This window comes from Phyllobates terribilis, unplaced genomic scaffold (assembly GCF_046119375.1).
Source record: "Phyllobates terribilis strain yellow unplaced genomic scaffold, ASM4611937v1 Scaffold_11__3_contigs__length_659146591, whole genome shotgun sequence".
Taxonomy (NCBI): domain Eukaryota; kingdom Metazoa; phylum Chordata; class Amphibia; order Anura; family Dendrobatidae; genus Phyllobates; species Phyllobates terribilis.
This window is the reverse complement of record NW_027362771.1, coordinates 543,188,862-543,258,349: the sequence shown is the minus strand read 5'-3', so window position 1 is coordinate 543,258,349 and position 69,488 is coordinate 543,188,862. Positions and strand designations below refer to the sequence as shown.

The 69,488-nt window shown below is 46.1% G+C and overlaps 2 protein-coding genes across 2 annotated transcripts; both read left to right on the top strand.

Moving 5' to 3' along the window:
• The first annotated feature begins 17,891 nt into the window (after positions 1 to 17,891).
• Positions 17,892 to 23,046, top strand: PET100 (PET100 cytochrome c oxidase chaperone). Its single transcript, XM_073650906.1, has 4 exons — positions 17,892 to 18,025; positions 19,525 to 19,611; positions 20,199 to 20,231; positions 22,892 to 23,046. The coding sequence occupies exons 1-4, from the start codon at positions 17,999 to 18,001 to the stop codon at positions 22,958 to 22,960; spliced, it is 216 nt and encodes a 71-aa protein (XP_073507007.1). The 5' UTR covers positions 17,892 to 17,998; the 3' UTR covers positions 22,961 to 23,046.
• Positions 23,047 to 26,872: 3,826 nt separating this feature from the next.
• Positions 26,873 to 68,216, top strand: STXBP2 (syntaxin binding protein 2). The gene is made up of 19 exons (XM_073653919.1): positions 26,873 to 27,032; positions 44,959 to 45,008; positions 47,042 to 47,123; positions 47,407 to 47,483; positions 51,507 to 51,585; positions 51,974 to 52,077; positions 53,824 to 53,972; positions 55,714 to 55,798; positions 56,107 to 56,237; positions 56,620 to 56,727; positions 56,808 to 56,865; positions 58,345 to 58,410; positions 58,848 to 58,928; positions 59,287 to 59,425; positions 62,112 to 62,218; positions 64,537 to 64,635; positions 65,524 to 65,612; positions 66,000 to 66,157; positions 67,447 to 68,216. The coding sequence occupies exons 1-19, from the start codon at positions 26,996 to 26,998 to the stop codon at positions 67,524 to 67,526; spliced, it is 1,779 nt and encodes a 592-aa protein (XP_073510020.1). The 5' UTR covers positions 26,873 to 26,995; the 3' UTR covers positions 67,527 to 68,216.
• The last annotated feature ends 1,272 nt before the right edge of the window (positions 68,217 to 69,488 follow it).

Here is a 69,488-nt window from a genome sequence, read left to right as displayed (position 1 = left end):
CACCAGGAAGCGCTGCAGCTGGTCACTATGTAGTGTTACATTCTGGAGATATGTAATGTGTGATTGGTCTGAACCACAATGGCTTCTATTTCTTATATACCATAATAAGTCATATGGAAAAGGGAGTTCTCTCAAAACACACAAAAAATAGCCTTTAGCTTAGCAGTAATAACAGAGTCCTCAATATGTACTGAATGTAGGAGAATGTCATATAAAAACTATCAGAGAGGGAGGAGGGGGATGAAGCTGCACTTCCACTCTGTATCTGCATACTGTGAGAGGGGAGAGGAAGCAGCAAGGGGGAGACGTGCAAATATAGCACAGCTCTGACATCACAACTATTACATCACAGCCCTGACATCACAACTATTACATCACAGCCCTGACATCACAACTATTACATCACAGCTCTGACATCACAACTATTACATCACAGCCCTGACATCACAACTATTACATCACAGCCCTGACATCACAACTATTACATCACAGCTCTGACATCACAACTATTACATCACAGCCCTGACATCACAAATATTACATCACAGCCCTGACATCACAACTATTACATCACAGCTCTGACATGGAAACTATTACATCACCGCTCTGACATCACAGCCCTGACATCACAACTATTACATCACAGCTCTGACATGGAAACTATTACATCACAGCTCTGACATCACAACTATTACATCACAGCTCTGACATCACAACTATGACATCACAGCTCTGACATGGAAACTATTACATCACCGCTCTGACATCACAGCCCTGACATCACAACTATTACATCACAGCTCTGACATGGAAACTATTACATCACCGCTCTGATATCACAGCCCTGACATCACAACTATTACATCACAGCTTTGACATGGAAACTATTACATCACAGCTCTGACATCACAGCTCTGACATCACAACTATTACATCACAGCTCTGACATCACAGCTATTACATCACAGCTCTGACATCACAACCCTGACATCACAGCTCTGACATCATAGCTCTTACATCACAACCCTGACATCACAGCTCTTACATCACAGCTCTGACATCACAACTTGTACATCGCACCTCTGACATCACAGCTTGTACCTCTCAGTTTGTACATCACAGCTCTGACATCACTTCTCTGACATCACACCATGGAAAGTCATCCACCCAGCAAGTATGGAGAGATGTACATGTATAAAACTCTGCAGAGGGAAGGAAAAATCTTCAGATGACACATAACACTCATTTGTAATTTAACCCCTACACCAGACTTTTTGGTCATTTTGGTGATTTCCCTTAATTTTTCCGTTTACCTAGCCGTATGAGGGATTTTTTTTTGTGGGATGTGTTAAAGTTTTAAATGACATTATACGCTTTTTTTTTTTATCTGTGTTTATTGTGTGGTAAAATATCCCGGCCACATAAGGCTGTGTTCCCACGCTGAGTTTGTTACACTGCGTATTTTTGCTGCACCAAGCACATAGCATCTTACAGTTCCAGCAAAGTGGATGGGACTGATAGAAATCTCCTGCCCTGTGCTTTGTTTTTACTCAGCGTAAACGGACCTGCGGTGCTTGTTTCATATCCACATGTCAATTTCTCTTGTGGGTACGTGAGTTTTCTGTGTGGAATTTCCCCATAGATGTCATGGCACTGTTGTATGATATCCTGGGGCTAGGGGCTCCTTCCCTATCCCTAAAGCTAGGGGCGACCAAGCTAACCCTGCTCCCAGATTACTTCTGATGGTGAAGACGCCGGGGGCCATGTGCCTTGCTGAGCTCCCAAATTAGTCCTTATTTGTCCCCTCTCCCACCCAGGGAAGTGGGGAGGAATAGTGTATGTACATACACAAACCAGAAAAACAAGGAACCAACATACAGGGATAAATGAAAATATCAATCATACAAATATGCACTCACAAACAGAGTGGAACACTGGGAAGGAAAGGAAGGAAAAACCAAATAGAAGAGGATGAGAATATGCACACAGACAAATCACCAAGCAACAGACTTTAGAACAACTCTCCAAACACCTCCTCAAATAACCAACACCTCCAATTCTGGAAACAGGCAGTAAGAAGCTAGCACTGGCATCCCTGATAGCCAGAGGCGAGTATATATAGGACAGGGGAGTGGCCAACACTGAACAGCTGAGACCATCAAAGCAGGAAAGCTCCAGAAGCTCTCAACTGAACAGATTAACCCCTGCACTGCTAGCAGATACCTGCACTGTTTAATATGATAGTTAAGTGCTTCTAATCAGTCCAGGAGTATGTGAAATCAGAAATCAGTCGCGGTATCCCGGGGACAATAGAACATCTTTAGATGCAGAAAATCTGCAGGTAAAAAAAAGCATGTAATCCGCAATGACTATTAATAGGGTTTTGTGAAAGGCAAATACCAGAAAGTATCAAAAACAAAGCAGCTTTATTTAAAACATGACACGGACAAAAAAACACAGAGTCAAAAAGACGATAATGTAAAAAAAGCATTAAAAAAGCAATGAAAAAACACACAAAAAAAACAATGAAAATCTGCAACATCAAAAATCTCACCAAAAGCTCATTGTGGGAACGTCACCTTATTCTACAAGTCAGTGCAATTACAGCGATATCAAACTTGTTTATTTCTATATTTTAGTGGGAAAAAAATTCTGAACTTTCTAAAAATAAATGTGATTTGTGTCATCATTTTCTGAGTTCGGTAATAGTTTTATTTCTGTGGAGTTGGAAGAGGGCTGACTTTTTGTGGTGACCAAACATTTTTATTGATACCATTTTGGGATGTATACGATGTTTTGATTGCTTTTTATTGCATTTTTTAAGCGAGGTGCAGTGACCATAAAACTTCAATCCTTGAATTTTTTTTTGGTGAGAGGGCCAAAATGGTAGCGATGGGGATCTTCAAGTTGGGAGCGATGGGTGTGTCAGATGTGACAGACAGTATGTCTGCAGCTGGCTGCAGAAGGTCACTTCGTTCGGCATTACAGACACCTTCTTAAATCCTTCCGACTTTAGGACCCAGCGGCTACCTCCCTCCTGTTCTGATTGACACCCTGGCCTGGGTGTTTAAATAGTTTCACTTTGTTGCAGGGACGTGCCGGTGATATTCACATATTCCCTTGTGAAGGCTTGGAGCTATTGCAGTCAGCTTACTTCCTCTCTAGTGGTTTGGAGGACATTTGGTGTAATCTCTCTGAAGTCTGCTGAAGCTAAGTGTTCCCCCTGTGTTTGTCTCCCTTTACGTATTTAGCTTATAGTGGGGACTGACCAGTGCCCATCCCCCCTTCCCTATCCAGGGCCAAGCAGCTAGAGATTTACAGGGCTTAGGTTTCTTGTTCAGCGATTGGTGTGGAACCAATATAGGGACGGTAGGGGAGATAGGGTGATATTAGATCAGCTTAGGGGTCTCCACTCCCTTTCCCTAGTGTCTGGGCTCCCTCCCCCTCATCCCTTCGTATTGCACTTAGTCTTTCCTACACTGTGCGTGACATTATCACCGGCCGTGCATATTTAGGGGAAAAAAAACTGTAGCGTTGGCGTCTCTGCCTCCTGCCCGGCAGAGATGCCGCTCCCCTTACCGCCGCGGCCCTGGTCCGGCATCTCATGCTCCTTCCTCCTGCTCCCACGCCGTGTCTGCCCGGGCACTGCTCTTAGGGCACGTGCGCTCCCTGTTTCTTAAAGGGGCCGCGCGCGCCGTCCTAAAATGTCCCCGGCCAATGGCCGGTGGACATCTGCTATATAAGGCACCTCCTCCAAAATGGAGGTGCTTGCGCATTGTTGTAGTTTGTTTTCTAAACACTCTCTCCAGCCCTCAGGTCCCAGTGCTTGCCCGCCAGCCTGTCTATCAGCCGTGCCCGCCAGCCTGTCTATCTGCTGTGCCCACCAGCCTGTCTATCAGCCGTGCCCGCCAGCCTGTCTATCAGCCGAGCCTGTCGGTCTTCCTGCACTACCTGCCTGCCTAGCAGCCGTGCTCATCTGCCAGACCATCTGCCGTGCCTGCCTGCTTCGGCTGCCAATCCCGTGGGGTTGGCCGGCTCTCTCAAGGTCGGTCCCAGAATGGCACCTGGACCACCTTCCCGGTCCCTCCTTGGCGAAAGTATTGTGATTAATCCAGCGACTGTGGGCAGTAGAATTTTTCAAAATGTCCAGTTTATTTTGTACACATTAAAATACAGTGCAGCATGTTGCAGCCACGGGGCTAGTCTTTAGGAACAACAATCCTACGCGTTTCAGCTATAGGAAGCCTTAGTCATTGATAACTTTGAAATAAAAAACAGAGTCTTTATATTTCCTTTTTCCTGCTAGGGGAGCTAATTAATTAATGATGTCATGAGTCAGTAGGTGGGAACTCCCTTATTTTGCACACTAAAAGTGCAGACTTATACAGGTATATTGAAATTAAATAAAAAAAAATGTGTATATTAATAAAGAGCACAGAGAAAAAATATAAACATGCAATTATTAACACAGTGTGATAAATACATCATAAGTTAGCATAAATACTGTAAACAGGATTATTCATGAATATTGCAAGATTAGATCCTGTCTCACATTCAATCCATCTGGTGACCTGGTATTAAGTTTAAAAATCCAATAAGATTCACGATTAAGAACTTTCCTTTTTATGTCCCCATTTCTTATAGGTTTAAAGACTTTTTCAATACCCATAAATCTGAAATTGGAAGTGTCCCTATTATGGCAAGATCTAAAATGCCGTGATACTGCTGACACATTGACTGCATTCACATTAGCGGTATCTGATATATGTCTTCTAATGCGTTTTTTTAGGGGTGCAACAGTGCAACCCACATACTGCAATTTACATGCAGTGCACTCAATCAGATATATCACTTTGGAAGTATTGCAGTTAATGAAGTTTTTCAAAGTGAACAATTCTCCGGTGTTATTGGATGTAAAGGTTTTACTTTTAATAGCATAACCACAGGCAGTGCATTGTGCATGACTACAGCCATAAAAACCTGTGCAGGATAACCAAGTCTGTTTACTACGTGTGCTATCACTCAATAATAAACTGGGTGAAAGCAAACTTGCCAAGGTGGGGGCACGCTTTGGTACAAAATTGCACTGCCCACAGTCGCTGGATTAATCACAACACTTTCTGTATTATCTTCAATCTGCCTGGAGCCAAAGGCTAATCCGTGCGCAGGGGAGAATCCAGAACGTAAGAGGACGACAGAGAAGGGGTGAGCTGAATTATTCTTATTATTATTTTCTCCTTGCACCACGGCACAGTGGTTCTACCATCCGGATCCGTAACAGTTTGCGCAGGCCATGGAATTCGGTGGCTCCCAGGCTCCCTCGTTCTCTGACCTGTATCAAGAGGTCTCCCGCCAGAGATCTCAACAAGATACAATCCTGTCTTATCTGTGGACTGTAAACTCCTGCTTGGATGCACTGTCCGTCCCGGCTGTGTCCGCCTTTAACCAAGCGGCATCCGCTCCGGCGGCACCTCTACCCAGTGGCGGAGTGGCATCCAGCTTTGGACCCCGACTATCTGCCCCTCCACGCTTTGGCGGGGATCCCACTCTATGTCGGGGCTTCATCAACCAGTGCACTTTGACCTCCTGGCTCATCAGTTCACCTCCGACTGGGCTAAAGTGGCATTCGTCATGTCTCACCTCACGGGGGAGGCGTTGGCGTGGCTCAATCCCCTATGGGAGAGAGGGGATCCTCTGGTGTCCAACCTCCAGGCTTTCCTTGTGGCCTTCCGGAGGGTTTTCGATGAGCCCGGCCGCACGTCCTCGACTGCCTCCTCTCTTCTTCGTCTATGCCAAGAGAACCTCACGGAGGGCCAGTACGCTGTGCGCTTCTGCACCCTCGCATCCGAACTTGCCTGGAACAACGAGACTCTGGTGTCTACCTTTTGGGAAGGTCTTTCAGGGCGAATCAAGGATAAACTAACCAGTCGTGACATACCCACCTCTCTGGACGACGTGGTGTCTTTGGCCTCACAGATCGACATCAGGTTCCAGGAGCGTTCTAAGGAAGTGATCCTTGAGAGGAAGTCTCCGCGCCTTGCACCAACCCTCCAAAGGCCAGTCTCTCCACAAGCCCCTGCCTCGGCATCCATCCCTGAATCTATGCAGGTAGACCAGGTAAAGATGGTCAAGTCTTGCCAGGAGGCCCGCTGAGCCGAGGGAAGATGCTTCTACTGTGGCAGTTCAGAGCATCTAATCCGTTTTTGTCCAGAAAAACCGGGAAACTCCAGTGCCTAGGATCGCTTGGAGAGGTCGTCCTGGGCAAAAATCATTCCTCTCCACCCCTGACTCTGTCTGTATCGATAACCTGTGGTAAGATACATTTTTTCGAGACTGCCTATCTGGATTCCGGTGCCGCTGGAAATCTTATTCAACAAGGCATTGTGGAGCAGTATCACATTCCCATTCAACGTCTTTCGGATCTGTTGGCGTTTCTTCTGTGGATGGGAGGCCCCTTTTCGAGTCCATCATGTTTGTCACCGAACCCGTAGTTCTCCTGATTGGTATGCTGCACACAGAGAAGATCTCCCTCTACGTGCTGTCCGCCCTCTCTCATCCTTTGCTGCTGGGACTACCTTGGCTTCAGAGACATGAGCTAGTTTTGAATTGGAGATCGGGAGAAGTGCTCCGCTGGGGCCAGGAGTGCCACAAGACCTACTTGGTTCCTGTCTGTCCTGCCCGACCTCCGTCCACTCCAGATAATTTGTCCGGCTTGCCAGCAACCTACTGGTCATACGCTGACGTCTTCGACAAGAAGGAGGCTGAGACACTTCCTCCTCATAGGCCTCATTCCTGGTGCCTCGCCACCCTGAAGTCGAATTTACCCCCTGTCGTTGGCCGAGACCCATGCCATGTCCGAATACTTCGAGGAGAATCTTGCTAGTGGATTTATTCAGAAATTCACCTCTCCGGATGAAGCAGGATTCTTTTTCGTCAAGAAGAAGGATGGCTCTCTTCGCCCTTGTATCGACTATAGGGGTCTAAATCAGATTACCATCAAAAACAAGTATCCTCCGCCTCTCATCTCCGAGTTGTTTGATCACTTCAAGGGTGCCATGGTCTTTACTAAGCTCGATCTCCGTGGTGCATACACTCTGATCCGGATTCACCAAGGTGACGAGTGGAAGACGGCATTCAACACTCGGGATGGCCACTACGAGTACCGTGTGATGCCCTTCGGACTCTGCAATGCACCAGCAGACATTTTCCGAGATCTTCTATATTCATGCGTGGTAGTGTACCTGGATGATATCCTGGTGTGCTCTTCGGATCTGCCCTCACATCGAAGAGACATTTGACAGGTATTGCAGAGGCTCAGGAGGAATCGTCTGTATGCCAAATTCGAGAAATGTGTTTTCGAACAGACATCCCTTCCCTTTCTGGGATACATAATTTCGGAGACCAGGCTCATGATGGATTCCGAGAAGGTGTCTACTGTCCTAAAGTGGCCCCGACCTGAGGGGTTGAAGGCTATACAGCGGTTTATGGGATTCGCTAATTATTATCGCCTGTTCATTCCTCATTTTTCCTCCCGGACTGCACCCATCTCCACCCTGACACGCAAAGGGGTCAATCCAAAGGAATGGACTCCAGAGGCGGAAGAAGCCTTTGTGTCCTTGAAACAAGCCTTCTCTGCTGCTCCGGTGCTTCATCGTCCTGACTGTAACAAGCAGTTCTTCCTGGAGGTTGATGCTTCTTCCTCTGGGGCCGGGGCAATTCTCACCCAGAAGTCCTAGTCTGGGCGAATGGTTACCTGCGGCTTCTTTTCCAAGCTCTTCTTGCCCTCGGAATGCAACTATTCCATTGGAGATCGGGAACTGCTGGCCATCAAACTGGCGCTGGTTGAGTGGCGGTTCCTACTGGAGGGGGCCACAAGAATCTCGTCTACTTGCAGTCCGCCCCACGACTCAATCTTCGTCAGGCCAGATGGTCCCTGTTTTTTGCCCGCTTCAATTTCATTCCCAACTTCCGGCCGGGAGATAAGAATATCAAGGCAGATGCGCTCTCCAGATCCTTTCTGTCAAGTGACCAAGAGGAGGAGCCTCAACACATCATTGAGTCCTCCAAAATAATTACTGTTGCTCCGTTTGATCTGTCTCATCTTCTCCCTGGTAAAACTTTTGTGGCGGCTCCGGATAGGAAGAGGGTCCTGCTCTGGGGTCATTCGTCTAAACTAGCAGGCCACGCCGGACAGTGGAAAACGTCCCTGCTTATTTCCCGACATTATTGGTGGCCGGCCCTATGCAAGGATGTTGTGGATTTCATCTCTGCCTGCTCTTCCTGCGCCTGAAACAAGACACCTAGGCAACTTCCAACGGGTCGACTACTTCCTTTACCTGTGCCTTCCGCTCCGCAGCAGCATATTGTGATGGATTTCATCACGGATCTTTCTGTATCAGCCGGATGTAGTGTCATTTGGGTGGTTGCTGACCGCTTCTCCAAGATGGCTCACTTCTTTCCTCTACCCGGTCTACTCTCTGCGCCAGAGCTTGCTAAAGTGTTCTTTCTGCACATCTTCTGTCTCCACGGCCTACATATTGTCTTGGATAGAGGGGTCCAGTTTACTTCACGCTTCTGGAGAGCCATGTGCAAGCTGCTAAAAGTTGCATTAGACTTCTCTTCGGCTTATCATCCACAGTCTAATGGCTAGGTTGACTGTATCAATCAGATCCTCACTAGCTTCCTTTGGCATTTTGACAACGCCCACCATAGCAACTGGGTGGAATTCCTGCCTTGGGCCGAATTTTCCTACAATAATCATGTGAGTGAGTCCTCTGCCAAGTCTCCGTTTTTTTGTGGTATACGGTCAGCATCCCAATATTCCGTTTCCTGTTTCCACTTCTGTTGATAATCCCGCCGCGGAGTCTCTTGTTAAAGACTTTTCTGTGATCTGGGAGGACACTAAGTCTTCATTGCTACAGTCGTCTGATGAAGAGACATGCAGACAAGAGACGTCTGGATCCGCCGGTACTTTGTCCAGAGGACAAGGTTTGGTTATCATTCAGGTATGTTCGATTCAAGGTACCCTCATACAAGTTAGGTCCGCGGTTCATCGGTCCTTTCGAAATTTTGAGTCGGTGGCGTACAAGTTGAAACTCCCTGCCTCGTTACGGATCCCAAATTCCTTTCATGTGTCTCTCCTCAAGCCTGCCTCCTGCCCGGCAGAGACGCTGCTCCCCTTACCGCTGCGGCCCTGGTCTGGCATCTCCTGCTTCTTCCTCCTGCTCCCACGCCGTGTCTGCCTGGGGTGCGTACACCGCGCGCAGATCCCCGAACAATGCTCTTAGGGCACGTGCGCGCGCTCCGTTTCTTAAAGGGGCTGCGTGCGCCGTTCTAAAATGTCCCCAGCCAAAGGCCGGAGGACATCTGCTATATAAGGCACCTCCTCCAAAATGGAGGTGCCTGCCAATGTTGTGTTTTCTAAACACTCTCTCCAGCCCTCAGGTCCCAGTGCTTGCCCGCCAGCCTGTCTACCAGCCATGCCCGCCAGCCTGTCTATCTGCCGTGCCCGCCAGCCTGTCTATCAGCCGTGTGACGCGCCCAAGGGATTGGGACTCGGCGCCCGGGCCTTGCTGTTAGTTTTTGGGGATGCCGCGGTGGCTGGCTCCCGGGCCCGTACCCTGGGGTCACTCTTAAAAGCAAGAAGGAATGGGGAAAAGGTGTATGGGATAGGGAAAGTTAGTGACGCCACCCGTGGTGTCTGGTGAGGATCACCAGCACTGCTGCAGTCCTCTGAGGCCGGTGGTCAGGCAGCTTAGTTGGTGCGGCTCCCCACAGGTGGAGCGGGGCCTCAGGGCAGCGTAGGAGAAGGGATGCAGAACAGAGCGCTGGCGGGTGCAGAGCCGCGGAGGAAAGAACAGACAGAGGCAGAATTTGAAGTCATCCAAGTCTTTACTCACGGTGGTGCTTTCTAAGCCGCCTTGTAGCCAGGGTCAGTCTGGGTAGGCTCTTAGTCATGCCCCTCTGGTCCCTCCTTGCACCACAGCACAGTGGTTCCACCGTCCGGATCTGTAACAAAAACAAAACTGACACGTGGTTTTATTTGTGTGTTTTTGTGTTTTGGGGTGTGTTTTTTTTTTCTTTCTCCCTTGGGTATGGATCCGGTTGCAGAGCTGACTAAGCAGCTGCGCTGCTGTCTGTCTCTGGAGGTGACTGACCTCCGCTTTTAGTTTCGGCAGCAGCAACACAGGCTGAAGGTCGCTAATGTAGGGGTCTCTGCAGGTAGGCCGGTTCAGCTTGAACCCAAGGTTGCCCTCCCAGACAGATTTTCAGGAGGTAGGGATAAGTTTTTTGTGTTCAAAGAAGGTTGCAAATTGTGTTTTAAACTTCGTCCTTACTCCTCCGGGAATGAAGAGCAACGAGTGCGAATTGTCATCTCACTGCTGCAAGGAGATCCTCTGTCCTGGGCTTTCTCTTTGCCGCAGGATTCGGTTTGCCTCCAGTCTGTGGAGGGGTTTTTCGGGGCCCTGGCCCTCATCTATGATGACCCTGACCAAGTCGCCTTGGCTGAGTCCAGGCTACGTCGCCTCCAGCAGGGGAATCGATCAGTGGAGTCGCATAGCTCCGAATTCCGCAGGTGGGCAACGGATACAAAATGGAATGACTCAGCTCTTTGAAGCCAATTTTGTCAGGGCCTTACTGAAATGTTGAAAGATGCTTTGGCAGTGTATGAAACCCCTCAGTCCTTGGAGACTGCCATGTCGCTGGCTATACATGTTGATAGACGCCTTCAGGATAGGTGGGTAAGACCACCTTCTCTGGGGCCTTTTTGTCAGCGTTATGCCCCTCTGCGGGGGAGCGGTCTGGTGGTGAACTAGTACTGGGGGAGGTAGAGGAACCCATGCAGTTAGGGGGTGCCTCTACATCGTACATTTCCTCGGAGATTCGCAAAAAAAAAAAGGCGTGCTTTTTTGTGGAAAAAGGGACATTTTATTGGGGCCTGTCCTTTGATGCCTAAACAAAAGGAGACTAGGTTAACCATTGGTAGTCTGGAGTTAGATAATCAAAGGGGTGCATTTATCATCATCCTGCAGTTCTCAGTTTGTCCTAACAGCAGAGGTGGTGCTAGAGAGCAAAATCGAGAAAATGTCTGTTTTTGTTGACAGTGGAGCTTGAGTCAGCATGGTTGATGCTGAGTTTGTGAGAACTCATGGTCTTGCTTGCTGTACTTTAGCTAAGCCTATTTCCATCTTCGCCATCGACTCAGCGCCACTTGCACAGAAAGCTCTAACTCAGATTGTACATAATGTAAGACTGAGGGTGGGGTCGCTTCATTGTGAGATAATCCCTTGCTATGTCCTGGACGGTCTTCCCACCCCAATTGTTTTGGGTCTACCCTGGTTGGTGAAACATAATCCGTTGGTGGATTGGCAAACCAGGAAAATCATTGAGTAGGGAGATTATTGCCATGAGAACTGTTTAGGTATTTCCCTTTCTACAGTCTCTACGGAGATCTTACCTGCATTTCCGCCTGGTTTTGAGGACGTTTTTTCTGAGAGGGGGTGTCAGTATTTGCCTCCTCATCGTGCATATGATTGTCCTATTAACCTGACCCCCGTAGCTAAACTACCAAAGTCCAGAATGTATATTCTTTCTGGCCCAGAGAGACAAACCATGAAGGATTTCATTGAGGAAAGTTTGGAGAAGGGACATGTCAGACCCTCATCTTCGTCCATGAAAAAAAAAGATGGCGGCCTACATCCCTGTTTAGATTTCTGGGAATTAAATCAAATTACCATCCGTGATCCATACACTCTTCCTCTGATTCCAGATTTGTTCAGCCAGGTTGTAGGAGCTAAGGTATTCTCCAAGTTGGATTTAAGGGGAGCCTACAACCTGGTTAGAATCAGAGAAGGGGATGAATGGAAAACAGCGTTCAATACCCCTGAAGGACATTTGCAGAGTCTGGTTATGCCTTTCGGTTTGACCAATGCACCTGCTGTTTTCCAGCATTTCATTAATGATATTTTCCATCATTTGGTGGGAAAGTTTGTGGTGATCTATCTGGATAATATTTTGGTTTACTCACCTGATTTTGAGACACATCGGAGGCATGTTAAACAAGTGCTCCAGATATTAAGGGATAACAAACTATATGCCAAACTAGAAAAATGTGTTTTCGCCGTCCAGGAGGTGCAGTTTTTGGGGTTCCTGTTGTCATCTTCGGGTTTTCAGATGGATCCGGAGAAGATCCATACTGTCCTTGATTGGGACCGTCCCGAGAACCTGAAGACCCTACAACGTTTTTTGGGCTTTACTAATTTTTACCGGAAATTCATCCAAAATTATTCAGTAATTGTGAAACCCCTTACTAACATGACAAGCAAGGGGTCTGATTTTTCAAAATGGTCGGACGCTGCTTTGCAGGCCTTTTCCTCCCTTAAGAACTGTTTTGCCACTGCACCTATACTCAGTCAACCCGATGTTTCCCAGCCCTTCATTGTGAAAGTTGATGCGCCGGAGGTGGGCGTTGGGGCTGTGTTGTCTCAGGGTTCATCCCCTGGTGAATGGCGTTCATGCGCTTTCTTTTCTAAGAAATTATCTTCGGCTAAAAGAAGTTATGACATGGGTAATAAGGAGCTTTAGGTGATTAAATTGGAGTTTGAAGAATGGTGACATTGGTTGGAGGGGGCTGTCCATCCTATTACTGTTATCACTGACCATAAGAACCTGTCATATCTTCAATCGGCTAAACGTCTCAACCCTAGGCTAGCCAGATGGTCCCTGTTTTTTACTAGTTTCAATTTTGTTGTCAACTTTTCATCCAGGGGTCAAAAATGTCAAGGCTGATGCTTTGTCCTGGAGCTTCCCTGGTGGTGGTGACCATGAGAACCCTGCCCCGATATTACAGAAGGGGGTAGTCATTTCGGCACTGTACCCTGAACTGGGGGGTGAGGTGTTGGGAGGCCCAGGGGGACGATGCTGCCTCCTGCCCTTCAGGAAGGTTATTTGTACCATCTAATCTGTTAAGCAAAGTAATTAAGGAACATCATCACTCTGTGCTTGCTGTTTATCCAGGTGTTAAGGCAACCGCGGACCTCCTTTCTCTTCGTTTTTGGTGGCTGGGGTTGCATCAGGATGTGGTTGAACACGTATCTGCTCGTAGTATTTGTGCGCATTCTAAAGTATCGCATACCGGTCCATCTGGTACTCTTCCGCCACTACCTATTCGTAGCAGGCCATGGATTTTATTACTGATCTACCGGTGTCTGCAGGCAAAACTGTGGTTTTGGTGGTTGTAGATTGGATCAGTAAGATGGTTCACTTCGTCGCATTACCGGCACTTCCGAATGCCAAGACTTGCTCAGGTGTTCATAAATGAGATTGTGAAGCTTCAAGGAGTTCCCTTCGATGTGGTGTCAGATCGGGGGACCCAGTTTATTTCCAAGTTCTGGAAAGCATTCTGTTCTTGACTGGGGGTGCAGCTGTCCTTTTTCTCTGCCTTCCATCCTCAGTCGAATGGACAGACTGAGTGCGTTAATCAGAATTTGGAAACCTACCTCAGGTGTTTTATCTCAGAAAATAAAGAGGATTGGGCATCCTACTTACCGCTGCCAGAATTTGCTATTAATAATCATTGCCAAGAATCTACTGGCAGGTCACCATTCTTTGGTGCATAGGGTTACCATCCACAGTTTGGTACTTTTAGTGGGGGAGGGGCTTCGGGAGTTCCTGTGGAGTGTAACGGGTCTGGGAGGTGGAACCTCAGAGCAACTATACAAAGGGGCAGTCCTTGTAAGGAAGCGGGTGGCTCCCAGGGAAGGCGGGCAGGTAGTCACGGCAAGTGACAGGGACAGTCTCTGGGTAGAAGGGCAGGAGGTCACGGCAAGTGACGGGGACAGTCTCTTGACAGGCGGATGGTCACGGCAAGTGACAGCAGGGTAAGAGTCTCTAGACAGGCAGGTGGTCACGGCAAGTGACAGCAGGATAAGAGTCTCTAGACAGGCAGGTGGTCACGGCAAGTGACAGCAGGGAAAGAGTCTCTAGATAGGCTAGCAGGCAGGTAGCAGGTGAGCGCTCCCAGGTGAGCGGGCAAGAGTCTCTGGACAGGCAGGTGGTCACGGCAAGTGACGGCAGAGCCTCCAGGTAGGCTAGCAGGCAGGTAGCAGATGAGCGCTCCCAGGTGAGCGGGCAGGAGTCTCTGGACAGGCAGGTGGTCACGGCAAGTGACGGCAGAGCCTCCAGGTAGGCTAGCAGGCAGGTAGCAGATGAGCGCTCCCAGGTGAGCGGGCAGGAGTCTCTGGACAGGCAGGTGGTCACAGCAAGTGACGGCAGAGCCTCCAGGTAGGCTAGCAGGCAGGTAGCAGGTGAGCGCTCCCAGGTGAGCGGGCAAGAGTCTCTAGACAGGCAGGTGGTCACGGCAAGTGACGGCAGAGCCTCCAGGTAGGCTAGCAGGCAGGTAGCAGATGAGCGCTCCCAGGTGAGCGGGCAGGAGTCTCTGGACAGGCAGGTGGTCACGGGAAGTGACGGCAGAGCCTCCAGGTAGGCTAGCAGTGCGCGCTGCCAGCAGAGCAGGAGGAAGCCGCCGGGCACGGAACGGAGAGGTGAGGGGAACGGCGTCCCTGCCTAGCAGAAGGCAGGGACGCCGACGCTACATGGAGGAACATTTTGCTTCCTCGCTCTCTTCTGTGTGGCGGAGGGGGGGGTTTCTGTGTAATTTAAAGATCATGGGAGACAGGTACAAACAGATGGCTGACAGGAAACGCTTGCCAGGTCCAGACCTGCATGTGAATGACTTTGTGTGGTTGTCTACCAGGAATATCAACTTGAAGGTTCCTTCTTGTAAGCTGGGACATAAATGTATTGGTCCCTATAAAATAACCACCGTCATAAATTCAGCAGCGTTTCGTCTTGCACTACCTCAGGCTCTTAAGATTCACAATGTCTTCCACAAGTCTCTACTCAAGAAATATGTAGAGCCTCTTGAGTCCTCACCCGTACCGCCGCCCCCAATCATGGTTGATGGTAAATTGGAGTTTCAGATTTCGAGGATTGTAGATTCTCGTCTCCATCGTCGTTCCCTACAATACTTGGTGCACTGGAAGGGTTATGGTCCAGAGGAGAGGATGTGGGTTTCAGCATCAGAGGTGAATGCTCCCAGGCTGGTTCGTTCATTCCACACCTCTTATCCTGAGAAACCTGGTCCTGAGACCACTTGTAGAAGGGGGAGTATTGTCACGGGTGTGTCAGATGTGACAGACAGTCGCTCTGCAGCTGGCTGCAGAAGGTCACTCTGTTTGGCATTACAGACACCTTCTTAAATCCTTCTGACTTTAGGACCCAGCTGCTACCTCTCTCCTGCTCTGATTGACACCCAGGCCTGGGTGTTTAATGGTTTCACTTTGCTGCAGGAAGGTTCTGGTGATATTCACATATTCCCTTGTGAAGGCTTGGGCTATTGCAGTCAGCTGGTGCTTTGGAGGACGTTTGGTGTAATCTCTCTGAAGTCTGCTCAAGCTAAGTGTTCCCCCTGTTTGTATTCCCTTTACGTCTTTAGTTTATAGTGGCAACTAACCAGTGCTCATCCCCCCGCCCCCATCCATATCCAGGGCCAAGCAGCTAGGGATTTACAGGGCTTAGGTTTCTTGTTTGGCGATTGGTGTGGAACCAATATAGGCACGGTAGGAGAGATAGGGTGATATTAGATCAGCCTAGGCGTCTACATTCCCTTTCCTTAGTGTCTGAGCTCCCTCCCCCTCATCCCTTCGTATTGCACTTAGTCTTTCCTACATTGTGCGTGACATCTTCAAGATGGGCGCGATGGGGATCTTCAAGATGGGAGCGATGGGGATCTTCAAGATGGGAGCGATGGGGATCTTCAAGATGGGAGCGATGGGGATCTTCAAGATGGGAGCGATGGGAATCTTCAAGATGGGAGCGATGGGAATCTTCAAGATGGAAGCGATGGGAATCTTCAAGATGGAAGCGATGGGAATCTTCAAGATGGGAGCGATGGGAATCTTCAAGATGGGAGCGATGGAAATCTTGAAGATGGGATCGATGGGAATCTTCAAGATGGGATCGATGGGGATCTTCAAGATGGAAGAGATGGGAATCTTCAAGATGGGAGCGATGGGAATCTACAAGATGGGAGCGATGGGAATCTTCAAGATGGGAGCGATGGGAATCTTCAAGATGGGAGCGATGGGAATCTTCAAGATGGGAGCGATGGGGATCTTCAAGATGGGAGCGATGGGGATCTTCTAGATGGGAGCGATGGGGATCTTCAAGATGGGAGCGATGTGGATCTTCAAGATGGGAGCGATGTGGATCTTCAAGTTGGGAGCGATGGGGATCTTCAAGATGGGAGCGATGGGAATCTTCAAGATGGGAGCGATGGAAATCTTCAAGATGGGAGCGATGGGAATCTTCAAGATGGGAGCGATGGGGATCTTCATGATGGGAGCGGTGGGGATCTTCAAGATGGGAGTGGTGGGGATCTTCAAGATGGGAGCGATGGGGATCTTCAAGATGGGAGCGATGGGGATCTTCAAGATGGGAGCGATGGGGATCTTCAAGGTGGTAGCGATGGGGATCTTCAAGATGGGAGCGATGAGAATCTTCAAGATGAGAGCGATGAGAATCTTCAAGATGGGAGCGGTGGGGATCTTCAAGATGGGAGCGGTGGGGATCTTCAAGATGGGAGCGGTGGGGATCTTCAAGATGGGAGCGATGGGGATCTTCAAGATGGGAGCGGTGGGGATCTTCAAGATGGGAGCGGTGGGGATCTTCAAATTAGTAGCGATGGGGATCTTCAAGATGGGAGCGATGGGGATCTTCAAGATGGTATTGACCTTTACAAACCACTACAACTAAGGATAACTCCTTTTATTTAAGTAAATGGATAAGGCCATGTTCACATTAGCGATCATGTTTGATGGGAAATCTTTCCATTCTAATAACAGACACCAATGGACCCCAATATAAATCATTGGGGTCCGTCAGTCACTACAGGCACAGAGCACACCAATCCGCACCACCTGCTCGCCGCACAGTGACTGGATTAAGGCTGGGTGCCCACGTAGCGTTTATGCTGCTGAATTTCCGCAGCATAAACGCTTGTTAAACGCTAGGTAATCCGCCCCCATGGTCCCCAAGGGGATTCCGCATGTTCTATGCACATGCTGCGGATTTTTCCGCAGCGTTTATGCTGCGTACAAAAATCCGCAGCATGTCATTTAATTTTGCGGAAGCGCAGCGGAACTCCCGCCATTGACTTGCATTGAAACGCATAGAAACCGCGACTGTACATTTCTACAAGCGTCTTCTATGCGGTTCAATGTGCGGATGGTACCCAGTTCTGGAGGAGAGGAGACTCTCATCCAGACCTGGGTACCATTGTACCTGTGAAAAAAGAATAAAATAACAAATAAAGTTATATTCACCTGTCCGGCGGCTTCTCTCTGAATGCCGGCATCGCTTGAGGACCTGCGGTGACGTCACAGTCATGTGACCGCAGGCCCTTCACCGCTCTGTCTCACGATATGCCGGCAGCCGGGAACCAGACAGGAACGAGCGCTGCAGCCACGCCGGGACATCGGGGGTGAGTATAGCTTTATTTGTTTTAATTTTTACAGTTCACACTGTATAAATCCATGCTGGTTGCCGTTTGCATGGATTTATATAGTGTGACCTAGTTGTCAAGCACTTTCCAAGTGATGCTAAAATCGCCTGGAAAGCGCTTGTCAATCTGCATGCGGAAACGCATGTGAATCCGCATGTGGATCCGCATGTATTCTGCAGGAAAAACGCATGCACAATCTGCATGCGTTTTTTCTGCCAGGGAGATGCAGAAATGCTGCAGAAATTTTCTGCTTCATTTCTGCACCGTGGGCACATAGCCTTATGGTGCTATCCTGTGCTCAGGGGCGCGCCTTCCTGTATTAAGTTTGGTGTCGGTGGCGCGCACGTCATCACGTGATCTAGATTCCTATTCTGATTGACAAGCGCGACAGCCAATAGGAGAAGAGGAGGCGTGGTCGGCGGCCTTGTGTACGAGATGGGGGTCAGACTGGAGATCTTTAGGGTAATACCCCGCACGTTGTATCCGGGTCACTGCCGGCAGCGCCCTGTAATGAGCGGTGTCAGTGCTGGGGCGGGAGCTGCAAGTGGTGGCTTCTTATGAAGGACGTATCAAGCATGCTGGGAGTTGTAGTGTCCAAATAAGTGAATTGCTGTAGGTTTTTCCTAGACATGCTGGGGGTTGTAGTGTCACCTTCTCAGTGACTGCGGATTGTGGAGTAGTGCATGCTGGGGCTTGTAGTATCACCAGCTCAGGGACTGCAGATTGTGGAGTGGTGCATGCTGGGGGTTGTAGTGTCACCTTCTCAGGGACTCCAGATTGTGTAGTGGTGCATGCTGGGGGTTGTAGTATCACCAGCTCAGGGACTGCAGATTGTGGAGTGGTGCATGCTGGGGGTTGTAGTGTCACCTTCTCAGGGACTGCAGATTGTGGAGTGGTGCATGTTGGGGGTTGTAGTGTCACCTTCTCAGGGACTGCAGATTGTGGGATGGTGCATGCTGGGAGTTGTAGTGTCACCGGCTCAGGGACTGCAGATTGTGGGGTGGTGCATGCTGGGAGTTGTAGTGTCACCGGCTCAGGCACTGCCGATTGTGGGATGGCGCATGCTGGGAGTTGTAGTGTCACCGGCTCAGGGACGGCAGATTGTGGGATGGTGCATGCTGGGGATTGTAGTGTCACCTTCTCAGGGACTGCAGATTGTGGGATGGTGCATGCTTGGAGTTCTAGTGTCACCGGCTCAGGGACGGCAGATTGTGGGATGGTGCATGCTGGGGGTTGTAGTGTCACCTTCTCAGGGACTGCCGATTGTGGGGTGGTGCATGCTGGGAGTTGTAGTGTCACATTCTCAGGGACTGCAGATTGTGGGATGATGCATGCTGGGAGTTGTAGTGTCACATTCTCAGGGACTGCAGATTGTGGGATGGTGCATGCTGGGAGTTCTAGTGTCACCGGCTCAGGGACGGCGGATTGTGGGATGGTGCATGCTGGGGGTTGTAGTGTCACCTTCTCAGGGACTGCCGATTGTGGGGTGGTGCATGCTGGGAGTTGTAGTGTCACATTCTCAGGGACTGCAGATTGTGGGATGATGCATGCTGGGAGTTGTAGTGTCACATTCTCAGGGACTGCAGATTGTGGGATGGTGCATGCTTGGAGTTCTAGTGTCACCGGCTCAGGGACGGCAGATTGTGGGATGGTGCATGCTGGGGGTTGTAGTGTCACCTTGACATCCTGCATTGCCCTATGGGTAATAATGTGACTTTCTAGCTCACACTGTGTCCGCAGGTCTTGTCCTGTCCACATGACTGGATGTCCTCATTTACTGACAGATATCAGAGCTCTTCACCATACAGGGAATTAAAGCAATCGGGATTTTTAAGACCTTTAAAGCGCAATAGTAATGTGTGATCTAAGCGGCTGCCGGAGCCCAGAGCACGACACTGCCCTCACATGGCAGCGTTTATAGTCTATTCCTGACAAGTACAATGTGGTGCCTTCCCCTCTAGATGGCGCTGTACCTGTCCTTCCCTGTGACCATGTTCTGGATCTCCAATCAGCCGGAATACTTTGAAGAGTATATAGTGAAGCGTAAGGTGAGTGATGGAGGAGAGAGGACGTCCGATCACAAAATGCCCCCTCCATCCCACACTGAAGGGGGTTGTCTCCACATCAGAAATGAGCAAAATTGTAAATGGTCAGGAGCTCCTGAACTGTGATCTGTAGACAACCCCTCGAAGGAAGGACATGGTTTTTAGGATGTAGATAGCTGGAAAGAGATCCAGAGAGAGATCCAGTTTTCCCAGATCTATAGTCAGGAGGCCACGGGGATGTGGGATGGTCCGTGGCCTTTTTATGGGTCTGGACCTGTTCTTCTTTTTAAGTTTTGAAATATGTGCTTCTGACTCCTAAAGTTTTGCTATGTTCTTACATATAACAGGACACGCAGTCTTATTTGTATATATGTGACGTGGAAGATGGAGGGGAAAAAAACAAACAAACAAAAAAATGATGGCTGCGGCAGGAAGGGGTTAACAATAAAGTGCACAAACAAAAATCCCAAGTCTGGGACATTTGTATTATACACTACTGCGGAGCCGTACTGTTCACTTCCATGTGATATTATAGGAATGTATGAATGGTCTTCATTTTAAATTGTTATTTTTCTGTTGTTTTTTTTTAGAGAGAGATTTATCCCCCGGAAAAAGATGAAGAGGTAAAAAAAATGTGCAGTGGCAAGGTGGACGCTGGAACTGTGTGTTGACAAAACCTCTGCGCTGCTCATGCTTGTCATAAAAAGTCGACATGTCTAACTAAATATCCCTTTAAAGGCTTACGGATCAGCCAACAGCCGGTCCACGTATGACTCTGCAGTGACGTTTTAGCTCATTGCAGAGTCCGCAGCTGAACGGAGAGGCAGACAGAAGGACTATTCATAGAGAAGACAGAGATGGTTTATTATCATCTCTGCCTTCCTGATTCCTGTATACACAGCACTGAATAAGCGCTATGTATACAGCTTAGGAAGCACTAACGGCGCATCCTCCATCTCATGAACAGCATTTACTACCCGTCTAGAGCAGTTTTGTAATGGATGTGTGATTCTTTATGGGAGCGGTGGGCGAGTTGGTGCAAATTGATTTGCAGGACCGGTCTATCGGGCATGTCGGTAATCTGTGGCCGCTGGATCGGAGCCCTGGGAACAGCCTCTGCGGTGTTCAAAGAAAACACTACAGGGAGAAATCTGACTAGTCCACGGCTTCTCCCCGTCCCCTCCCTTTGATTGACAGGTCACTCCCGAAGGACACGCATAGTTCCCGGCTTCTCAGTGTTTCCTCTCCTATCACTCGTTGGAATTGGGGGAGCTCAAGGCCCCCATTCTGGAGATGGCATGTCTTGTATATACGCCATAAGGCCATGTTCACACGTTCAGTATTTGGTCAGTATTTTCCATCAGTATTTGTAAGCCAAAACCAGGAGTGGGTGATGAATACAGAAGTGGCGCACGTGTTTCTATTATACTTTTCCTCTGATTGTTCCACTCCTGGATTTGGCTTCCAAATACTGAGGTAAAAAACTGACCAAATACTCAGTGTGCACGTGGCCTTATTATTTGTCATGAGACAACGCCTATAAAGAAAAATAATGGCATTCCTATTAATAGTTTCTTGGAAAGCTGGTGCAATATGGTGGAGCACGTTTTGTACTTTGACTCTTTCATTGCCAGGAGAATTTTGACATGAGCAAATTAATTCTAAAAAAATAAATAATTTATACCCCCATATTCACTTTTTTCCTGAAAGTAGACTCCTGGCTCACTGTTAAAGCGCACCTGGCAGCAGGATTGTGCTTAGTAAACCACCATCACTGTCAGGTGGGCGCCGTTACACTGAGTAAAATGATACCTTTGTTAATGAAATCCATCCTGTGGTTCTTTTATAATCTTTACTTTCATTTCTGACATAATGATATGTATGTGCTCTGGCGCTCTCATTATGTATTCATGTATTCCTCTATGCCTTGTGACAGGTCACTGTGCTTTCAGTGACCTGCCTACTATTTTAAATACTGACTGTGTAATTTCTATGTCATATTGAAATTTCCATTTCCAAAAAATGGCTGTGGCGGCCCGCACATGTGCAGTAGCCTCTCTCAGCAATCGAGAAATGCTAGTGCCCAAGTGTGGGCCATATTGCTGCAGGCAAGTTTCTTTTTCCTCTAGCAAAATGGCGCCCGCTTGTGCGCAGTAGCATCTCTCGGCAAACAAGAGATGCTACTGCGCACGCGCTGCCCACTGCGGCCATTTTTGGGGAATGTAAATTTCAATATGACACAGAAATTATACAGTCAGTATGTAAAACAGTAGGCAGGTCACTGAAAGCACAGTGACCTGTCAGAAGGCAGAGATAGGAATACATAATGAGAGCGCCAGAGCACATACATATCATTACGGCATAAATGAAAGTAAAGATTATAAAAGAACCACTGGACGGATTTCATCAGCAAAGGTATCATTTTACTCAGTATAACGGCTCCCACCTGACAGTGTGTGGTTTACAATCATTGGTACCTTCACGCCCTTTGCAGCAAAGTAAACAATGCAAATTAATTTTTTTTTTTTTAGGCTAGGCCACGTTCACACGTTCAGTATTCGGTCAGTATTTTACCTCGAGTATTTGGAAGCCAAAACCAGGAGTGGAACAATCAGGGGAAAAGTATAATAGAAACACGTCACCACTTCTGTATTTATTACCCACTCCTGAGTTTGGGTTACAAATACTGATGTCAAATACTGACCAAATACTGAACATGTGAACATGGCCTTGCAAATAGGAGGCAGTTAAAGAGACTTAGACTCCCATCACCTCCTAAAATTAAGTGTAGGATGTACAGAGATAATTAATGTTATATATGTCTGCATGCACTTATCACATATTCCCCAGAACTGAACAATGAATGGGGCTAGGGGCCAGGAGCGCTGCTGTGAAGGAAAACGTAGAATGTTAATCCAGTTTGTCCCTTATTCCACCCCTTACGATCATAAAGTCACATGCCATTGCCTTATAACACAGGAATACCCCTTTAATTAAAGCTGCAATTTTAGCACTGGCTGGAGGGGAGTAGCACTTTTCTGTATAACGTTTAGGGTTTTTTTTACTTAAAGGAATTTTCCAGGCTTAGAAAAATGGCTGCTTTCTTTCAGACAAAGCGCCACCATAGGTTGCACATGGTATTGTTGTTCTTTTAAAGAAACTGAGTTCCAGTACCAACTATAACCTACGATCAAGGGTGGCGCTGTTTCTGAAAGAAAGTAGCCATGTTTTTCTAATCCTGGAAAAAAAAAACTTTAATTTCACCATCTGCTTTGTCCCATAGAAGCGACAGCTGCAGGAAATGAAGGAGGCGATAAGACTGAAGAAAGAGACGCTCTACATGCAAGACTAGAGCGTCCCCTGGAAACACCTCCCTATGTATGGCCCCATGTGTGTGACTACATGATAGAAAACCGCAATAAACATGATTTGTACATACTGGGGAGGTCTCATTTACTGTTCGGATTGCTCAGTATTCCATTATATACCGGACCCCTTAGTAGACTGCGTCTGGGTGTCCGTCTCCAGTAGGTGTATACTCTCAAAAATGATGCACGTCGGAGCGCACGTTCACTCTGCTAGCACCGTTATAGTCTATGGCCCTATCGGCGCATACACCCAATTCACACTTTGTGGGGGGCTCTGACGTAACCCCCGACGGGACCAACAAACTGGTGCCTGAATGCAATGTGAAAGCATCTTAAGTTCTATGTAGAAACAGGAGGTCAATTTTCCCTGTATGAGTCATAAGTCACTGCAAAAGTCCCTGGCCGGGGGGATGAAGGATCAGCTGGGTCAGGAGTGCAAGAGAGGGATGATTTATGTAGGGACAATAGGCTTCCTGTTTCTACATAGAGCAGAGAAAAGAGAAGAATTAACAGGGTGGAAAGGCAAAATGAGCAATTGTAAGTACACAGTGCTGTATAATATAATGACTGCAATATATTAAGAGGATAAAACTTTGATGGGAGGAGTGCTTCTTTAAAGATTCAGATATCCTGCAGTTCTCACACTGGCCACTAGGCCAGATATAAGACTCACACTTCCTACTCTGTACAGAAGGCTTTTCTGCAGACTCAGTATCACAAACAAGATTACAATGAAACTGGTAACACCTCTATATACCGATAACACAGGATCCACCATTCACAATAGATGTCACAGCTCACCTCCTCCTCCTGACAATGACTGATAACATCTCTATATACAGTAGATAACCCAGGATCCACCATTCACAATAGGTGATGTCACAGCTCACCTCCTCCTCCTGTACATTGACCGATAACACGTCTATATACCGATAACACAGGATCCACCATTCACAATAGATGTCACAGCTCACCTCCTCCTCCTGTACAATGACTGATAACATCTCTATATACAGTAGATAACCCAGGATCCACCATTCACAATAGGTGATGTCACAGCTCACCTCCTCCTCCTGTACATTGACAGATAACACCTCTATATACCGATAACACAGGATCCACCATTCACAATAGATGTCACAGCTCACCTCCTCCTACTGTACAATGACTGATAACACCTCTATATACAGTAGATAACATAGGATCCTCCATTCACAATAGGTGATGTCACAGCTCACCTCCTCCTCCTGTACATTGACCGATAACACGTCTATATACCGATAACACAGGATCCACCATTCACAATAGGTGATGTCACAGCTCACCTCCTCCTGTACAATGACTGATAACACCTCTATATAGAGTAGATAACCCAGGATCCACCATTCACAATAGGTGATGTCACAGCTCACCTCCTCCTGTACAATGACTGATAACACCTTTATATACAGTAGATAACCCAGGATCCACCAGTCACAATATATGATATTACAGCTCACCTCCTCCTTTTCCTGAACAATGACTGATAACACCTCTATATACAGGAGATAACCCAGGATCCACCATTCACAATAGGGGGCAGGGGGCCGGATGTTGTACACCAGGGGCGAGGGGCTGGATGTTATACACTGTGGGCGGGGAGCCGGATGTTATACACCGGGGGTGAGGGGCTGGATGTTATACACCGGGGGTGAGGGGCTGGATGTTATACACCGGGAGTGAGGGGCCTGGATGTTATACACTGGGAGTGAGGGGCCGGATGTTATACATCGGGGCTGGATGTTATACACTGGGGGTGAGGAGCCGAATGTTATACACTGGGGGTAAGGGGCCGGATGTTATACACTGGGAGTGAGGGGCTGGATGTTATACACTGTGGGCGGGGGCTCGGATGTTATACACTGAGGGTGAGGAGCCGGATGTTATACACCGGGAGTGAGGGGCCTGGATGTTATACACTGGGAGTGAGGGGCCGGATGTTATACATCGGGGCTGGATGTTATACACTGTGGGCAGGGGGTGGATGTTATACACTGGGGGTGAGGAGCCGAATGTTATACACTGGGGGTAAGGGGCCGGATGTTATACACTGGGAGTGAGGGGCCGGATGTTATACACTGTGGGCGGGGGCTCGGATGTTATACACTGAGGGTGAGGAGCCGGATGTTATACACCGGGAGTGAGGGGCCTGGATGTTATACACTGGGAGTGAGGGGCCGGATGTTATACATCGGGGCTGGATGTTATACACTGTGGGCAGGGGGTGGATGTTATACACTGGGGGTGAGGAGCCGAATGTTATACACTGGGGGTAAGGGGCCGGATGTTATACACTGGGAGTGAGGGGCCGGATGTTATACACTGTAGGCGGGGGCTCGGATGTTATACACTGTGGGCGGGGGCTCGGATGTTATACACTGGGGGTGAGGAGCCGAATGTTATACACTGGGGGTAAGGGGCTGGATGTTATACACTGGGAGTGAGGGGCCGGTTGTTATACACTGTGGGCGGGGGTGGATATTATACACTGGGGGTGAGGGGCCGGATGTTATATACTGGGGGTGAGGGGTCGGATGTTATATACTGGGGGTGAGGGGCCGGATGTTATACACTGTGGGCGGGGGCTCGGATGTTATACACTGGGGGTGAGGAGCCGAATGTTATACACTGGGGGTAAGGAGACGGATGTTGTACACTGGGAGTGAGGGGCCTGGATGTTATACACTGGGGGTGAGGGGCCGGGTGTTATACACTGGGGATGAGGGGCCGGGTGTTATACACTGTGGGCGGGGGTCGGATGTAATACACTGGGGATGAGGGGCTGAATGTAATAGGACTGAATGAAGAACTGGAATTGAATTATTGAGTCGAGGGTCCCAATGCTGTTGCCTTCCACAAAGCAATGTCTTAAACTCATCTGCAACTTTTTAACTTCCAAGAGTTGAATGTTCTGCTACAAGGCACAATTTACTTTGGCTATGTAATTTACCATGCAAATAGACAGCGTGTCTGAAACTCTTAACACATCAGGATGACAATCAGAGTGTCAGATATTAAAAGTAAAACACCCCTGTAATTTGTGTGGTAAAGAGGCATTATTAAAAATATATATAGCTTATTCTATCAGGATTTAAACTCTAACACCGCAGTTTCAGAGGCTGATGCCTTACCATTGCCCTATCCAATCAAGTGATACTAATTGATAGCTTTTCTTGTCTTATGAGATCAATACTCCGGGTGACTAAAAGTCATTGTGATTCTGATGTTTGAAGAAAGTCACAGATCAGACTCACACATCATTTGAATTTGGCTTGCTTGCAGTCTGTGCATAAGTCCCAATGAGTTTTAGACAAGTTTGCACTGAAAATCATATAAGCAAATAGAACTCCTAGGTTTTAACAACTGAGTTTATAGCTTAGTGGTTAATGCACTATCTTTGGGACACAGAATTTTGGGTTCAGGTCCTATCAGTGAACAGTTAAATTTTTTTTTATTATTACAGTTGTAAAAATCACTCGTCAGAATCTCTTGTCAAAGTCAGTTCTCCGGGTATTTCGCCTCATCATTCTGATGATTGAGTTTGATATCTGATCATGTCCTCATATGGACACTGTACTGATGGTCTGGTCACGTCTCTGCTCTCCCCTTAGTTATAAACGTCCTCATCCCGTCTCTTTCTTAGTAACCACGCCCATAGCAACCAATGAACTATACCCTCTCCATCTATAGCCCTTTAACCACGCCTACAAATAAACTGGCACCGCCAAAACGAGTACATCGTCCAATCAGTGAACACCTTGGAATTTACGTAATCAGGCCACGCCTACTTTTGTTTTTTTTAAGATTCCAGGTAAATAAAACACGTCACTGCCGCCCCTGACAACCCGGAGGCCGCCCCTTAGTAACGGACTTCCTGCTCCTCCCGTGATGTCACGCGTGACCGTGACATCACAACGCGGAAGTCGACGAAAGTTTCGGGGCTGCGAAGTTTGGTGACGGTGGTGGGAAGTGGAGAAGTGATGGCGCCGTCCGGGCTGAAAGCGGTGGTCGGAGAGAGTAAGTGACGGTTATGTGGGTGTGACGCCGCCGACTGGGCGAGCTGCTGAGCGGGCAGAGAGGTGACGTCATTGAAGCATGGCCCCTCGTTACGTCACCAGCTGGTGTCCTGGTACAGCTCAGGGCTGTGTGATGAGTCCGTGTAATACATCCCTATTCTGATGTCGGTTGTGCTCCACAGCTGCACTCACAATTCTGCTGGGTAGTTTTGGAAACAGTAAACTGTTTTTTTACTGTAAGGGACCATATAATAAAGGGTCATTGCAGTAGTATCACATCCCAGAGATAGTCCTCTGATCGCTGGTGGTCTGATGATGTGGACCCCCCTGAGTCCTGGGCTCCACAGCACCGTCTTGGACAGAGGATATCTCTCTGATTGCTGGTGGTCTGATGATGTGGACCCCCCTGAGTCCTGGGCTCCACAGCACCGTCTTGGACAGAGGATATCTCTCTGATTGCTGGTGGTCTGATGATGTGGACCCCCCTGAGTCCTGGGCTTCCCAGCACCGTCTTGGAAAGAGGATATCTCCCTGATCGCTGGTGGTCTGATTGTGGGGACCCCCTGAGTCCTGGACTCCGCAGCACCGTATTGGACAGAGGATATCTCCCTGATCGCTGGTGGTCTGATTGTGGGGACCCCCTGAGTCCTGGACTCCGCAGCACCGTATTGGACAGAGGATATCTCCCTGATCGCTGGTGGTCTGATTGTGGGGACCCCCTGAGTCCTGGACTCCGCAGCACCGTATTGGACAGAGGATATCTCTCTGATCGCTGGTGGTCTGATGGTGGTGACCCACTGAGTCCTGGGCTCCGCAGCACCGTCTTGGACAGAGGATATCTCTCTGATCGCTGGTGGTCTGATTGTGGGGACCCCCTGAGTCCTGGACTCCGCCGCACCGTCTTGGACAGAGGATATCTCTCTGATCGCTGGTGGTCTGATGATGTGGACCCCCTGAGTCCTGGACTCTGCAGCACCGTATTGGACAGAGGATATCTCTCTGATCGCTGGTGGTCTGATGATGTGGACCCCCTGAGTCCTGGGCTCCGCAGCACCATCTTGGACAGAGGATATCTCTCTGATCGCTGGTGGTCTGATGGTGGGGACCCCGAGTCCTGGGCTCCGCAGCACCGTCTTGGATGGAGCGAGGGTGCGCATGCTCGGCCTTTTTCCCATTCATTGCCTATGGAACTGCTGAATACAGCGCTCGCTATTTGTGCTGTAGTCAATGAATGGAGCAGCACACCTCCTCTCCATCCAAGACATGGCTGTGCAGAACCCTGGCTTCTGGAGGTTTCGGTAGTCGGACCTTCGGTGATCGGTAAGACCTCCCGTGTCCTATGCATAGGGCATTAGTCATTATTTTGGGAAAGCCCCTCTAATGGGACAACAATGGAAATGACGGTCAGAATAATAGCTTCAAAGTCAGATCCCACAGTGTTAAATGTCGGGTGCATGAAGCCGGGTGTCCACAAATGTGCGTTTTATGTCACCTCCTCATAGATCGACATCAGAAGCTCCATCAGTGACCGTCCCAGGAGCTGAGACCCCCCACGATCACTGAGCGCCGTGTCTCCTCTGTTCTGTGCGACTCTCCTCTGTGTGTGTGTGTGTGTGTGTGTGTGTGTGTGTGTGGGGGGGGGGGGGGTCTCTGCTCCCAGACCCCCTCCATCATCCACCCGCTCAAAGCTTCTGACTTGTCTGTATGAGATCAGTGCAAGTATATTGTGTGCAGTTATTATAATAACCAGGTGGATGGTCAATATTTGTATCCCTCATGTAATAACAGTGCTTAAAAGGGTCAGTGGTGGTCCCAGTCCTGAGATCCCCAATACCTGGTCACAACAGCCCCTGGAGAGGTGACAGATCCTCTTTACGATACTTTTTCTAGAACGTAGGTGATAGCAGATTCTGTGGATGTGCCATCAATGTCTAAAGTGAGGATACCCCTGTAAGGGTTTGTGCACATGTTCAGTATTTTCAGCAGACATTTCTGCACCAAAAGCGGGATGCTTTTTTATTTTATTTTTATTTTCCCATTTACCCACATGGGTGAAAAGCAGAACTGACATTCTGCGTATCTGAAACTGCGTCAACTCCTCGAAGAAACAATAAACAGCGTGAGGTCTCAGAAATCTCATTACCTTTCATGGGACAGTAATACACGGCTTCTTGGTGGGTTGTTTTTCTTTTCTTTTAAAGCAACAAACGCAACGTGTGAACAAGCCCAGTTTGATTTTCTGCAGATGTCACTGCCACCAAAACATGCAATAACAATCTGCTGTGATTGGTGTTTGTGGTGTATGTTTGACAGTCTTCTTAATGTTTGCAGGTGTTTCCGCTCTCTTCCCCAAAACCCTTTAGGGTCCAAAGCGTACAAATCCAAATGGCCAGTGGACACCAGTTTTCATGAAATCACATCCATTTTGCTTGAACTGGTAATTTCATCACGTTCTCTGCATAAAAGAAAAATGGCCGTGCTTTCACTGTTCAAACCTGGTGTGAGTGTGAGGTAGTGTCCACATTTCAGTGACCTGCTCTGCCCTGGGTGCTGTCTTCTACAGTTGCCTCTGCTGTCATGGGTGCAGCCTCCATACAGGCTCCTATCAGAATGGTTGCCTGTGACCACAAGAGTAAGGCCGGCTTTACAAGGTCCGTGTATAATCCACAATTTCTAGTCCGTATCTAGTGGCCAAACTCAACCGGTTATGAGGTTGTGCATTCAGGTCAGGACTGTGGTCAGGAGCCCCGCCGGTGGCGGTCCTGAGACTGTGGGGTCGGGAGCCCCGCCGGTGGCGGTCCTGAGACTGTGGGGTCGGGAGCCCCGCCGGTGGCGGTCCTGAGACTGTGGGGTCGGGAGCCCCGCCGGTGGCGGTCCTGAGACTGTGGGGTCGGGAGCCCCGCCGATGGCGGTCCTGAGACTGTGGGGTCGGGAGCGCCGCCGGTGCCGGTCCTGAGACTGTGGGGTCGGGAGCCCCGCCGATGGCGGTCCTGAGACTGTGGGGTCGGGAGCCCCGCCGATGGCGGTCCTGAGACTGTGGGGTCGGGAGCCCCGCCGGTGGCGGTCCTGAGACTGTGGGGTCGGGAGCCCCGCCGGTGGCGGTCCTGAGACTGTGGGGTCGGGAGCCCCGCCGGTGGCGGTCCTGAGACTGTGGGGTCGGGAGCCCCGCCGATGGCGGTCCTGAGACTGTGGGGTCGGGAGCGCCGCCGGTGCCGGTCCTGAGACTGTGGGGTCGGGAGCGCCGCCGGTGCCGGTCCTGAGACTGTGGGGTCGGGAGCCCCGCCGGTGCCGGTCCTGAGACTGTGGGGTCGGGAGCCCCGCCGGTGCCGGTCCTTGTGCTGAGACTGTGGGCCGTACACAGACCATGAAACCCGAATGTGTGAGACTGGACACAGCGATACAGATGGGAAACCTGAGGATCTTCTTGATAGGTCAGTGGGATCTGTTTAAAAATGGGAAAGTTGTGGCTCTGTTCAGAACTGGCACCATTGATGATGCCCCATATGGTGTCACTGAATGCTCCCAAGCAAAAGATGGGGAATCCCATATGACAATAAGTCTTTCAGTTAGGATGTATTAAAGGTCTTGTCTATTACTTTAGCATTGATGACCTATCCTTAGGACCAGTCATTAATGTCTGATCGGTCAGGGTTCGATACCCAGCACCCCCGCTGATCAGCTGTTCCCGTTGTCGGAGGCCAACCGGCTGGAAATGCTCACTATTGATTTGAATAGGAGGCTGATGTGTAGTACCCAGGTGCAGCCACCATCAGAGGACTGACAGCTCCTCAAGTGAGTATTTCCAGCTGGCAGCATCGGGAACAGCTGATCGGCAGGGGTGCGAGTGTTGGACCCCAACGATCAGACATTGATGACTTATCACAAGATAGGTCATCAATGCTAAAGTAGTGGACAGCGAAATCCTTGAGAGCAAACGGCACCACAAATCTCAGCCTGAATTTAATTGGACAAGGAGGCTTTGTACATTGGGGATAGGGGCAACCTCTATCCATCAGCTATTATTTCTAGACTTCATATCTCCTGTAGTTGGGTCCTCCAGAGGGTCCCACAATCACATCTTCTAGGAGTGAAGAGGTTTCCTGGTGCCGATTCCACCTGCTATCCGGCCTGATTGATCAGTATGTGGGTGGAGTTGTGACATGCTTCACATATTTCTGGATGGTATGCATTTTACGAGTTTCTTACTATTGGATGAAAACCACCTGGGTCTAGGCCATGGCATATATTTATTTTTTATGTGGCTATAGACCTAATGTGATGTTTAGGAATCCCAGTGACCCTAGCATCCATGTCTGACATGGAGTGGTGTCCTGATGAAGGTGTCTGTATCAAAGGGGATCTCACTCTCATTAAGGAGTCCCGTTGTGTATGGCTCACTTATATGAAGGCTAATTTGCATATTTCATGGAAATTAAAAAATAGCTCTTTGTTAAAACTTCACTTTCCCAGAGATCTTTTTCCCTGGTTGGTCTGATTGTGTCTATAGATGTGGATACTTCAGACCTGTGATAATTTTTTGGCTCTCAGTTATATAATATGTATGGGGAGCTCGTGCGTGCGATGATGCCAGGAGCCCGGCTGGTGTTTTATGGTTCATTTTGCAGGTCGTAAATGCTTTATGAAGGGTAATTCTATCGCTCTTCACTCTGTAAAGTGGAGTCTATATCCAGCCATACTTTACAGAGGACCCGTAACATTTATTACTTTTAAAGGTAAAGGATGGTGTTATTTGCTGAGGTTTTTCTTAATTGCATTCAGGGAGTCCTCTATATGGTATTTCTCCATAGGCCTGTGAAGTCCTAATTTTTACTGGCTAATTGGTGCCATTTTAGAGTATATGTATGTATGTGTAATAAATATATATATATATATATATATATATATATATATATATATATATATATATATATATATATATATATATATATATATATATATATATATATATATTAGTACAGACCAAAAGTTTGGACACACCTTCTCATTTAAAGATTTTTCTGTATTTTCATGACTATGAAAACTGTACATTCACACTGAAGGCATCAAAACTATGAATTAACACATGTGGAATTATATACTTAACAAAAAAGTGTGAAACAACTGAAAATATGTCTTATATTCTAGGTTCTTCAAAGTAGCCACCTTTTGCTTTGATGACTGCTTTGCACACTCTTGGCATTCTCTTGATGAGCTTCAAGAGGTAGTCACCGGAAAAGGTTTTCACTTCACAGGTGTGCCCTGTCAGGTTTAATAAGTGGGATTTCTTGCCTTATAAATGGGGTTGGGACCATCAGTTGTGTTGTGCAGAAGTCTGGTGGATACACAGCTGATAGTCCTACTGAATAGACTGTTAGAATTTGTATTATGGCAAGAAAAAAGCAGCTAAGTAAAGAAAAACAAGTGGCCATCATTACTTTAAGAAATGAAGGTCAGTCAGTCTGAAAAATTGGGAAAACTTTGAAAGTGTCCCCAAGTGCAGTTGTAGAAACCATCAAGCGCTACAAAGAAACTGGCTCACATGAGGACCGCCCCAGGAAAGGAAGACCAAGAGTCACCTCTGCTTCTGAAGATAAGTTTATCCCAGTCACCAGCCTCAGAAATCGCAGGTTAACAGCAGCTCAGATTAGAGACCAGGTCAATGCCACACAGAGTTCTAGCAGCAGACACATCTCTACAACAACTGTTAAGAGGAGACTTTGTGCAGCCGGCCTTCATGGTAAAATAGCTGCTAGGAAGCCACTGCTAAGGACAGGCAACAAGCAGAAGAGACTTGTTTGGGCTAAAGAACACAAGGAATGGACATTAGACCAGTGGAAATCTGTGCTTTGGTCTGATGAGTCCAAATTTGAGATCTTTGGTTCCAACCACCATGTCTTTGTGCGACGCAGAAAAGGTGAACGGATGGACTCTTCATGCCTGGTTCCCACCGTGAAGCATGGAGGAGGAGGTGTGATGGTGTGGGGGTGCTTTGCTGGTGACACTGTTGGGGATTTATTCAAAATTGAAGGCATACTGAACCAGCATGGCTACCACAGCATCTTGCAGCGGCATGCTATTCCATCCGGTTTGCGTTTAGTTGGACCATCATTTATTTTTCAACAGGACAATGACCCCAAACACACCTCCAGGCTGTGTAAGGGCTATTTGACCAAGAAGGAGAGTGATGGGGTGCTACGCCAGATGACCTGGCCTCCACAGTCACCAGACCTGAACCCAATCGAGATGGTTTGGGGTGAGCTGGACCGCAGAGTGAAGGCAAAAGGGCCAACAAGTGCTAAGCATCTCTGGGAACTCCTTCAAGATTGTTGGAAGACCATTTCCGGTGACTACCTCTTGAAGCTCATCAAGAGAATGCCAAGAGTGTGCAAAGCAGTCATCAAAGCAAAAGGTGGCTACTTTGAAGAACCTAGAATATAAGACATATTTTCAGTTGTTTCACACTTTTTTGTTAAGTATATAATTCCACATGTGTTAATTCATAGTTTTGATGCCTTCAGTGTTAATGTACAATTTTCATAGTCATGAAAATATAGAAAAATCTTTAAATGAGGTGTGTCCAAACTTTTGGTCTGTCTGTCTGTCTGTCTGTGTATATATGTGTGTGTGTATGTATGTATATATATATATATATATATATATATATATATATGTATGTTAGACACTTTTGATCAAATGAAACTCTTATGTACTTAAAAAAAAAAAAAAAAATCGGTTTCTTAATTTTTCAGTGGCGTGAGAGATTAAAGTCACACAAACCATGTGAAAACCTTCCGGAAAAAAACTGCCGCTGCCAAAATGTCGAAAAACAAAAACGCCAGGATTTCCCAAAACCTCTTCTGCATGTTGTGTGCGCAGAGCCTTATGCTGGTCTCCATTCGGTATAAATGTCAATTATGATTATGGAGATACCAGATTTTTTTTTTCTTTTTCTCATTTTTATGACTTCTGTGCAATGAAGGCGTTTTTAATGTGTACCTTATTTTGACTTGTAACCTTTTATTAGGAATCTGTCCTCAACTTTTTCTTTTAATCTGAGAGCAGCATGATGTAGGGGCTGAGACCCTGATTCCAGTGATGTGACGCTTGCTGTCATTTTGATACAATCACTGTTTTCTCTGCTGCAGATTTAGCAGAGCTCTGTATAACCCCGCCCATTCCGCTGATTGGCAGCTTTCTGTCAATCTACACAGAGAGCAGCCAATCGATACTGGGGGTGTGGCTGCACCAGACACCTAGTCCTGTAGTAATAATCTCCTGCTGATAAAACACTGATTTTATTAAATAACTTACAACCTAATAAGTGATACGTCACTGGAATCAGGGTCCCTGTCCCTACATCATAGTGCTATCAGATTACATAGCAAAATACCTGCTGACGGATTCACTTTAAATTTTGGGATCAGTGTATGTAAATGCATTCTCTGTATGGTGTTGCCATGTGGGATGGTGGCGTTTATGCTTTTCACTTTTCTCCGTACCTCTTTTTCATGTAGGGCACAGTCAGACGTCCGTTTTACTCACATGAGGATCACATCGTGTTCCTCGGACTGGCCGTCTGCTTTCCTCACCTGAGCCTGACAGCTGCATAGAAATACATACTGTCACACTCAGGTGAGGATAGCGATGTAATACGGCCTTCGAACTGCGCCCTTTAAAGAGTTAGTCCTACTCCAGTCACTTGAGGTGTCGCCTCTCTGCAGTGAGCAGAGCAGGAACTACCCTTTTATACCGAGTAGTCTCCATATACTGTATGATGCTTTACAATTGGTAAGTATAGCTGATATTGCAGATTTGCACACGCTATCAGTGTACAAACCCACCCAAACACACGGCAGGCCTACTGGCTTTATTGATCGTGTGTGGGGGGCTGCTGATGGGGTTGCCATACCTTCTGTCAAACCACTTTGATGCCACGATAACTATTGATCATGGCTTTCAAGAGAGGACGTGGTCAGGAATGGAACAAATTCATTGTGATACCGCCTATAATATGGGATCCGTTTAATAGCTTCCGGTCTCGTGTCGTACTTGCCGGCTCCACTGCTGCGGCTGGGCCTATTAGTGATTTCTGAGGGTGCACTAGTCATGAGTCAGAGGCCTAGATCTGAATATTATCTTGTCTTTTCCTAAAAGTAGTTGAGAATTCTATAGAGCGGTATATCCCCTGTGGCCATACCGGCTGCTGGAGCTGGCGTAATAGGGCAGTACAGTGGTAGCATGCTCACAGGAAGACGTGCACATGGGAAGTACATGCAAACCATGTGTCCTTGTCCTGGCTGGGCGAGAACTGTGCGTATTACCATGACCTCTTCACCCGAGCACCACTTATAAGGGCATCTAAGATCTGAACCGCACGTATCGTCCGATCTGGCAGCTCCGTGTCACAAGGCTAAAGACGCACCACATCTATGAACTTGGCCACAAGTAGTCCCTTGGTATGGGGGCAATGAAGATTTGGAGCAGGTGAACTTCTAGATTGTGAAGGAGGGTTGAATAAATAGTATTTGTTTAGTGTTGCTGGACTGGTGTGTTGTGGTGCGGCATGGCGTTAGTTTGCCTTCACTGGGCAGGAGTTTCGTGGTGCTGCACCATGGCGTTAGTTTGCCTTCACTGGGCAGGAGTTTCGTGGTGCTGCACCATGGCGTTAGTTTGCCACCACTGGGCAGCAGTTTGATGGTGCTGCACCATGGCGTTAGTTTGCCACCACTGGGCAGGAATTTGGTGGTGCTGCACCATGGCGTTAGTTTGCCACCACTGGGCAGGAATTTGGTGGTGCTGCACCATGGCGTTAGTTTGCCACCACTGGACAGGAATTTGGTGGTGCTGCACCATGGCATTAGTTTGCCACCACTGGGCAGGAGTTTGGTGGTGCGGCATGACGTTAGTTTGCCACCACTGGGCAGGAGTTTAACGCCATGGTGCAGCACCACCAGTTTGCAACCACTGGGCAGCAGTTTGGTGCTGCACCATGGCGTTAGTTTGCCATCACTGGGCAGGAGTTTGGTGGTGCTGCACCATGGCGTTAGTTTGCCACCACTGGCAGGAGTTTGGCGGTGCACAGTGGTATTTGGCTGGTGCTGATATAGAGGCTTTTTGATGCCTAATAGAAAATGTATGAAGTCCTGGTTTGGCTGGTGATGCCGTCCTGCTCTGTTAGTAGCTGCCCTGGATTCTGCACCAGGGGCCGCAGTGACCCGTGGAGGTGGTCCTACCTCTGTGGTCCATATTCCCTAACACTAAATATAAGCAGCCAGAATTCCATCTCATCAGATCTCTCTCGCTTTGTTACAGGTGATCACTTCTGGGTGACTTTAGGGGTTAATTACAAGCTGTTGATATAAGCTACAGGTTTAGTAATCTCCCCTCCAGGCATTAGAGCGTCAGCTCTTGGGCCAGCAGTGTGTATATAACGTCAGGCTTGGCTCCTGTATGTACACACTGCTAGTTCCTGGACTCTTGCGTATGTGGTTATACATTCACTGAGGCGGCCCGTCTGCTCCTTGTACACACGTGGGAAGAAAGCGGATGTAGGACTGCTGCAGCTGACCACGCTGCGCTCCATACTCCGCATGCATAGCTGCCATTCATGACTTTTCTCCGTATTTTAGGCATGAATTCTTCAGTTTAGTGAGGATTTGGGGGGGGAATGTGTCAGTATTGCTGATCCTCCAGTATTTCTCGCAGCAAAGCTTGGTGGTCTTAGGAAAGGGGTTAAAGGGGTTTTCCCATACTGTATAGTGAGGGCACATAGGTAGGGTATGCCTCCATTTGATGAGTGGGGCTCAGACTACTAGGACCCCCAGCGATCCTGGAAATGAGGACCGGTGTAATGCTGTACAGCCTTTTGTGCAGAAAAAAAACGCAAAGGGGACGCCATACTAACCATTACTAGATCGGTGAAGGTCTCCGAGTTTGGTCCCGCTGCCAGTCACATCGATGGCATATTTTAGCCATGTGAAAACCCCATTGATTCTGCCCCGGCCAGCGGCACAGTCAGTGATATTGGCATCTCGAAGAGTGACTGGCCGAGCAGCCAGAGGGCCCAAATGTGACTGAGGGCTGACCCATGGGATGACTATGGGGGTAAAAGAACATAGAAGCCTAATTAAAGCCTGATTCCCATCATAAACGTCCAAAATATGGACTAATTACAGGGGAACTACAAGAGACGGCCATTTTGAAATAAGGATGTAATACAGATGCACTCGTCTTCTTAGACATCAGCCGGCAGAAAATGCATGCAAGTAATGCATACCGGGGGTTTTATATACCCACTCTATAAGGAAGCCCATACTGCGGACATATGTTCTTTTCTGTGTCCAAATGCAGATCCCGTGGCCTAAACATCTCCGGGATATTTGCTGCTGTTAGTTTGGGTCATGGACCCGCAGTTGGGCCGTGAATTGGATGAGCGATATGGATGTAAAAAAAAAAAGTGCAATCCTCACCTCACCCCCCAAAAAAGGGATCCTCAAGAAGGACTGTGGTGTTATCCCTAGCAGCCAGTGTGTCTCAGTGCTGTCCACAGCCGGTGATAGGAGCTGCTGCGCTTTTTTGTCCCCCCACTTCCTCCGCGCCGTTTCTTCTCCCCGCACCCTGTAGTAATTCTATTTTCTTGTGTATTCTGCTTGTGCCGTCCCTGTATACAGCTTATCTGTCAGCGATCCTCTATCACAGGATTTCCTACCCGTCACGCCCGCCCGGTGTCACAGCATCGCGCTTCCTCTTATTTTCTGCTTTACCATTTGCTCAGTTCGGCTTTTCTGTTTCTTTTCTTGTGTTTCTTACGTTTCTGTTTCTTTTCTTGTGTTTCTTGCGTTTCTCTTAGTTGGTCCTTTAATGAGGAGGGAGTGTGAGAACTGGTGTAGGATGTTACATTATGGCTGGGGTTACAAGTAACGAGCGTTGAGCCTGGACGACGGTTGAAATCTTTATCTCTCTGATAGAATTTAGCGGAAATTATTGTTGCGTTGTTTTTTTTGCTTTTAGGCAGAGTTCTCCATTTTCACCGCGACGTTACAGATGTGTATTGTACTCAACACCCAGGCTTGTTTAACCCTTTAATGGCACAGCCTCCTTATATACATACAAACATCACATACACATGAAGGAAAAAAAAAAAAAAAACCCCACATACTCGCCTCTCTGGCCTCTCAGATGTACTGACCCTCCGCAGTGCACAGCTGACGTGATGAAATGACGTCATCGCTGTCTGCATCCCGAGGATGGGGAGGGCACTGTGCGGGCCACTGTTTCAGCCCTTTGGGCCACACGTTGCCCTGGCCTGCCCTAGAGCCATCACATTTTGCCTCCCCTGGAGTGGTATCACTGATGCTTGTTCCCTGCCCCTAGTAGTATAGAAGTGACTTCGCTCCGCGCAGCAAACATTGGAGCAATCCGGCCAGTCACATCTAGGAGCAGCGCTGAGAACGGCAGAGGATGGAGATCGGTAAGTATCTTATTACAGGTAGGGAACATGCAAAAAAACAAACAAATTTAGGTTACTGTTTTATCATACTAGTCCAGGTTAACACCTGTATACACCAACAATACTGATGGCTTTTGCTGCATTTTCCTCTCCACGTGTGTTCCCACACAGCAGCATGGCTTTTTAGTGTGATCTATTTTGTCAAGGGTGGGTGGTAAGGATTGAAACCGGCAAAAATACCATATGTTGCTTGTTTTCCTAATCCAATTTGGCAACTGTATACCCTCCAACTATACCATGTACCGTTGCCACATTTGGAAGCCGTGTACCTACCTCCTTGCATTTGGTACATGGTCCTTTTTAGGGGGAATTCACCTATGTAAAGGGATCCTGTCACCAGGTTTGTCCCATATGAGATACGGCCACCAATTTTCAGCCCTGATATACAGCCTTCTATAATGCTGTATATAAGCCCCCAACCCGACCTGCAAGACAGGAAAAAGAGCTTTTATTATACTCGTCTGAAAGGTGTCGCTGGTCTTTGTCCGGCGCATCCCTACGTCACCCACACAGTCTCCCCGGCATTGCGCTCCTGTGCAGGCGTACTGCAGTGCGCCTGCGACGGGGAAGGTCACAGAGCCCTGGCACACGCACACTGCAGTCCTTCACTCCTAATCAGGGCAGAGAAGTACGCCTGTGCAGGAGCGCGATGCCGGGGAGACTGTGTGGCTGACATAGGACATGTCATCTACTCGAGGACGGCACTGAAAGGAAAAGGGAGGCGCCGGATCAAGACGAGCGACACCCCCTTGGACTGGACCGCCCCCCCCCAAGTGAGTATAATAAAAGCTTGTTGTCTTGTAGGTCGGGTCTGGGGCTTATTTCCATCATTATAGAATGCTGTATATGAGGGCTGAAAGGTGGTGGCTGTATCTCATATCGGCTAAACCTGGTGACAGGTTCCCTTTAAGGCCTCATTTAGACATCCGTGTTTTTTTCATGTATGCAAAAAAAAAAAAAATTTTGAGTTTCAACAGTACTTGGTCCGTGTCTCAATTTTTACCATCAGTGTTTTAAGCAGTGATTTTCACATATGAAGAATAAATGAATAAATCACATATGGGGCAGTGCAGATCTGTGATTATTTTCTCATGCCGATTAAGCATGAAAAAATCAATCTTGGCATGCTGCATGTAACTCCGATATTCAGATCACGGGCACCTATACAAGACTATGGGTCCGTGTGAAACATCGGACTGCACTCGGATGACATCAGAGGACAGTCGGCTCACAAAGAGTTTGAGCCAAGTGTCATTAGCATAATCGGCCCGATTCTCTCGCATGAGCGAATATACGTCAGTGTGAGTGGATCATTAATCACAGACAACACACAAACTTTACACTGACAGCTGTGTGCTGTCAATCACTTTCACAGACCCATAGACTTCTACAGGTAATTTTGATCCATGACTGATCAAAAATGACATCTCTGTGATTTTTATTCTTTTCCTTTTCATATGCCTGGTTCACACAAAAAAAAAAAAAAAAAAATGGACACATGAATAACACCATATCTTAAAAGGAATTATTACACTAAATTAAGACATATAACTGTGCAGATCTGTTTTCGCACACCTGTTTAAACTGTCAAATTGGACACGCATACATACCGCACCGATATTACAGGCAGGATGGTGTTACTGAGAGGAAGAAACGAAACAATATGGCAACAACAACAAAAAAGTGTGAGCCGCTGACGGGAGCGCAACCATCGGCCCAACAGCCTTCCTGGCAGTGGTAGTGCCAAACACGGCTCACACTTGCCCTCCTTTGCCTCTGACAGGCATATTTGTGGGGAGGAAGCAGAGGGTGTAATGGATTGCATGTCACCACTGTACTCAGTCAAAGCAGGATGATGTTACCTCTGACAGCAACACCATCAGCTTGAGTCGGTCCACCAATGCCTTAACACCTTAATATTCTATAAAACTGAATTTTAATTCTGACAATTACACTTGTTTCTATTCTGCTCCTTAAACCCCAAACCCAATTACACTGTGGGCTAATGAATATACTTCATCAGAACAACTTCTCCCTGTGTTTATGAGCATATATAACCTAGTCAGGTTTTGTACTCAGATGGCATGCCGGAGGAGACATTTCCAATGCTGAGCTGTGTTGCTGGCTCTGCAAGCCGTGGTAGTAACACTCTCTTGAGCCAGGGCAAACCTCTTGGTGGGAATTGGGCAGAGGTGGGGCAAGGAGCAGGGCTGTGGAATCGGAGTCCGTATAAATTGGACCGACTCCAACTCCTAAAATATACAATAAATTGGGTACAGTAGTTCAATGCAGTTTGAGGGGAATATTTTTTCATAAGAATTTGGGAAAGTTATGAAATGTCCTATTCCTGATCTAAGGGTCTAGACTTTTAGCTGAGATGAACTGTGCTACAGTAAATTTATCACTTAAACATGAGCCATGTATGAGGGAGTCGGAGTCGTGGAGTCGGGAGTCATGGAAATTGAGGAGTTGAAGTTGGGGTTTGGCTCACCGACTCCACAGCCCTGGCAAGGAGCTTAGGCTATTTTCGAGACCCTGGCAACTGTCAACCGTATCCGGAATGATGAGGATTCTTTTGTGAACAAGATCTGGTTACCAGATTGGGGTGCCGAGGAGGTGATGGTGTCGGCGATAGACAGCAGAGGCAGCATGTGCGGCTGAAAGGTTTTGTGGAGCAAAATCTGTTTCTTCTGTGGTGGACCCTCAGGCAACAATTGATGCTGCACTTGCTGTTGGTGGAGGAGGCTCAACAGCACCTGAAAGCTCTGACCGTGGTGGTGGTGCATCATGTGTGCAGGAGTTCTTCTGCCTGTTGCTTCCAGACAATTCTTTGGGGCTGTGGACGACCCAGTTTGCATGGACTAGGAACTAGAGCTCTCCATCTGCATCTGAAGCAACATCACCGGCTCATTTGAGAAAAGCAGGCCAGCCAGTAATTTGAGCAAGCCTCAGGATGTCCTCCTACTTTCTCCTCACGCTTGTCTTTGTCAGCCAGGCCGCATCATCATATAGTACCTGGTCAATGTCTTCATAGCCATCATTGTCATCCACCTGTACTGCTTGTCATACTTCTAGTCATCCATTTTTGTACCAACTAAACTCTCACCTGTTGAAGTTACTGGTCCAGTCACTGACATACAACCTTGTGGAGACTTTTACCTTACGAATAATGATGACATGTGTCCCATCTTGCTGAAAGTTTCCCAGCTGGGAAAGGGTTGTCCATTCTGCGCTCATGTACAGTAGAACATGGGAAACTCTTAACTTGTCTTTGAGCTCCAAAGTACACTTGAAGCAGGGACAATACATAAGACTAACAGTTCACTGGCTCCTCCACATCCTACTCAACAGATATGAACCCATATCCAACAGCCACAGGGCACAGCGTTGATTCCACGCATGCAAGGTAAACGCTGCCAATCAGTTTTACAGCTTGACAGCATCGGGGACAAAAGCCATATAGTAAACGAGTTGCAGCTGTCCATGTGGAAAATCTCAATCTGGATGGCTCGGTCACCTGCAGCCGGGAGTTGTGAGCGACAATGCCCAGAACATTCTGCCTGCCTTAGAGTTGGGCATAGTACCTCGTGCTCCCTACATGGCACACGTCCTGAATTCAGTTGTGCAATATTTCTTTCAGGAATATACCAGCTTGAGGAAGGTGGTTGTGGTTACGGACAGGAAAATATCTGCTTATTCCAACCCTTCTTACATGACAAACCATGCTCTCCTGGCTTTGCAAAAACGGCTAATTTGTGAAGTTGCAAACAGCTGGAATCTGCCGCTGCTTATGTTGGAGCAACTGTAAGAGCAGCATAAAGCGGTGATGGACTATATCCGGACTGAAATTGAGTTGACATGCTGCAGATTTTAAGAAAAAAGGCATTGACGGTTCAAATCCACAAGGATAAAATAAGCAGCATGATATTTCAGAAATCTTTCACCTTACTGGTACTGTAAAACACTGCGTTTCTGCTGGGGGGGGAGGTAAAAACGCAGCTTGTGAACAAGTCCTAGATCATGCAGATAAGCTCCACCCCATTGTCAATCAGGCCCTTCTGGCTTGACTGACAACTGCGCGTTGCGTTGACTAGGTCACCAGCAGTCCCCACTGGAGAGATGTCCATCAAGCTAGGAGGGAAAGGGTTCGATCAGTGATTGCTTGGTTGTTCAAATCCTGACCCCCGCCCACATGACTGTTCTATGATACTTTACATATGGGGGCAGCGTTTCATAAAGTTATTACTTCTAGATTGAGTTTAGAATTCAAAGTCATCTTTAGTAACATTATTAGTTAATGTAATGGGGTATGATGGCATTGTAGGGGCAAGAAAATGGCTGATAAGTTCTCCATAACTTAGTTTTGTTTAAAGAAAAAATAAATAAAACAGAAATTTGGTAATCCATTTTTCCCCTTTACTAGCTATGTTAACATAGATTTTTGTAACATTTTTAATAAATAAAAAAAATAAATGTGTATATACAGTTATATGAAAAAGTTTGGGCACCCCTATTAATCTTAAGCTTAATGTTTTATAAAAATTGGTGTTTTTGCAACAGCTATTTCAGTTTGATATATGTAATAACTGTTGGACACAGTAATGTTTCTGCCTTGAAATGAGGTTTATTGTACTAACAGAAAATGTGCAATCTGCATTCAAACAAAATTTGACAGGTGCATAAGTATGGGCACCTCACCAGAAAAGTGACATTAATATTTAGTAGATCCTCCTTTTGCAAAAATAACAGCCTCTAGTCGCTTCCTGTAGCTTTTAATGATTTCCTGGATCCTGGATGAAGGTATTTTTGACCATTCCTCTTTACAAAACAATTCCAGTTCAGTTAAGTTTGATGGTCGCCGAGCATGGACAGCCCTCTTCAAATGATCCCACAGATGTTCAATGATATTCAGGTCTGGGGACTGGGATGGCCATTCCAGAACATTGTAATTGTTCCTCTGCATGAATGCCTGAGTAGATTTGGAGCGGTGTTTTGGATCATTGTCTTGCTGAAAGATCCATCCCCTGCGTAACTTCAACTTTGTCACTGATTCTTGAACATTATTGTCAAGAATCTGCTGATACTGAGTGGAATCCATGCTTCCCTCAACTTTAACAAGATTCCTGGTGCCAGCATTGGCCACACAGCCCCAAAGCATGATGGAACCTCCACCAAATTTTACTGTGGGTAGCAAGTGGTTTTTCTTGGAATGCTGTGTTTTTTTTGCCACCATGCATAACGCCTTTTTGTATAACCAAACAACTCAATCTTGGTTTCATCAGTCCACAGGACCTTCTTCCAAAAAGAAATTGGCTTCTCCAAATGTGCTTTTGCATACCTCAGCCGACTCTGTTTGTGGCGTGCCTGCAGAAACGGCTTCTTTTGCATTACTCTCCCATACAGCTTCTCCTTGTGCAAAGTGCTTTGTATAGTTGACTGATGCACAGTGACACCATCTGCAGCAAGTTGATGCTGCAGCTCTCTGGAGGTGGTCTGAGGATTGTCCTTGACTGATCTCACCATTCTTCTTCTCTGCCTTTCTGATGTTTTTCTTGGCCTGCCACTTCTGGCCTTTACAAGAACTGTCCCTGTGTTCTTCCATTTCCTTACTATGTTCCTCACAGTGGAAACTGACAGGTTAAATCTCTGAGACAGCTTTTTGTATCCTTCCCCTGAACAACTATGTTGAATAATCTTTGTTTTCAGATCATTTGACAGTTGTTTTGAGGAGCCCATGATGCCACTCTTCAGAGGAGATTCAAACAGGAGAACAACTTGCAAGTGGCCACTTTAAGTAGCTTTTCTCATGATTGCATACACCTGGCTATGAAGTTCAAAGCTCAATGAGGTTACAAAACCAAAAAAAGTGCTTTAGTAAGTCAGTAAAAAGTAGGTAGGAGTATTTAAAACAAGAAAATGATAATGGTGCCCATACTTATGCACCTGTCAAATTTTGTTTGAATGCAGATTGCACATTTTCTGTTAGTACAATAAACCTCATTTCAAGGCAGAAACATTACTGTGTCCAACAGTTATTACATATATCAAACTGAAATAGCTGTTGCAAAAACACCAATTTTTATAAAACATTAAGCTTAAGATTAATAGGGGTGCCCAAACTTTCCCAGAGGTCATGTGGTCAGCCCCAGACTATGACGGGTCACCTTATGGCCCTCAGGAGAAGCGCAGGTGTTAGGAGACAATATGGCATGGGGCTTTATTTTTAGAGCCACTGACTTTTTTTTAGTGATTGGGAGGGTCGGACCTTCACTTATCAGATGTGTGGTGAGATAATGTTCCATGTAATGTATTGTTATAAGCCATCACTCTATATAATGCGTTTTGTTATTAATGATGTTCTCGGCAGAGGATTTATTCTATCCTTGATCTTACTCATTCCCTCTTCTGTTGTCTGCAGAAATCCTGACCGGGGTGATTGCCAGCGTGAAGAAGGATGGAGAATGGAAGGTAGGAGTGCCGGACAAAATCATACAGTGCCCCATTGTGCCATATCTCTGTCTGCAGTGATCTTAAGGGGGTTGTCTCCACTGCTTAAGAGAGTAAAAGTGATTTAAAAAGCAAGCATTTTGCAGTTTTGCTCTTATTAATAAGCCTGTAATTTCTCAAAGGAGATATTTTTAATAGTTTAATGCTTGTTGCCTAGGTTACCAGCCACCTTTTGCATTGTATCAGTGGTGGCCAATTTCCTAGAAAAGGAGAGCTCACTTGCCAGCTTTTTGTTGTGAAGTTGGCCGATTTCCCCCAGCTTTGGTGCTCCTGTTCTGCTCTGACTCTGCCTCTGTAGCATGGTACACAGATGGCGCTTGTGATGTGACCTTGCCACTTGTCTGAACTGTCAGTCATCAGTAGTGCAGGGATGTCTAGGCTCAGACTGGCCCGTCGGGGAACCGGTGTATCCCCCGGTGGGCCTCTCTGCAGGAGTTCACTACCACATCTGTATGAAAAATAATTGGCACAATACACTTAATTCACTACGCACAGACAAAAGCAACGTTTCATCAATTATTTAACAAATCACCCACTATACTGTTTTATATACAGGTGCATCTCACAAAATTAGAATATCATCAAAAAGTTAATTTATTTCAGTTCTTCAATACAAAAAGTGAAACTCCTATATTATATAGAGTCATTACAAACAGAGGGATCTATATCAAGTGTTTATTTCTGTTAATGTTGATGATTATGGCTTACAGCCAATGAAAACACAAAAGTCATTATCTCAGTAAATTAGAATACTTTATAACAGCTTGAAAAATGTTTTAAAAACCCGAAATGTTGACCTACTGAAATGTATGTTCAGTAAATGAACTCAATACTTGGTCGGGCTCCTTTTGCATCAATTACTGCATCAATGCGGCGTGGCATGGAGGCGATCAGCCTGTGGCACTGTATTGAAGAATTTAACTTTTTTGGATGATATTCTAATTTTGTGAGATGCACCTGTAGCAGCATAGATAAACTTGTGACTGAGGGTGATGTAATATTTGCCTGCTGTAGCTGAACAGTGGGTCCCTAAAGTCAATGTTAGTAGGGGGCCCTTGGCGCCCAGATCCAGCACTGGGTATGTCGCTGCCCACTCAGCAGACTGTCAGATCTCTCCCAATGTGTGTATAAGAAGAGATTGATCTTTGCAGGCTGGGAGAAGCCGGGGGGGACATAGATCAGCGTCTCGGAGTAACGTGTAGATGCGCAGGCTGCAGGGGCCGGCCTCTGATCTATGCTCCCTGTGGTTCTGAATTCATGGATCATCTCACTGCTTCCCGTAAAGGGAACCGGTCACCAATTCTTTCATGTCTGAACTAAGACCAGCACCTTAATCAGCGCCTGTGCTGCGTTCCATAAAGGGGTATGTACCCCAAAAAACCTTCTGAAACTCTCCCACATTGTATGTAAATTCTGCTGGTCCCGTCCGATAGGCGTCATTACTGCTGCTTCTGATCGCCGTCCTCCTGCATGCGCCCTTACTTCTTAAGCTCTGCGCGCAGTAGAGCAGTGCAAAGTGCGCCGGCGTGAGCCGGCAATGTCTGCGCAGGCGCGAGATTTCATCCGGTCATGTGGATGACGCAGGAACCATCATCAATGTTAATCAGAGCAGGAGGACGGCGATGGATGGTGACCGCTGATCCATGGACCGCACGTCTCAGGCACCAGCTGCATAATTTCAGCCATATATGTTTAACTCTGTAACACTGCGACATTGGACACTCTCTTTAAAGGGGACTCTGAGGACCCCTGCCTCCTATCTATGTAATAAGGACATTCATTTTAAAGACACAGACTACCATAGCGCTCCATTGCAAATTTTAGCTGGTGAATTACAGCTTTCCTTCCTATAGAGACATGACTTTTCTCCGGAGGATGCTAATTCCATGATACTACCTGACATCATGGAGCCCTGGACTGGGAACAGGGAAAACACTTACTTTTGCCCTTCACAATTACCTACTAATTGTGCTCTTGATTTTCTTCCTCTCGAGGTCCTGCTCGTCGATCACACCAGCATGCGCATCCTCTCCTCCTGCTGTAAAATGTCAGATATTTTGGATGAAGGCATCACCAGTAAGTCCGGCTCATACCATGTATAATGGAGTCTCCAAGCCATGGCTCTCCACCTGATGAGGGACTACAACTCCCAGGGGGACTCTGCCGCTCTTATAGTAAAGGAGACTGAAGTCGTTCTGATGGTTACTCTAGTGATGGGAATAAGAACTAATACATTTATTATGATTGGCATTATTTTTTTTTTCATTATTAGGAATATTGATAATAATATTATTAAAATAATGGATATTTTATTTAATAATATTATTATATATATTTTTTTCCTCTATGCAAACTCCAGTCGTCGAAGACGTGAATAAAAGGCGAGAACCAATCCCCAGCCTGGAGGCCATTTATCTCATCACTCCCAGCGATAAGGTAATGGAGTCACCAGTAATGTCTGCCGCTGCCATCTTGTTTCTTCTCTGACCTGTCCTACATGTCTATGGCGTTTCCGCACAATGAGTTCAGTGGAGCAAAGCAGCAGCCTTTAATGTGGTAACTGGATAGGACCCCCATGTCCTGGAGAGGTGTAGGTCCCCCCTGCCCATCTCGTGTCTCATTACTTGTGTCCTTTACGGTTTCCCTATAGAAATACACATAATCTGAGCCGTCATCTCGTCTTCTCCCTGTTCAGAACGTGAAAATGTGGTTCACCCAGTCTGACCTCCTCGGCAGCCTCTCCGGCCCCCACTGACTGATTACTAATCTGCCTTATCTTCTGTCCTAGAATTTTCCTTTTAAATGCTTGTGCTGGGACTTGCCTGTCACCCTTTATATTAAGATTTAAGGGTCCCAGCTGTAGTCAGTTCAGTGGTGTGATGGCCGACTATACGGTCACACCGCTGAAATTCATTTTTGAGGAATGTTTTTAGCCAAGGAGGAAAGTATACAGTGGACTTTAGTGTGGAAGCCCATATTCATGGTGATCGCTGTCCCCTGCAGCGGTGATTGATGGCGACTGCCTTATGGTCCACCAATAGAGTGCGGCAGGGCAGGTGGAGCATCTTATTAAACTGGAGACCCCGATATTTTTTTTTCTGTTACCTCTTTCCCATCATGTGATGTGCAGGTGTATGGAGTAGGTCGTGTTATACAGCCGACATATGCCTCTAAGGGTGCTTTCACATTGCGTTCAGTGGCCTCGTCAGGGCTTGTGTCCGCAAAATAGGATTTGGACTTATGCGTTGACGGGGCCATAGACTATAATTGCGCTGGCAGATTGAACGTGCGCTCTACCGTGCGTCATTTTCAGGCATGGACGCCTACTGCAGGTAGACACCCAGACCCAGTCTACCAAGTCCAAGTGTCCACCTCCAGTAGGCATACATGCCCGAAAATTATGCACAGCAGAGCGAACCTTTATAGTCTACAGCCCCATACTCTCAAGTCCGAATCTCGTTTTGTGGGGGGTTTGGACGTAAGCCCTGATGTGAGCCTCTGAACGGGTGACACAATGTGAAAGCACTTTTCACCAGTTTGAGCATGTTAAACTGGGCCACATCATGAAATAGCAGAGCCACAATTTTTTAATTTCTCCTTTCCAACGCAGAGATATTAGCTTGTAAAATTTAAGTTGTCATTTGTGTTTTATATAGAGGAGGTGCAAAAAAAAAAAGGCTCCCACCCAAATAAATGATGCTAATCCGGTACTTGGCGCTCCACATATATGATGCATATTTCTCTAATGTAAGGAAATATACAGAAAGTATGTGACGTTTAGCCCCGATAGCCCAGGCCTTCATCAGACACTAATTCAGAGACAGAAAAATGTATACAGTCATGATATGATTCCGTACGTGTAGTCATACACCAAGGGGGAAAAAAGATTACATATAAAACATTGCATACAGAACGTTAGTAATGCTGTGATAGTATCTTTATGCTGAAAAGAAGATGCAATACCCGCCATCGAACATCAAGAGGAAGTCAGAGCAGCCGCAGCCCTCCCTTCCTGTTAATGTTCAATATGACTGAAGGTGGGGATTGTGAAGCCGGCGCTGTTTGGGCACGTGGTTCTTGTGATGTAATAACCACACATGAGCCCTGAGAACTTGAGCACCGATACTGCTGGAACAGCGCCGACACTGCTGGAACAGCGCCGGCACCGGAGGAGAGTATAGGTGTTTTTATTTTAATGGGGTCAAACATGAGGCATAAGAAGGGGTTGTCCAAGTAGGGGGGTTGTCTAAGTAGGGGATAACCCCTTTAAGAGTGAGGCGATCAGGGCTATCATTACATGTCTTGCATCAAGAAATCTGCTCTAGCCTATTGTGGGGGCGTGTTCTTTTTCCCCTAGTAAGTTGCTGCCTGTTTGATTGGTCAACCTCATGCATGGGAAGAAGTACACACCCCCAATGAAGAATCTCTGGTAATGCCCCCTTGAATATATCATAAATTATAACCTAAACTTTACATGCTAATATCTCCTCAACATAGAGGAGAAATTTTAATTAAAACAATAAAAACTACATTTTATTCAGCTCCGTAGCTCTCTGTTCCATGATGTGGCCAGTTCAACATGCTCAAACTGGTGGATGTTTTGGTTTTTTTAATGCCTGCTGTCTGTCTCCATTGTGGTGTCACTTCCTCCATCCATTTCCCCACCCTTGCAGCACAATTGCAGCCAGCGCCCTAGTGACGACCCCCATCACCACTATGTTTGTGATCCAATGAAGTCCAGGAGACTGCAGAGTTAAAAGAATGAGCAAGTAATAAAAAAAATTAAATAAAATTAAAAAGGGTTTTAAAAATATGAAGGGTTTTTTTTTTTAAAAAAAAAGTCGCCTCCTCCCTTTTGCAATCTGAAAAACTAAAGAATTAGAAAAAAAAAAATAATAACTATTGCTGTGTCCACAAACATCTAGTTTTCAAAATTATACAATTGTGTAAACTGCAAAAAGAAAAGAAGCAAAACGGCAAACTTGTTGATTTTCGGTCACCGCACCCAACAAAGAAAGCAAATGAAAAGCTATCAAAATATCATATTTGGTGTGTAAGACAAAAATGATTAAAATAATCCCCCATACTGCTCAATCAATGGAGAGAGCAAAAAAAGGTTATGGGTGATGACATAAAATTTTGATTTATTTTGAAAGCCCTACACTTTTTTTTTTTTTTAAACTTATTATTATTATTATTATTATTATTATTATTATTATTATTTTATTTTATAAATTTGGTATAGCTGTAATTGTAGTGACCTGGAGAATCAAGTTACCTGATCATAAAAAATGATCTGCATAATGAACACTGTATAAACCAAACCTAAAAAAATGGAAAATGGTGGAATTGCGTAATAATAATTTATTATTTTTATTATTATTCACACTTGGAATATTTTATTTCTTATTTTCTAGTACATTATATGGTAACGTCAATGGTGTCCTGCAAAAAAAAACAACAACTTCTGTTTGAGCAAAAATAAAAACGTTCTGGCTTTTGGAATAAGGGAAAGAAAAATTCCGAAGCTTTAAAATGAAAGCTGTCCCATCAGGAAGGGATTACTATTTCTCTTTCCGAGCGCTCCGCTGCCTAAGGCTCGTTTCTGCATTTGCTTAGTTCCGTCCTGGTCCGTGTCCGTCTCGGGTGAACTCCTCGCACCATGACTTTTCTGGCCATTCTATCACAGTGTGATGGGCTCCATCTTGCATGTTGTCCGGGATCACACTCCTTTGCTACGATGTGATGTGTCATTTAATGGTAAATTTGTAAGAGACACCTTTATCCCAGTTCTGCTCTGTATTTTCCTGGTGGTAAAGACACAAACCCGTTAGACCAGGTCCTGTAATGCTACTTATGGCAGTGCCTATAACAACTCTAACCTGGTGCTGTAGTAGATCCTCCTGGGCACTTTGGCTCATTTGCCCGCATGGCTCTCCAGCGGCATTGACTCTGTGTAGCCAGATGATGAGGTTGGACTATCTCTGCAGATGATTATCGGACTGGACTACATTCACATTTGCAGTGTCTTCTCCATATACCGTGAATATATACTGCTGCTCTATTCGATCCTCCACTGTGATGTGGCTTTATATAAAAAAAAAAAAAACTTTTTTTTTTGTCTTTCTGATCCACTGTTGCTCCTCTAACATTGCGCAGGTTCCCCTCCAGTCTCTGTGCTTCTTCTCTGACCAAGTTCAGGCCTGTGACCTCTGCAGGAAGTCACTGGCCGCAGCGGTGCCTGATCCGACTGCACCACTTTCCAGTTCCCTGGAGCATAATGAGAACACTGTAATTCTTCATTTGCCCTCTGGGAGTGCTGTAGGGCAGATGACAGCTGATCGCTGGAGGTCCTAGTAGTGGGACACCCTGTTATCTTCCCACCTTGAATATTCTATGGTTGTTGAACAGGAATCTAATGTCATTTCATGGTTTATTTTTGTTTTTTTCCCCTTCCAGTCTGTTCGAGCTCTTATATCCGACTTCAAAGACCTGTGTGCTCCCATGTACAAAGCCGTCCATATATTCTTCACCGACAGTGAGTCTGGTTATCGGTCTGGGGTTCAGTTGGGGCATTGCATACATTGGGCTTTGCATGAGATATTGTGTTGTGCACAGCTCGGCAGAGAGATATTTGGCTTATTATATGCTCAGGACCCTCTTCAGTTACCCAGAGATGAGAGCCGCTGTAAAGAGTCTTCTCCCCATGCATTAGTCCAGGGGTCTTGGCTATTGAGATAATTCCTAGGGGTCTGCATTTGGCTACATAGATTATATTGCTGCAGCTCCTGGAAAGTTCTCACAAGAATTATTTACAAATTCTTGTAGTTGTAAATGAGATGCAAAATTATTCTCGTGATTGTACCTGATTACCGCGAGCCCAACATGAAGATCATTTTGAAAACTTCTGCCCCTCTTCTCCTCAGCTTGTCCTGAAAGTCTCTTTAATGAATTGGGAAAATCCAGAGTACCCAAGGTGATTAAGACGTTCAAGGAGATTAATTTGGCGTTCCTCCCATATGAGAGCCAGGTAAGTCTTATTAATGTACCAAGAGGCCGCTGTACGGTCAGTGCTCCTGCTAACCCTCTAGTCACACGCACTATTTATGGCTTTCACACACTTTTTTTTTTTTTTTTCTTCGACCCTTTACGTTTCCTTTATATCTTTATATTTTCTTTTCTAACTTGCATTTTTGGTGGCGTTTTTGCAAGAGCATTTTTTTTCCCTGGCATTTTTTGATCCTGTTGAGAAATCCATGTTGGTAAATGCCAGAAAAAAAGTCAAAACCTGAAATGGCTGCATTCATGTACATTTATGTATAAAGATATATCTCTGTACCGTGTTAGCCAGTAGATAGGAAAACATTAACATTTGAGAGTCCTCAGTGGTTGATACCTTTTAATGGTTAACTGAAAAGATGGTAACAAGTTGCAAGCTTTCGAGACTACGCAAGTCTCTTCATCAGGCTAGTATAACCCAAAATCTGAAGTCGCATATTTATACACCACACTTATACACAATACTTCTACACAACACCGCATTATTCTTGTCCCCGGTGATGTATAAATATGTGATTCTTCAGATTTTGTGGTATACTATGCCTGATGAAGAGACTTGAGTAGTCTTGAAAGCTTGCAACTTGTTACCATCTTTTCAGTTAACCATTATAAGGCATCAACCACTGAGGACTCTCAAATCTAAATAATTTTGCATTTATATAGAAATTCTGCTGTCTCCCAACATGGTGTATGCTGGAATTCTCAGTAAGTAGAAAAAGGAGACTGACGTTTCAGAGCAGACCTGTGTTTTCTACGAGAGTGCGGCTATCAGACCCCTCTGGCGACAAAAGGAGCAGCCATTGCAAAACCGACCAGCTAGATCCTTCTCTCTTCCGGCATAATCTGTTGGGGGATAGCCGGATGGCCCCTATATACATTAGACTGTCGGCTGAGTTGAGCTGACTTTAGTCTTGTGTGTATGGGGGCTTAAAGAAGCCAGGTCACAATTGAACATCTAATGTGTCCCGACTGCCGGGGAAAGAAGGATTGGGCTGCTGGATTTCAGCATTGCCTATCCATTCTTACCAAAGACCATAAGCCCCCACCGTAACCATAGGCAAGCACAGCAGACCGCACCCCATCATACAGTGGGACCACGACAAGAAACCCTACATGGGGCAGGAATATTTTTTCAGTATTATGGCCAATATATGGTGGCATATGTCAGAGATTGGCATCAGGACTATTCCCCATAAATATAACTATGACCTTATGTGAACAGAGCCCCTGAGGACTACCGGAAGGGGATTCCAATGTTCAATAAATGCTCTGTATTGAAAGAATAGTTGGTGTAGACCAGGGCTGTATAATAAGATTTGCTATCACAAGGATTTTAGTCATCTAAATCTCTCCCATTCTGAGTTTAGGAGTCCAGTGGGCTGGCCCAATTAGTGAGTAATGTCCTTCAGTGTATGATTATAATGACAGTCACTGAGTAGGACCGCCCACCGGACTCCTAAACCTCGATTGGCCGAGCACCTCTGCTCTTTTCAAGACTGGACCGCAGAGAACCGTTCTTGAGATTTTGGAGTGAGAGGCCCATTCTCTGGATTTCGAGGAGTGTCCCAAAGGTCTGACACCAGTGATACCTTACTGTATAGGTAGGGGAGGGATAGCTTGGTTTGGGAATAAACCTTTGATCTTCCATAAAGCAATATTGTGAAGTTGTCCATCATACATCCAGCGCAGCTCCTATCGCCGGTTGGGTTTCTCCTAGGTCTACTGCTTAGATGCCAAGGACTCCTTCCACACTCTGTTCAGCAAAGTAGAAAAGGAAGTTCGTAACAGATGTCTGGAGACGCTGGCAGAACAGATCGCCACGTTATGTGAGACCTTAAAGGAGTACCCAGCTGTCCGATACCGCAGGTAAGTACCCGATCACTGTGCCGAGCAGAGGTCTGACATTTCAGGATCTGTTCACTGAACCCTCAAACGTCTAAGTCAGATGAGAAGAGGTGGGAAAAGTCCCATAAACCCTGAGAAGAGTCAGATCATCCTGTGGGCTGAATTAACTGATTGCAGAGGTGGTAAACTCCGATGCCCTATTCTGTTTTGGTGACTCTTTCCCTTTAAGAAATACTATACTTAAAGGGAACCGATCGCATTGTTTATGCTGCCTGATCTGTAGACAGCACAATACAGAGAAGAAGCAGCTGAGGAGGATGATATATTGGATTGTTGGAAAAGATTCAGCATAACTTGTATTTTATTAATTGAAATCTCAGGTGTTGGTATTCATGAGTCCAGTGGGCGGTCCTATTCAGTGATTGACAGTCTTCCTGTATGCCTGTGCGTGCAGAGTTAGCTGTCAATCACTAGTAGGACCGCCCACTGGACTTGTCAGCAGGGCTGTGGAGTCGGTAAGCCAAACTTCCGACTCCTCAATTTCCATGACACCGACTCCGACTCCCTCATACACGGCTCATGTTTAAGTGATAAATTTACTGCAGCACAGATTCATCTCTGCTAAAAATCTAGACCCCTAGATCAGGAATAGGACAGACATTTATAGGACATTTCATAACTTTTCCAAATTCTTATGAAAAAATATTCCCCAAACTGCATTGAACTACTGTACCCAATTTATTATATATTTTAGGAGTTGGAGTCGCTCCATTTTATACTGACTCCGACTCCACCAAAATGGGCTCCAATGCCACAACTCTGACTCCACAGCCCTGCTTGTATATGTGCAAACACCAATGATTTCAATGGGAGGTCCAGTCCACCGCTGTGTGGGGAGCAAGGCAGAATCTTGTTGTAGTCCAGAGCTGTGCTCTGAGCTACAATTTTCCCCTGTTACTGCTCAGTGTTCAGCGGTGACTGGACGTTCGGGCAGTGGCGGTGAGCGCAGGTCGGCAGCCTGGCATTGTACTACTGATGTTATGCTCCTGCACTGTTCTCCGCTGGAAGAAGTTACTGATATAGGGCTGCTCTGACCGGTGAGAGCAGGACGGCTGGGTTGACTTCTTCTCTGAAAACCGGTCAGTATCCTGGGATTAGTAATGTAATCTCAGGCTGTGGACCTGCACTCACCGCCGCTGGTAGCGCTGCAGTGTTCATAGCACAGCAGTGTAATCATCACGCCGCTGTGCTCTGAACACTGACTGCACTCTGTCAGCGTAAAGCCTGATTCAGATGCCTCATTCAGACACCTCTGCATTACAGACTTTACTGCTGTGTCTGCAAAGCGCATCAGAAGTGTTTTATTGTGGGGAAAAAATGTTTTTTTTGATGACCCATTCCCTTTTTAAAAGAGCCAGCCAGAGATATGTATGTAGTGTATGTATTTCACCTCTCCAGTCCTGTGTAGCTCCAGAGATGCCCGCAAGTCTTTTACTTAGCAGCAGTGTTTACATGCCATTCATCCACATGACAGCTGCAGACAATCACTAGACCGAAGGGCCAGTAATCTTCTCGAGTGATCGCTTGGATGCCGGAAACTACCGGGTCGCCAGAGCTGGAGTTGGGTGGGGGGAGGGTTAAAAGGCTTTACATATACTTTTACATTACATTTGCTACTTTTAGGGTCTATTTTTAATACCCGATAACCCCTTTAACTCAGTATCACTAATGGCCTTGTAATCCATGATTTCTTCTATTGCAGTGGCTATGAGGACAACACCACCCTCGCTCACATGGTGCAAGACAGACTGAACGCATTCAAAGCCGACAACCCCAGCATGGGGGAGGTAAGATGTCCGTCCTGCTCTTGGCCAGTATCTTCAACTCTGTAGAAGACATCGGTGCAACAGAAATCTGTGTTCTCCTGGATCACATCTCTCCTGCCTGTGAAGAGCTGCTGCTGGTGGTACATATGTCCTACATTGGTATCACTGACATCATTGGGTCTGGAGTATGGATCTATGTTGCCCATGATCACCATGCTGCTTGTTCCTGCCCCACAAGCCATTCCTGGATTGTGTACAGAGTCCCTGTCTCTCCTTTGTGATCGCTGCATCCGTTTCCTTCATTTTACCCTTGTCTCTCCCATCCCCAGGGCCCCGACAAGTCCCACTCCCAGCTCCTGATTGTGGATCGTGGCTACGACCCTGTGTCTCCTCTCCTGCATGAGCTCACCTTTCAGGCCATGGCTTACGACCTCCTAGATATTCAGCAAGACATATACCAGTAGGTGCAATGTGTCGCCCCCTCATCATGTGTGATCACGGAGTTCCACCAGCTCTCTCATTACTGGTAGATGTGCCTGTATATAACCAAATTAGGCAAAGTACAGCGCTCTATCTTCGGCAGTCCCATATTCAATGAATGACGGTGCTGTGCTCCACCTCTTGCTCCATTCAGACAGAGTGCTGTAGAGGAATGTTCTTAGGACTGGTTGAGGTCCCAGCTGTAAGTCATCCTGTCGATAGAGTATGACTTAACAATTTAGGACAACCCCCTTTTTAAAGGACTTCTATACATGGCGATAAATGCCCGCATGAACTCTCATTGCCCAGCAAGAAAACTCTTCATAGCTTTTGATATACCTTCCCTTTTTTATTCTTCACAGCTATGAGACCACCGGTATTGGAGACTCTCGTGACAAGCAGGTCCTTCTAGATGAGGATGATGACCTGTGGGTGGGCCTCCGCCATATGCACATCGCCGATGTGTCTAAGTAAGACCCCACATCTCATAATTCAGGGCCTGCATTATACAGTCTTAGGGACTTTTCTAAAGTGTCCTCGTCTTTTCCAGGAGAGTGACAGAATTATTGAGAACTTTCTGTGAGAGTAAAAGAATGACAACAGACAAGGTAATTAGATTATTTTATTTATTTTTACCATTATAGGGTGGCTGACAATAATACTAGAAGTAGTGCTTTGAGTAAAAAGGTCTGTGTGTCCTTTTGCAATCCGCATGTTCAGTCTAAATCTATTTTACTCTATGATTAAATATAATTTTATTTTATCCACTTATATAGCGCCATTAATTCCACAGCGCTTTACAGACATCTTTGCTGTCCCCATTGGGACTCACAATCTAGATTCCCTATCAGTATGTTTTTGGAGTGTAGGAGGAAACCGGAGAACCTGGAGGAAACCCACGCAAACACGGGAAACACATACAAACTCTTTTACCTACTAATATGTATGTATCCCACACATAAAGCAAAGTCTGATGGTCCAGCTGATCTAGGCAGCTCCTGTTAACAGCGATATTCATGGAGGCTTCCTGAATCTCTGCTGAAAGATGTGGAGGAGAGATGGCTCAGGCATATTTTACTTCAGTGCCCATCCTCTTGTACTCATGGTAGATGAGCTGTCCCCAGAAGTATCCTCCAATTTGCTCCGCTCTTTTGGTTCTCCTCCTACCTCTCTGACCACTCTTTCACTGTATCTTTTCCTGGCTCCCCTTCCTGGCTCCCCTTCCTCTCCCCTTCCTCTCCCCTTCCTCTCCCACCATCAGCAGATTTGGTTTCCAGTACAATCTCTATGCTGATGACACCCAGTTATACACCTCTTCTCCTGACCTCACCCCCACACTACTAAAAAATACCAATAACTTTCTGTCCACATCATGTCCTCAGCGCTTTCCTTCACTCCCTATATCCGATCACTTGTTCACTCATGTCACCTACACCTCAAAAACATCGCTCAGAATTCGACCTTTTTCTCACCTTTAGAAACTGCAAAAACTCTTACTGTGGCTGTGTTTCATTCTTGCCTGGAGTATTGCAACTCTCTACTAATTCGTCTCTGTCTTATTAAACCCTCCCTTTACCCAATCTATCCAGAATGCAGCAGCCAGGATCCTATTTCTGTCCAGCTGCTACACTGATGCCTCCACTTTGTACCAGTCATTACATTCGTTGTCCATCCAATACAGAATACAATATAAACTTGTCACACCACCCACAAAACTCTCCACAGTTCTGTATTGCCATACAGCTCATCTAAAGCCTGTGGACGCGTTATTGCAACTTCTGACTGTTTCGGCCGTCATTGTCTCCTTGTCGTCGGTCACTGGTGTACAGGAGGCATACGATTACTTGTCTGTCACACTGCAGGCTACAAGAATGGATCTATTCTAAGCCCAATGTCCAGATCCAGTCTTGTTGCCCAGCAGCTGTGTCTCTTGTGGTTTGCCACTTTATATCCATCCTCTACAGCTCAGGAGTTTTACAAGGAAGCCTAAAAGAATGGATCATTACAGTGTTTTATACCATAGTTTCCTTTGTGTACTGAAAATTAGTATGTATGTATTATAACATAATATTTTTTTTTCTTCTAAGGCCAACATCAAAGACCTGTCTCAAATACTGAAAAAGATGCCACAATATCAGAAAGAATTAAATAAGGTAAGTCCTGGCCAATGATGTGTACACCATTATACATAAAGGATGGTTTGACATTACAACAAGTTCTCTTTAAATAACTTATCTTGTACAGATCCTGATTTACAGCTGGTATTCTAGTCCAGTCTCATATTTGAGAACGTCAGAGCTGAACTCTCCCAGAACTCCCGTCTTCAAACTATAGTAGTTGGGGGGGGGGGGGCAAAAAAAAACAATGTGACGCAGATTTCTCTCTATTTGGTAAAGGGGCTGATAACATAAAGAAAAGTTCCTTTATTCCCCAAGGATCCACAGGAGGATGTATTCAGGAAGAAATGACTAACAGTCTATGATCTCCATGATATCGCTTCTTTATTTTAATATTTGTTCCATTATATAGAACAGATTTATCTTTAAAAAAGGCCAATGTCTTACTTAGTATCTTCTTCTTCTTCTCACAGTACTCCACACACCTTAACCTGGCAGAGGACTGCATGAAGCGTTTCAAAGGCGGTATAGACAAACTGTGCGCTGTGGAGCAGGTACGTCTTCATGTCACCAGTTGGAATTAGCTGACCAGTCCTGGCCATTATGCAAAAATGTGAACAGGGTCCATACAAAGAAGTGGCAACTGAGCTATGTGTAGGGGGCATAGATGGTGTACAAGGGAGCATTCTGAGAACAGTAAATATTCTAATGGTATACCATTCATGAGGCGGAAGATGAGGTCTAAATGTCCGTGCGCAGTCATGGAGGGCTCACCCAACCCTAAGAGACTAAACCGGCCTTGTCTATCCCCAGGGGGAAGAGAGGGTCTGGCTTCGCCTTCATCTAGAGTAGAGTTGGGTCTGAGTACATGTTCCTAGAAACAGACAAATTCTATCATCCATCTTCTTCTAGGACTTGGCCATGGGCTCCGATGCTGAGGGTGAGAAGTTAAAGGACCCCATGAAGATTATCGTCCCTGTGCTATTGGATCCGGCTGTCAAACCTTATGATAAAATCCGTATTATTGTACTATACATTTACCTGAAGAACGGTATGTGCCCACACTGATGTCTGCTATTTGTCACTGTATCCTACAATATTAATATTTAATTATGAGGGTCTCCTCTTCTAGAAGTAAAGCTGGCTGACACGATTAGCACTAAAGGTGTATGGCCTTAAGCTTCCACCTCTTAAATATACTGGTGGGTTTGTACCTCGAAAAGATGTCATGTGCACATACCCGTACTCTGCAGTGATGTTCTAAAATGTCATCGCAGAGTAAAAAGGTGCACAAGAGCATCCAGAAGCAGAGAGCCAGCTGTCAGACACAGCCAGACTTCCCTTAGAGAGAGTTTACCATCTCTGCTTTCCTGATCAGTGTCTGCAGTATAAGAAGCTAGAAGAGTGCTTCCTGACATGATCGCCGGGTGTCAGCCGGCGTTGCTTGGGTCCTAACATACCCAGATCATCTCTCCTGTGCAGCCAAGAGGTGGAATTTTCACTGTAACTGGGGTTAATATACTAGCCCCAGTTACAGAGGAAATCGGATGTATAAAAAAAAATATCTGTAAAATGCCCCCTGAAAGATCTTGTATGGCCTTTTATAGGGGAAAAATTTTGTGGAATGAATAAATTAAAAGCAGGAAAAAATTAATAATATTAATAAAAAAAAAAGTCAAATTGCTGTGGCCATCCCTGCCCTGTCACGGAAAAAAAAGTAACCAATGTTAAAAAAAAAATGATTGTTTCAGAAAGAGGAGAAAATTTTTTATAATGTGGTGCGTTGTGGTAATTAAAAGAAAAAAAATTGAAAAACACTGCCCCACCCCTGAAAAAGAATGAAAATAACTAAAAAACCTGTATGTATTGAGAGGAAAAAAAATATGAAAACTATTTGAATATCCAAACTAAAATAGTTTCAGTACTCTTTAATACCGCATGTTCGGGGGGGCGGAAAAAAAAAAAAAATTGGTTTAAATCATTCTCTGTGAATAGAAATATAAATTAAGGAAATCTTTCATAAATTCTTGAATATTTTTTTTAGTTAGAAAATTACATTTGTCTGGGGAGCTAATTACCATAAAATGAAAATGGCCTGTCCTAGAATGTTAATAGGACAGAAGACTGTGAGCATGTGCAATAGAAGCTCTGCAGCTGTGACCTGGGGATAATCTATACCACACACTATCCAGCTATCTCCAGGCAAGCTGGACAGCAGTGTGAGCAGCCTCTTCTTACCTCAGCCCCCCTGGTATCTCCAGTATTAGATCAGGTAGACAAGATGGACAGCAGTGTGAGCAGCCTCTTCTTACCTCAGCATCCTGGTATTTCCAGTATTAGATCAGATACACAGGGAGGACAGCGGTGTGAGCAGCCTCTTCTTACCTCAGCCCCCCTGGTATCTCCAGTATTAGATCAGATAGACAGGGAGGACAGCAGTGTGAGCAGCCTCTTCTTACCTCAGCCCCCCTGGTATCTCCAGTATTAGATCAGATAGACAGGGAGGACAGCGGTGTGAGCAGCCTCTTCTTACCTCAGCCCCCCTGGTATCTCCAGTATTAGATCAGATAGACAGGGAGGACAGCAGTGTGAGCAGCCTCTTCTTACCTCAGCCCCCCTGGTATCTCCAGTATTAGATCAGATAGACAGGGTGGACAGCAGTGTGAGCAGCCTCTTCTTACCTCAGCCCCCCTGGTATCTCCAGTATTAGATCAGATACACAGGGAGGACAGCGGTGTGAGCAGCCTCTTCTTACCTCAGCACCCCTGATATCTCCAGTATTAGATCAGATAGACAGGGTGGACAGCAGTGTGAGCAGCCTCTTCTTACCTCAGCCCCCCTGGTATCTCCAGTATTAGATCAGATACACAGGGAGGACAGCGGTGTGAGCAGCCTCTTACCTCAGCACCCCTGGTATCTCCAGTATTAGATCAGATACACAGGGAGGAGAGCAGTGTGAGCAGCCTCTTCTTACCTCAGCACTGCTGTTATCTCCAGTATTAGATCAGATAGACAGGGAGGACAGCGGTGTGAGCAGCCTCTTCTTACCTCAGCACCCCTGGTATCTCCAGTATTAGATCAGATACACAGGGAGGACAGCAGTGTGAGCAGCCTCTTCTTCCCTTAGCACTGGAGTTTCCTAGTGCGCACACTCACAAGCTCCTGCCGTGTTCAGATTCTTGGACAGGCTTTTGTCAGTGTAACATTTTAATGTACTACAGCGATTACTTCCCTAGATAAAACAAGTGTGCTTTTCGAATTTAAAAGTATTTTTGAACTTCTGTATAATGACATTTCCTTTTTTAGGATATTTTTTTTTTTCTATTCCCTGAAAACCCCTTTTAATGAGCATTTTGGATACAGAAGTTTGCATACAACCTGCTTTATCCCTTTTTAGGCATACTCTCCAATTCTTCCGCTTTTTGGTGTGAGATCAATTTTCCAATATTAGCCGTTCTCTTACCTTAGCATTATTAAATCATGGTCCCATCATCACATTATTTATTTTTTTCCATTGTTGGTATATATTCTTGTAAGGGAAGCTCCTTCTTTTTTTTTTTTTTTAAAAAAAAACTTCCCCAGTGGCCACACACGGAACTACAGGCTAAGAGGATCATTGTTCATAAACCAGGGAGTCTTCTGCGCCTTTTTCTAGGTACTTGCTGGGAAATGTTCTGACCCATGAATGACTCCAACTAAGTGAATGGCTTTTTTTTTTCTACTTATCTCGCATGTAGGAATAACAGAGGAAAATCTAACCAAACTAATCCAGCATGCCAACATACAGAGCGACAGCAACATCATCCGCAACCTGCAGCGCCTGGGAGCCCGCGTGATATCCGGGGTATGCTGATCTAGCGTGAGATTTCTGATTTGCTGTGCTTTTGCTCATTGCACAAAAACCCATGCATTACTTCGGCACAAGCCTGTGCAGCATGAGCAGGTAGTCTCTTGTACAGCATGGGTGGTTTTATAAAAAAAAAACCCTAACCTAATATAAAGAAAAAGCAACATAAATTGTGAGAAGCTAAAAGCAGGTACTAAAGTCAATGAATGAAATGCTGCAATTTCGAGTACATTAAATTATAAGGGTGCAGTCATACTTCTTTGCATGAGTCTGGTAAGTCAGCAAGAAGAAGGGGGAAAAATGGAAAAGAGGAGACCTGCAGGCTCAGACTACAAAAGGTGTTTTGTAGTCTGTAACCATGGAGACATAAAGGTCTACAGAGGAGCTGTAAACACAACAGAGTTTGCAGAATTGTACACACTTTTTGAATGTTTCGTCAAGCAGTTGTCAGCTCCTTGACCCTTTTTGATGTGCCCCAAGGCAATCAGAAGTTTCAGTGTGGCATAAAATCATCATTGTTCGAAGTTCTGGCTCCTTAGAAAAAGTTTGTTTTGTTTTTTTTATTATGTACACTACCATTCAGAAGTTTGGGGTCACCCAGACAATTTTGTGTTTTTCCATGAAAACTCATACTTTTATTTATCAAATGAGTTGAAAAATGAATAGAAAATATAGTCCAGACATTGACAAGGTTAGAAATAATGATTTTTATTAGAAAGAATAATTTTCTCCTTCAAACTTTGCTTTCGTCAAAGAATGCTCCCTTTGCAGCAATTCCAGCATTGCAGACCATTGGCATTCTAGCTGTTAATTTGCTGAGAAATTTCCCCCCATGCTTCCTGAAGACCCTCCCACAAGTCGGATTGGCTTGGTGGGCACTTTTTGCGTACCATACGGTCAAGCTGCCCCCACAACAGCTCAATGGGGTTGAGATCTGGTGACTGCGCTGGCCACTCCATTACAGATAGAATACCAGCTGCCTGCTTCTTCCCTAAATAGTTCATGCATTATTTGGAGGTGTGCGTTGGGTCATTGTCCTGTTGTAGGATGAAATGGGCTCCAATCAAGCGCTGTCCACAGGATATGGCATGGCGTTGCAAAATGGAGTGATAGCCTTCCTTATTCAAAATCCTATTTACCTTGTACAAATCTCCCACTTTACCAGCACCAAAGCAACCCCAGACCATCACATTACCTCCACCATGCTTGACAGATGGCGTCAGGCACTCTTCCAGCATCTTTTCAGTTGTTCTGCATCTCACAAATGTTCTTCTGTGTGATCCAAACACCTCAAACTTTGATTTGTCTGTCCATAAAACTTTTTTCCAATTTTCCTCTGTCCAATGTCTGTGTTCTTTTGCCCATATTAATCTTTTCCTTTTATTAGCCAGTCTCAGATATGGCTTTTTCTTTGCCACTTTGTCCTGTAGGCCAGCAACCCGGAGTCGCCTCTTCACTGTAGATGTTGACACTGGCATTTTGCGTGTACTATTTAATGAAGCTGCCAGTTGAGAAGCTGTGAGGCGTCGATTTCTCACACTAGAGACTCTAATGTACTTGTCTTGTTGCTCAGTTGTGCAGCGAGGCCTCCCACTTCTTTCTACTCTGGCTAGAGCCTGTTTGTGCTCTCCTCTGAAGGGAGTAGTACACACCGTTGTAGGAAATCTTCAGTTTCTTGGCAATTTCTTCCATGGAATAGCCTTCATTTCTAAGAACAAGAATCGACTGTCGAGTTTCACATGAAAGTTCTCTTTTTCTGGCCATTTTGAGAGTTTCATAGAACAAACAAAAGTAATGCTCCAGATTCTCAACTAGCTCAAAGGAAGGTCAATTTTGTAGCTTCTCAAATCAGACAAACCGTTTTCAGCTGGGCTAACATACTCGTGCAAGGGTTTTCTAGGGTTTTCTAAACATCCATTAGCTTCTTACACAGTTAGCAAACACAATGTACCATTAAAACACTGGAGTGGTGGTTGTTGGAAATGGGCCTCTATACACCTATGTAGATATTGCAATAAAAACAAGACGTTTGCAGCTAGAATAGTCATTTACCACGTTAACAATGTATAGAGTGGATTTCTGATTCATTTAATGTTGGCTTCATTGAAAAAAAATGTGCTTTTCTTTCAAAAATAATGAAATTTCTAAATTACCCCAAAATTTTCAATGGTAGTGTAAATTATTAACTAAATATCATTCAGACTTGTTCTCTGTATATTCTGAATCCCATATTCTCTCCTTTTTTGTGACTATGCTCATAAAATCACATACGCATCCAAAATGGTGACATATATGTGCTCCATCATCTCCTACAGCAACCGTGCTCCACACCCCACAAACCTGACCGAAAGATCCGTCCGGAGTCCACCTATCAGCTGTCCCGCTGGACGCCAGCACTGAAAGACATCATGGAGGTAAATTTGCTGTTAAGGAAGCAGTCAGTCAATTTTGTTCCTTGCATTTTTTTCCGCTCTCTTTCAAAAAAACAATAACTTTTTTTTATTATTATTCTCGTCCACATGGTTTTTGAGTGCTCGTTTTTTTTCGACTAGTTGTAGTTTTGACCCCCCCCCCATTACCTTTACCATAAAATGAACTTGAAAAAAATCCAGGTCTGGTGGGGAAAAAAAAATGTAAGCACAATTCTGACACTTTTTTTTTGTGGTTTTGTTTTTGCAGCATTCGTTTTGCTGTTTAAAATGATTTGATAACCTGATTCTCCAGGTCACACTTATTGGGTGCACTTGCAGTCCTCGGCTCTTCTCTTCTCCCGACTGGCACCGTCTCCACTTCTTGAATGACCGTGGAGAGCAGAGGTGACGTAGTGCAGTAAAGCCTCTGTCAATCATGAACAGGGGTGGAGAGAAGCGAAGAGGAGCCAAGGACTGCAAGTGCACGGAACGCATCGCCGGTGCACGAACGCATCACCGGTGCACTTGTAAAGCTAATTTGTTTATGAATAAAAGATGAATTTCAGCGCACAAGACCCCCCTATATTTATGATACCGGCTATCCTTGGAAAGTACCTCTGCTTGCCTAGGGCAAATGTTACTAACAGATTCCCTGTAATTAGTGAGAAAAAACTGTGGTTTATCACATCTTTGGGAAGCTGAGTTCAATTTCCCTGGCCACACACAGGCCTGATTACTGCCACACCAAATATATATTTTGGTTGGTTTTTTTTTAGCACTGACCAGTTTTTCCTTTTTAATAGTTTTTTTTTTTGCATTTGCTGCTTTTAAAAATTATTTCATAGATGTCTGTATGCGCTTCCTGCCGTTTTATTCGTGGATCTTTTGCAGGATGCCATTGACAACAAGCTGGACAAGAAACAATGGCCCTTTGTGTCAGAACCCTGCACCCAAGTGAGCAGTTCTCATGCAGTGGTGAGGTGAGGAGCTGTAATGTCCTATACACAACGTTATCACCGTTCCATAGAATGGATAAATGTATGATCAGTGGGGGTCATGCCGGTAAGACCCCCACTGATCCTGAGAATGGGGGTCCAAAAGTCCTAAGTATGAATGTAGAAGTACTGAGCATGTGCAATCACCCCCCACCCTATAAACCGTGAATGGAGCAGTGTCGCACATGCTCACTACAGATCTCTTCACACGGGGCTTTGGGGGACCCCTGTTCTCACAGTTGATGGTGGTCTGTAATCAGAATCCCGGTGCTTATATCACACACCCACAGTATGGATGATAAATGTATATGGTATTTTTGGAACAACAGCCCCTTTAAGTGTTTGATCTTTTCTCTGTGTTTTGTTTCTCAGTGCACGATTCGGTCACTGGCACAAAACGCGCAGCGCTGCAGAATACAGATCCGGCCCCCGACTTATAGTCTATGTCCTGGGAGGAGTTTCCATGTCTGAAATGCGATGCGCCTATGAGCTGACCAAAGCGACGGACTCCAAATGGGAAGTGCTGATCGGTAAGTTTAGTGCCGTCCTTTTTGTCCTTCTAATAATCTTTTGCTTGGTCTCCGTGTACATCACTTGTATGGCCACAATATTTTTTTTTTTTTAAGGCGAAGATCTCACTAGATTCATGCCGTCTGAACCATGGGCTGCATGAATCTGAGCCCACGTATGTCTTTCAAAGAAAACCTAGTTTGAAAGGTCGTCCGAGGACCATAGGGAGAGACATGACCAGTCCGATGAAGTTCTCGGCCATCATGTCCCTGCACCGCTCCAGCTGCTTGAGGGGTCTCTTCCTATGTACATACGTGAGGGCGACCTGTCAATCAACTGGTGTGGGGGAGAAGCTGGCTGGGAGCTGCACTGGACTGGTATCGTCTCTCCCTATAGTCCCCCGTCTAGCACTGGAGTAGTCTCGTCTCTCCCTGTGGTCCCTGCCTTGCACTGGACTGGTATCGTCTCTCCCTATAGTCCCCCACCTAGCACTGGAGTAGTCTCGTCTCTCCCTGTGGTCCCCGCCTAGCGCTAGAGTAGTCTCATCTCTCCCTATAGTCCCCGGCTAGCGCTGGAGTAGTCTCGTCTCTCCCTGTAGTCCCCGGCTAGCACTGGACTAGTCTCGTCTCTCCCTGTGGTCCCCGGCTAGCACTGGACTAGTCTCGTCTCTCCTTGTGGTCCCCGGCTAGCACTGGACTAGTCTCGTCTCTCCCTGTGGTCCCCGCCTAGCACTGGACTAGTCTCGTCTCTCCCTGTGGTCCCCGGCTAGCACTGGACTAGTCTCGTCTCTCCCTGTGGTCCCCGGCTAGCACTGGACTGGACTAGTCTCGTCTCTCCCTGTGGTCCCCGGCTACCACTGGACTAGTCTCGTCTCTCCCTGTGGTCCCCGGCTAGCACTGGACTAGTCTCGTCTCTCCCTGTGGTCCCCGGCTAGCACTGGACTGGACTAGTCTCGTCTCTCCCTGTGGTCCCTGGCTAGCACTGGACTAGTCTCGTCTCTCCCTGTGGTCCCCGGCTAGCTCTTCAAGCCGTTTTCTCTAAAGCGCTGCAGCATTTCAGAGATGCCTACACGGCAATCGTGCAGCCGGACTGTGATTCATGCTGTCCATGGGTCGGGCAACATGAATCTAGTGAGAGTTTCCCTTTAACACGTATGCAGGATGGATTAATTAAACATGCAGCCACATCTGTAACCCATAAAGCCTGCCCCATTGTGTCCAAAAAATCTCATACATCTGTAGTTTCTTCTGAACATCTTCAAGTTGACCGTTTTCCTTCACTTCCGTAACCTTTGCTTTCTATGTGTCAGGCTCCACTCACATATTGACTCCCACCATTTTCCTGGATGGCCTGAAGTCTCTGGATCAGCAGCTCCCTAAGAACGAGTGAAGACCTCTTCCACCTTCGTCAGATCCTTGTCCTCTTCAGTAGCACTCCATAAGTCACACCTCGGCGATGCCAACACCCTCCAGGACACCGATGTGTCTTCCTCAAGGACATTCTCTCACAATGAAGAAACAGGTTACTAGTGGGGTCCGCTCACTGCATTATTAAACCGGGTTTCGTCTGAGCACAAGGTCTCGTTCCTCCGAGGGCTCTGGTAGAATTAATGATTCCTTAGGTTCCATGATTATATATTTTTGCTAAAAGATTCCTGAAGGATATTTATATTTTGATGTCTGATGTTCTGCCTGTCTGCCTACCCTCACCGACTATCCTCCCTCTGCCACCACTGCAGCAACGTGGGTACACGGCGCCCACTCTCCAGACATTTCATGACCCCCTGCTTCAGATATTTAGTGTGTGGAAATAGTCAGGTTATGTTCCTTCTAGTTTATAGCATTCTCCTCGTATTGTCCATGATTCCTATCCTCTGTATGTTACACAAGACGGATCACTCAGAGCGCCCTCCGCTGGTCATACTGTGTAATGACATATGGAAAAAAATCTATTTATATTTCAATCCATTTATACAGGTTGTTTTTTGTTTTTTTTGGTGTTACATATGGAACGTGCCTTATAAAATACACGATTTTTGGTAATGATCCCTTTTATTAATAAGATGGTGCTTTATCAATACATCTGCAGTGATTTTGTCTGCTTTCTTTAAATAAAGCTTTGAGATATTGAATTTTTGGAGAATGGAGATTGATAGGCTGCACAGGGTCTGAGACCGCGGACGTTTAGCAGAAAGGATTTGTGTGAAACTGGATGCGGATGAACAGACCAGTGAATGGGCACAAAAGGCTATGAACGCCGCTGCCATATATATTATTCATTCTTTTTATTCCAATTATACATGCCTTATAATTATCATATATAATATGTATGTGTTTGTCAGCATTCTCCTCGTCTATGTGCCATCTTACACTGATTTGTAGCCATTCCTTCATACTCCGTCGGGAAGATTCAGCAAAACTTGGGTAAGAGAAACGTGGAGTAGTCGGGCAAAGAAATCACTCATATCTGATCCCTCATTGGCAAACACAATCTTTTTCTGCTCTTAATGAATTAATTTATTATAATTTTGTAAAGGGGTTTTCCAACTATAAGTACTGATGGCATCATTACTTATACAGCGGGTGAAATAACTATTGAACACCTCATCAATTTTCGAAGCAAAGTTTAGAATTTCTTCTGTAACAAATGCCATCAGAATGTTTTGCAATAATAAGATTGCAAAGGTCTTGAGACAGCTCACTGGCTTTACCCATCATGAGATGTTTCTTGTGTGGCACCTTTGGTAATGAAACACCTTTTTATAGGCCACCAGTTGATGCTATTTTTCACTAAGTGGCAGGATTGCTTTCTAATTACTGATAGATTTCAGCTGGTGTCATGACTTTCCATGGCTTTTTGCACCTCTTACTTCATATGTTCAATACTATTTCACTGTGTTATTTCTCATTATTACACAGAATTTATGGACATCTATGGTTTGGTTTCTTTGCCTCTGTAGATTGGATGGGTTGTTACCGACATCTGGTGAGAATTTCATGCCAATAGCACCTTTTAGAAGATTAGTGACGTGTTCAATAGTTATTTCACCCACTGTGTCCCCATTCTCCGATCGGTGTGGGGGAGCTACCTCTCATAAAGCTGTGTTGTAATCCCAACAAATCGGGGGCCCTATTTTATGCACCACCTCCTTGTTTGAAGTCCCGGCTCTTGGATCTCCACCAACAGATATTAAAGGGGTTGTCCAGGGAGATACATTTTTATCTTTAAATGGCTCAGAATGGTTAAAAAAAAAAAAAAAAAAAAAGTAGTCTTGGCTGGTCTCTCCTTCTTGGACTTGTCTCAACACACCAAAAAATGGCTGCTCAAATGGCTAGCCACAGCACTAACCTG

Excerpts from the sequence above, each read along its gene's own strand:
- PET100 (XM_073650906.1), top strand. The coding sequence starts at position 17,999 with ATGGGGGTCAGACTGGAGATCTTTAGG. Across the intron at positions 18,026-19,524 it reads TCAGACTGGAGATCTTTAGG|ATGGCGCTGTACCTGTCCTT; the intron begins GTAATACCCCGC and ends CTTCCCCTCTAG. Across the intron at positions 19,612-20,198 it reads AGTATATAGTGAAGCGTAAG|AGAGAGATTTATCCCCCGGA; the intron begins GTGAGTGATGGA and ends GTTTTTTTTTAG.
- STXBP2 (XM_073653919.1), top strand. The coding sequence starts at position 26,996 with ATGGCGCCGTCCGGGCTGAAAGCGGTGGTCGGAGAGA. Across the intron at positions 55,799-56,106 it reads ACAACCCCAGCATGGGGGAG|GGCCCCGACAAGTCCCACTC; the intron begins GTAAGATGTCCG and ends TCCCATCCCCAG. Across the intron at positions 64,636-65,523 it reads CACTGAAAGACATCATGGAG|GATGCCATTGACAACAAGCT; the intron begins GTAAATTTGCTG and ends GATCTTTTGCAG.